Source organism: Setaria viridis, chromosome 1 (assembly GCF_005286985.2).
Source record: "Setaria viridis chromosome 1, Setaria_viridis_v4.0, whole genome shotgun sequence".
In the NCBI taxonomy this organism is placed as follows: Eukaryota; Viridiplantae; Streptophyta; class Magnoliopsida; order Poales; family Poaceae; genus Setaria; species Setaria viridis.
Window position 1 is genome coordinate 15291614 of NC_048263.2, and position 72089 is coordinate 15363702.

Genomic DNA, 72089 nt, shown 5'->3' on the forward strand with positions numbered 1-72089 from the left:
GGTGATATTCTTTTTGGTGTGCATTACATCAATGTTATGTGGAAGAAGAAGGTCATCAAAATAGGGGAGGTTCCACAAGCACGACTTCTGAGTCCAAGCATGTTGCTCGCCATATCCCACAAAACCACCTTCTTCATTATTGACCTCAAGAGCATCTAGTTGAGCACGAACTGCAGCCCCTGTCATCATCGGCGGTGCGGGGTCTATAACTACGACATCTGTCATGAAGTTGTTGATGTCTCATTTGAATGGATGGTCAAGAGGGAGGAATTGTCAATGTTTATCAAACAAAGAATACTTGCCACCCTTCGACAACCAAATGAACTTCAAAGATGCTTTGCATACTGGGTATGGGAACTTCCCGTGAACACACCATCCGCAGAAAATCCCATATGCCGGCAAGTCATGCAGGGAGTACTGGTACCAAACATGCATCTTGAAGTTTTTCTTTGTAGCTCGGTCATATGTCCATACCCCTTCCTCCCAAGCACGGACCAAATCATCAATCAAAGGCTCCATGTACACACTCATATTATTCCCCGGGTGCTCTGGAATTATCAACAACAAGAATATATTATGTCGTTAAAAGAGGACGCCAGGGGGGAGATTCAGGGGGATAACGAAAATGGGCCAACAGGTGTACGGGACGGCCGCCATTCCATAAGGATTGAACCCATCTGTTGCCAACGCAACACGTACATTACGGGCCTCTAGAGCTTTCGCAGGATAAATCACATCAAAGCTTTTCCAGGCTTCAGCATCGGATGGGTGTACCAGCTTCTCAGGATTATATTGATGTCTGTTTTTGTGCCATGTCATCTGTTTCACGGATTCTTCAATCATGTAAAGCTGTTGGATCCACGGTATGAAAGGAAGATACCGTAGAACCTTCACGGGGATTGCGAGCTGCTTCTTCTGACCATCACCAGAGTCTACCTCCAGAAACCTAGATGATTCGCACTTCACACAGTACTTTGCTTCCGCATACTCTTTCCTAAATAAGATGCATCCCTTCAGGCAAGCATGTATATGCTCGTATGGCATCTTAAGTGCACGAAAGAGTTTTTGTGCCTCATACATGCTCTTTGGCAAGATGTGACCAACCGGGAGCAGACTTCCAAAAACTGTCAACATAATATCAAACGCGTCTCGACTCAAGCTAAATTGAGACTTCACAGCCATTAGGCGTGCAATGGCATCTAGTTGAGAAACCTTGGTATGGCCGTGAAGGGGTTGCTGTGCCGCAGACAACATTTCGTAATAAGCCTTTGCGGTAGCCTCTGGCTCCTCCTCCTTACGTGCTTCATCGAAGTGTGCTTCATGATAGTCATTTAATATCTCCCACCCCAGCATCATCATCATATTCCTCGATGTGTTGTCTCAATACCTCGTCTCTCCCACGATCAGATTCACCATGGTAGATCCACCTGGTGTAATCTGATGTAAATCCATTCTTCACAAGATGTTTGCCCATGTCTAGCTTGGTTTGCCGACGCATGTTTCCACATTTGCTATACGGACACCAAGTCGATCTAGCTCCTTTGACACTTGCAAACACCCGTTCCAACAAAGCATCCGTCTTGTCAATCCATTCATTGGTCAACGTATTCTGACTAGTGCGGCCCGTGTATATCCACTGACAATCCTCCATCCTCTAGCATATAAGCGAGTAATACAAAAATCACATTGCATCTACACATTCCTATATTGTCTATTAGGTGAAGATAGGTCATAATCCCACCTGAGGATGTGTAGGTGGATTTAGTATCCATGGTCTACTCTGATCCGAGATAGAATTTTGGCAGCACCTCCCTGCTGTTCTCCAAATACACATCCTTGATGGGAGATTGTGTATCCGAAGAACAACAGGGAGGTGTTGCCGAAGCTCTGTCTCGGATCGGAATAGACCATGGATACTAAACCCACCTACACATCCTCGGGCTGTCAAAAAACGTGGACAATTCGAAATAGATACGGTTATAGATATGCAAAGATCTGCATATTTCCAACCATATCTCTTTCGAATGGGAGACGCCTAACTAGGTTACGTGATATACGAACATCATACGGAAAGAGAGGTGTAGGATGCCTCACCTTGCTATCCTGCACGGGGAGGTTTCCATAACCTGCATCAAATAAAATGGCACAATGGCCGACAACCACATCTACAACAACGGAACAGCATGATGGCCGACATCCAAATATAGTTCTTATACCTTAGATTGCCAAGTCAAACATTCTTTTCTAATTTCTGAAACAAAAGTCCTACCACCTCTCAATCTTCTGTAAAAAAATCCTTTCCTATCCTTTTCTAATTTCTAATTCATCCTACCACCTCTCTACCTTTTCTAATTTCTAATTTCAATTTTCTAACTTGAAGAACAAAGATTGAAGAATTACCGGAAGAGAGGTAAGGGGCACTGGCGGGGTGAGGGGACGGGCAGGGCACACCGCGGCCGAGGGCGCGACACCGGGGGCCGGGGGCGGCGCGGGGGCCAGCCGCCGGGGACAGCACGGGGTCGGCGCGGGACGGGGTCCGGCGGCCGGGCGGGGGTCGGGGGCCAGCGGGTGGCGTGGGGCTGGGGGCCGGCGGGCGGCGCGGGGCTAGGGGTCGGGTGGCACGGGCGGCGTAGGCGGCGCGGGGTCGGCGAGGCCGGGGCACCGTCGATGGGGTGGGCGGAGCGCGCCGGGGGCCGGCCGCCGGCCGCCGGGGACGACGCGGGGTCGGCGCGGGGCTGGGGGCCGGCGGGCGGCGCAAGCGGCGCGGGGCCGGCGGGGGCCGGGGCACCGTCGGTGGGGCGAGCGGAGCGCGCCCGGGGACGGCGCGGGACGGGGTCCGGCGGCCGGGCGGGGGCCGGGTGCCGGCGGGCGGCGCGGGGGTCGGTGCGGGACGGGGTCCGGCGGCCGGGCGGGGGCCGGGGGCCAGCGGGCGGCGCGGGGTCGACGGGGGTCGGGGACAGTTAGTGGGGCGGGCGGAGCGCGCCGGGGGCCGGCTGCCGGGGACGGTGCGGGGTCGGCGCGGGACGGGGTCTGGCGGCCGGGCGGGGCCGGGGGCCGGCGGGCGGCGCGGGGCTGGGGGCTGGCGGGCGGCGCAGGCGGCGCGGGGCCAACGGGGGCCGGGGCACCGCCGGTGGGGCAAGCGGAGCGCGCCGGGGGCCGACCGCCGGGGACGGCGCAGGGTCGGCGCGGGACAGGGTCCGGCGGCCGGGCGGGGGCCGGGTGCCGGCGGGCGGCGCGGGGCTAGGGACCGGCGGGTGGCACGGGGCCGGGGGAAGGGTGGCGTGGGTGGCGCGGGGCCGGCGGGGGTCCGACGGCCGGGGACGGCGCGGGGCGGGGCGCCGGTGGCCGGGGGCGGAGCGAGCGCGTGTGGGGGTGCGCGTGTGCGTGAGTTAGGACGAGGGTGGGCCGGATTAATTTCCAGGCTTTGCCGATTGCTAGATCGCGGGCACTCAGCAAAGGCCTTTTTTATTTTTTTCGTATTTTCGAACGGTACCGTCGCCTGGGAAGTGGGCCCGCGGAAATGTTTGCCGAGTGTTGAAAGTGCTTTGTCGAGTGCCTCGATGCGACACTCAGCAAAGGCCTTTTTTATTTTTTGGATTTTGGAACGGTACCTTCGCCTGGGAAGTGGGCCCGCGGAAATGTTTGCCGAGCGTTGAACACTTGACACTCGGCAAAAAGTATGCTTATATTTTATGTGTAAACCTTCACTAATATGTTTTAGTAATTTAAAGTCTGCAAACTTTGCAAAAACCTAGTCAAATTCACTAAACAATGCCTATTTCATTTTTCTACTAATATTATTCCATTATTTCATGGATTTATAGCTCATATTCAATTTATATCTATTAAATTTATATAATTGCAACTAATAAATAAAAATTATCAAACGGATCCGAAAAATTCCCAAAATTTGACATGAACCAATCTATGTTGTCTATGGCCTATAAAAAAAATTTAAACTCAATGCCAAATTCAAGTATCAATTCGACTCAAAATCTTACCAGATCCTTCCAACTTCTACGAATCCTCTCCGGAGATGCTTCGATTTCTAAGCATCATATGTTAAAATTTGTGTGAAACCTTCTCAATTTTTTACCACAGCCTCTACATATGAAATCATGGCATCTTGGCAAATCTCGTGATTTTCAAACTTCGTTTGTATTTTTGAGAATTAAAAACTCATTCGGCCACACATTCGTGGTCGTGTTTTCTTAACAAAATGTTCAAAATTTCTTTTCATTTTCTGGATGAGACCTCAGTTCGGACTCATTAACATGAATATGATTTTTCCACTCATATTATTCTATTATTCCAATTACTTGTAGTTCAAATTTGACTTAAATCAACAAATTACTCTAAATGAAATTAATTGATTAAATATAGCAAACAGGTCAAGAAATAGACCACCTTCTAACATGCAGTGCCAAATGTCATACGTGGGGAGTACAAAAAGTTTGGAGGGTGGAGAAGGGAAAAATTGTTTTGTTTTTGCCGAGTGTCGCAAAAAACACTCGGCAAATATTCATGTTTGTCGAGTGTCCCAGAAAACACTCGGCAACTATTCAGTCTTTGCCGAGTGTCGACAGCGGCACTCGGCAAATGTGTAACTTTGCCGAGTGGCTGCAACGGACACTCGGCAAAGGACTAACATCCGGCACACCCCGCTAACGGACGCCGCACGTGCCGGTCACGTGGTTAAGAGTTGCCGAGTGTCGTTGTTTGCCGAGTGTCGGTTGCGAGTTTGCCGAGTATTTTCTGTTTGACACTCGGTAAATAGGATTTATGCCGAGTGTATAATGTTTGCCGAGTGTTTTCAGTTTGACACTCGGCAAACACGTCCTTTGCCGAGTGCCCGAGATAATACACTCGGCGAATAGAAAACACTCGGCAACTGTTTCCCGTAGTGAATATCTATGAATCTAGAAAAGCTAAAATGACCTACAATTTGGAATGGAGTGAGTACTTTAGGTTTCAGGTGAAGGTGGCACTTGTAGCTTTCAATAACAACTAGTTGCAAAAGGGTGAGCTGATGCACGAAAGTATGAAACTGCAATATATATTTTTTACGTGCGGGTGTAGTCGCTGGCAAAGGCAATAAGAAGGTTGTGCCTGTTAACAAGGACGGGTTCTGAAGCAAGATATGCTTCTCAGGAGTTGACTCCATCATCATGGTTCTGAGAAACCCGAAAGTGAGCAGGCAGCGAGTCACCTTGCAGCTGTTCCCCTCGATCTGGGATTTGCAAAAGCCATGTCTCTGTTGAAGGGTGTCGCTTATCCGATTATGTATGTTTGTGAGGATGAACTAGTAGTCTGGAACCGCTGGTCATGTGGCATTGTGATGGCGCATTAGCCTGCAGTATTTGATATCTGAATGACTGAGGTTGTGCTTGCACATTGCGCCTGATGTATGCACACTAGTGAATTTCCGTTTATTTATTGTGGTTTGAAAGAGGTGCCCCATATTGTTGTGTTCTTGTTCTTAAGCAGTAACTTTTCGGACATAATCCCAGGGACTTGGCATCGCCGAGCAGCAATACAGAGGTTGATTACATTTGCCCTTCATTCAAGCCACCAACGGTGTCATACTAACTGACAAATCTCCTAACAGCAAACTAATTTCCAAAATTCTCCAAGCCTTAGAAAAGAACCAAATCACCAATCTTTAAACCAAAATAGTTGGCAGTTGAAGAGAGCAGTATAGCTAAGATAATTGAAGACAGTGGTGTGGCAGGAATAGCTATTCTGCATCATCGTCGTCCTCCTGGTTCATGAGTGCTTCACCTGCTGCTTTCACATCGTGAGCCTTGTTTGCCTCTGCAAAAATAAGTTCAGCGGCCAGGTCTTTCCTGAACTTGTCTATATCCGCATGTAATTGACAGACCCAGTTAGATCGTAGCATAAATAAGGTATCCATGATGAGCAGCGGCTGTAACCAGACCCCTGTTAACCATAGAAATTAAAAGCCTATCAGTACTCAGCCACCAACAGCAACCTTTCCTATGATAGTATCCATAAAGCAATAATTTTGTTACATCTTACGATAGTTTTAGATCATAAAGCAATCGATTTTTTTACAAAGGTAATAAGAACTACAGCAAACACTGCAAAAAATAATTGATGCACGCATCTGAATTACTGCAACATCTGTTCACTTGAAGCAACGTTGATGCATTGAGGGATAATCCTTTCATGTGCCTACTTGCGCCGGAGAAAAATTGAATGAGGACGAGGGAGGGTACGGGATACATATTCGGATGCCGACAATACCGTGGAATGCCGTCTCCCTCAAGTGCTGCCGCCTTCCTCCGCTCAGCCTCATGGAAATGCGCCTCCGCTCCCAATGAAAACAGGTCGGGGTGACGAGGGTGCGGCGGCAGGTCGCAATTGATAGAGCAGGCAAAGAGGCGGCTCGGGAAGATGCAGAACGGCGAGGGATGACGTGCGACGAACCTGCGCCGTCCGTCCGTCCGCATGCGCTCGGCACGCTGAGGAGAAATTGCTAGAGAGAGAGAGAGCCGCCGTTGTTGCCGACGAGATTGGATCAAGGATGACGATATAGGGAGCTACCGCCGTACTGCGCTCGGCAAGCTGAGAAGAACTGGGGAGGGAAGGGAGCCGGCAGTGAATCCACGCGTGCAAAATGGAGCGTCGGACGGCAGCTGGATCAGGTAGGGCATGGACCGGGCTCCATTAGGGCACGGGTAGGGCCGGGCACAAACATGACCCAGACGGGGAACAAGAAAATTAATTAACTAGGCCTTTGTTTACTTTCCTCCAAACTTCCAACTTTGACACTATGCAAAAAGAAGATTCCCCATCACATCAAACTTGCGGTACATGCATGAAGTACTAAATGTAGACGAAATTAAAAACTAATTGCACAGTTTTGTTGTACTTTGCGAGACGAATCTTTTGAGCCTAATTAGTCAATATTTGGACAATAATTCACAAATACAAACGAAACGCTACAGTGTCGCATTTATGGCAAAATGTCAATTTTGCAACTCCCAACTTGGGAAGTAAACAAGATCTAGCTACTTTAAAATGCGTGCAATTTTCATAGGAAGGACCACTAGAGCAAAACTCATGTATGGAACTACAAAGCCCATTAAAAGTATAAATCTTTAAGTGGATGGGCCTCCACGATAAGATCCAATCAGCTGGGCAATTGAAGAAGTGAAAATGGTTAGGAGCAGTCGAGCAGATATGTGCAATGTACGTGGGTTGTTGGAATCAACTGACTGCGTATTCTAATCCAATCCTCCATTGCAATATTTCTTTGCGTTTTTAGCTTGTAGGGTTAAGAGAAGTTGAATGGGTCATGTCATTACTCATTAGGAGAGTTGGGCTCGGTTGAGATAGATTCAGTGCTGCTCTTTATTTTGTTGTCTTGTGCTCGCGAACTGAAGCTGGCAATCCCAGCGGAGACGATTTGTGATTTGTGCCTGTTAATAAGCTTTTAGTAAAATCGGGCAGTTGCCTTTGGTTTAAAAAAAATGTTTCCTAGGAACTCCATCGAGCAACACGGATATTTCGGAAGAGGGTTACCAGACAAAACTGTACTAAATCACATTCTACAGCGCAAAAGTACCCATCAACACGAGGTTCTCTGGATTGAACATCTGACTAGAAACCTTGGCGCGGCGCGGCTTTGTCGTGCCTTGTTAGAGTTTTCCAGTATACTTGCCGGTTTTGGCCAGATAATATGTCGCAAAATTAAATTCATGCATAGGTTTAGAGCATTCACCGAGGGGTAACTCACTTATGTTACATAAAGTAGATAAATATTGAAAAACACTCTTGGATTGTACATGTTTTGTATCATAATTTATGCAGCTAAAGCATAAGCTTGATTTCCCAGCATTGGACTACTAGCCCCAGATGATACAGTTCTAACTTGGGGTAAAGTTATAGCGTTCCTGGGTTTTAGATCTGCAAGTATGTCAGTACCTGCAAAAGGCATGATAACAAAAGGAAGTAATGAAGATAGCACTTTGTATTTTATAGAAAATGTAAAAAATATAAACCCAACATTGAAGATTTATATCATGTTCTGTGAAGCCCATCCCTAGTTATAGATGAGCTGCATACATGTTTGTGTACCTGTTGTAAAAATTTGAGAGTAAACATTGGTATTGTACTAAATAGATTAGCCCTGAAACAATTGGCAATTGATCTGTAAATTGCATAATAAGCAATCGGGGATGAGCTATGTTTTGTATTATCGATTTTCTCAATTGATAATTAGTATGAAGTATAATTTAAGCATAATTTAAGCATAGGCTGATATGGTAGGAATACAGATCTTTCCATAACATGGACATAATTGAAGTTGTTTATCAAACTGGAAATGAACTTGCATACCTTACTTCCCGCTCTTACCCTACGAGCATGCTCGTTCACTTTGAAGTGGTGTTATCATTTATCAGTGATGTCATCAGTAGAATCCTGTGAGTAATTATGCAGACTGGATTAAGTTCACATATGTTGCATTAAGTTGCCATTACATGGAAGGTTAAATGACTGACAGAGTAAAGGTTAACTACTGTAATGGTTCCAAATTAAATATGAACAGTACTTCTATGCACTATGGAGTCACATTTTATTTACACTTGAATTATTACATGCCCTTCTGGATAATGGTGGATAATTTGATAAATAAACATATGATCAATATCTAGCGCTAGATTAAGGATGAAAAATAAAATGAACCATGGTCAATGAGTCTCTACTCTCAACCGATACAGAGCAGCTTAGGATCTGTTTGTTTGAACTGCAGCTTTTCTTGCCTTCATCAGTGATTCAGATAAGCGTCAGAGTTAGGTCGTATCAGCTTTTAGGGGAAAGCGGAAATGAATCCAAGATAAACAATGCAGTGGAGCCATGGCGTGAAGAGTGGAGTTACCGTCAGTAGAAACACCTGTGGCAATTGCAAGCAACAAAAGCAAAAGATAAAAATATTAGATCAAATCAAAACTTCTTAGAGTAGGAGAGAAGAACAGAAATCAAAGAGACAGTGAAATCCCTAAAAAAATGCACAATTTGATCATGGGTTTGTAATCACCATTCACCGGCAACCAAGCACAGCACAAACAAATCAGCCATATCCAATGGTAGAATTGCAGCATGACTTGCTGTCTAATTGAGCTGAATAACGCGTACCCTTGTTCCAAGTGCACATATCCATCAGAGGCACGTAACTGCGGCATGTCGCCATATCCAAACAGCACAAATCCAATACTATCTTCCCTGTCCAAGACTTTCAACCCAATACCATGCACTTAGGTCATCCTCTGTTAATCAGCCATCGCGATCGATCCAAAGCTTATGATTTCATATATCAGAAGTTTAAATCCCGCCTTACTCTCACCAAAGCGAACACTTTAAACCATGCCGGTCTTCTTATGCTCATCCAATCTGTCTTTGCCTCCATACCTATTTACTATATGGCAAACATTCTCTTCACGAAGAAGTTTCTTGCTAAAATCACAGCAATCATTCGCACTTTCTGGTGGCAAGGAGTTCAGCAAGATTCAGCTAGAAAACCGCTACATCTTCGCTCATGGAAGGATATCTGTGCTCCAAAGAAGGAAGAGGGTTTGGGAATTAGGAATAGAGTGGGTCAACAGAAGCATGCTCATTTCTACTACTTGGTTCATTGCTTCCAACCCCAATTCACATCTAGCTCGTATCATCAGAGCTAAATACCACCCGTCAGCTACTATTTGGACAGCACCACTATACCTACCTAAATCTGTGTTCTGGTCATCCATTCTCAAAGTTCGCAACACACTCCAACACAATTGCTCAATCCAGCTCTTCAATGGTAACACAAACATATGGAATCAACCATGGTGCCCTTTGTGGCAAGACATGCATGACCTTCTCAATCTGGAGCAACAAACTTACCAAATTCCAAACTTTGTCCATGATTTGTGGCTACCAGGCACTAAACAATAGGATGTAATGAAAATATCAACTCTTTTTGGGCAACAAGCTGCCACTGTTATTTTGCAGGTACCTATCATTACTGCGCAAGGGGAGGATATGCTCTGCTGGACACCAACTTCATCAGGGATCTGCACCTCGAAGAGTGCTTACAAGCAACTGGCTGTACAGCAAAGGGGTGCAACAACCCCCACTCACATTCCTCATCAGGTAGTTGAGCAACTTCGCTAGGTATGGGATGACAAATTAGTACAGCCTCGGCTCAAAACCTTTGCCTGGCGCTTGCTACGTCTTGCATTAGGTACTGCCTCTAGAGTGAATCGCATTATACTAGCTGTTAGTGGTTCAACAGAAACGGAAGCACACATATTTTTTGAATGCAGTTTTGCCAAGGCAGTTTGGTTTCAATCATCACTACGCATGCCCTCGGATGCATTACCACAAACAAACAGAGGTGTACATCATCAACTTCATTATATTTTGCAGCAGCAACCTACTGTGGCAACTACGAGCTTGGTGCTATCTATTCTCTGGTGCCTTTGGAAAGCACGTAATGACCATCGTTTCAATGACAACGAGCGGACGCCGACACGGGTAATCTGTGAGGCCAAGGCAATAGATAGCAGTGGTGCTCTTCTTTTGCATGATAATTGTCACACCCAATTTTAAGGATAAAATTGAGTGCATTAAATACATGTGCGTCAGGATCAAGTTACACACATGTACGACAATAGTAAATAACAAAGACAGTGCTAAAGCGAATAGAGAGAGTATTAAACATTATTACATGACCGAAAGTCTCAATAAAACATAAGCCTAATTTATTACGCAGCGGAACTCCAAAGACGACGACGACTCCACAGGCAGCTGACTGAAGAAACGTACACCTAGAACTCCTCAAAGTCGTGTAGATACTCCTCCCAATCAGCTTGGTCTGAACAGCGGTTTTGCAAGGGTGAGTACTCAACAAGTCGTGGGGAATAGTGTAGTGTAAGGCAAGTCAAGGTATGGCTAAGGCATAATTAGCATTCGCTTTTAATTAAGTTGGTCAAGTTTTATTAGCAATTAACTAAGTATAAGTTCATACCATCCGAAATTAAACATGATCATAAATAAAGTAAACAACATATGCATGAAATGATAACAAGTTAAATCCATCTTCCGATAATATTATCATGTGAGGGTCTAGGTCGCTCTTAACCGTGAGCACGGCTGATCGATCAGTTTTACACTCTGCAGAGGTGGCACATCTTTACCCACAAGTCGCGTAAAAGTTCAAAAGAACTTTGGACCCAACCATGCGGTGTTTGCAAGGCACCATACCACACTTCCGAGGTGTGATTGCATAGGGACGCTACGAGGCCTTTACAAAGATTCATTAGTCAGTGGTAACCCGCTAAGGTTTCGGTGTCTGGCATGCACAACCCATCCCAGGCAAAAATGCAACGACTCAGTCCCCCCTCTTGCCTCATCACGAGTAAGGTCACCCCAGACTAAGGTTTCTAATTAATCAGCCAAGACCAGAGCCATTTAGTCTTGTGGTAGCACTATTTTCCTGGGTGGTCACTCCATGTTCCGATTAATAATACATGTTCTTGTATTAATGAAAGGTATAACAGAAGTAAAGCAAGATTAAACATTGTGTTTAGTTAAACCACCGTACCAAGTAAGCACTAAGCATGAACTACCCAACATAAAGTAAACCGGTTGGTCAAGGCAAAGGTAATTCAATCCAGGCGAACCTTAATTGGGACCCATCAATTTAATCTTAACATGTGCATAGCATAAATGTTGAGTACGAGAAAGTAAAGGTGTATAGGACAAAAAGGTAGTGATCAAGGACACGACTTGCCTTCTTGGCCTTGCTCCTGCTGTTCGTACTCCTCGAAGGCTTGGTCTCGAACTGCGGGACGTCTACACGCGTCACACGGGCACATACAAGCAAACATGGGCAAAAAGTAAGAAAACAGTACACCATTCATAGTTAAACAGAGAAAACAAGCTTGAAAAGTTGATCTACGCTTTAAAACGAACACGTGGATATAAAGAACGCGAAAAACGGAGTTAAGATGCAAAAGATATGATTAAAACAAGATCCAGGGGCTTTTCTGTGAGAAAAACAAAACTTTTAGGGCCAAACTATGAAAACCGAGGGCTTATACGTAATTACGCGTATAAACCGAAGGTCTAACGCGCAAAAACTCAAATCCGGACGGCGGGTTGATTTTTAGAAAGATTAAGGGTTAAACTGAAAAGTGCGAGGGCAGATCTGTGAATATTTTTCAACGCGATCTGGACCGCGGGTTGATTTGCGAAAAAGGTGGGGTCTTAAGAGCAAAAGCGGCGCGGTTGACCGTTACGCGGTCGGATTGACTCGCTATCGGCCGTCGGATCGAGATCTGACGGCCACGGTCGACGACGACTTGCGACGGCGGCGGGAAAAGAGCAGCCGACGGCGGCGAGCGACGGCGAGCGGCGGCGAGGTCGCCGGAGTTGGCCGAAACAATGCCACGGGGCTCGGTTTTGGCGCGGAAGGCACCAGAAGAAAGAGGGGAACACGGCGAACTTGTTTTAGCGGTCTAGGGTGACCGAAGCTCACCGGAGGCGGCGCTAGACGGCGGGGAAGAGGCGGCGGCGCTGGAGCTCGCGGCGCTAGGGTTCGGGTGCTGCGGGTACGGACGGAGGAGACCGGGAGGGGCGGTGGTTTATATAGGGGCGGATGGCGGCGGCTTGCGCGTCAAGAGATAGAGCGGCCCCGGATTCAAATCGGTCGGGGACGGCAGCGCCCACCCGGAGATCTCGCGCGGTGGTTGCGGGGGAGGAGAGTCCGGCCGGAGGAAGGGGATAACGGTGGGACCCACCTGTCGGCGGCCGCGGGCAGTAGGCGGGCTGGCGCAGCTTCGTGGGCCGGCGCGCGCGTTCGCGGGCCGCGGGGTGATGGGCGAGCAGCTGACCGCGCGGAAGAAGGGAGCTGGGCCGCGAAGGTCTTCGCGGGCCTGCAAAAGAGAAAACGGAGGGGCCGGCGGGAGGGAAACAAGGAGTGGGCCGACAAGCGCTGCTGGCGTTGGGCCGCAAGAAAAAAAAGGAGGAGAAAAGGAAATGCGGCCTAGGAAAAGAAGAAGAAAAGAAAAGAAGAGGGAAAAAGGATAAAGGTTTTGGAATTTGAATTTAAACTTGAAATTCAAATTTTTGGTTCAAACCCAAGCAATCAAAAATTATGCTCCAGCATGAATGTACAAATAACTCCTATGTTGAATTAATTAAATTAAAGAAAATGGAATTAAATGCCTAGAATTTAAATGACACCCTATTTTGAGCAAATTTTAATGAATTTGAATTCTCTAAAATTTTGGGTGTTACAATAATACAGCAATGGCCACTTCAAGAACAACCCACAACAATGCCTCATCACCATCACCTCCTGATTCCTTGTCGCCTACGCAGCCATTATACTCAGGTGAGCAATCTGTCAATGCAGGGATTCGGTGTTACACTGATGCATCAATTCCACCAGAGAACCAAATTGTTGGACCCACACCGGCTGGACTAGGGATTTACATCCATGATCCCCATCACCCGGACCGTCCGGCAATTATGATCAAGGCACAGATCAACAACATGAGCACTCCATTGCAGGCAGAAGCCCAGGCGATGCTACTTGCAGCCAAAGTGGTACATCAGCTCCAGCTACAGAATGTCGCCTACCACACAGATTGTCAGACACTCGCTGCCACTCTTAGTTCTCCTGATCCTTTGGCCCAGCCAGGCCATTGGTCTTTGAGGCCATGTATTGCTGCAATCACTTCCATGATGGAAGTAGAAAGGAATTTATCAAGATCCCTAGAAGCATCAACCAGATAGCACATAAATTAGCAAAGCAGGCTAGACAATCTATCCAACATCAGTGCACTTTTAGTTGTAACTCAACAAGTCATTATGACTCTTGCTCAGTGCGTCAGGCACTTTGTAACACACAATGGGAGAACTTCTCTCTCATCTCTGTACTATGTTGCTAAAGCTTATAAAGTTCGTCATTCCTCAAAAAAACAGCATAAAGAATGCTCAGCCATGCTACATGTCAGGTTTCATCTTGCAGCAAGGATATAGGCAAACATGTTGATTGGGAATCTTATTTGAACTTCTATAACAATATTAGACCATGCCTGAACCAAGGCATTCGGAGATATCTCATTTCTCTGAGGCACTCAGGGGCGGATCTAGGGCTCGGGCTGCCCGGGCTGCAGCCCGGGGCGAGACCATGGAGTCCCTTTAACCTATGTGCTGTTTAGCCTAACAAAATGAGGCTTAGGAGACAAAATTAGACTATTTTAGGTGTGATTCAACAGCTCAGCCCGGAGCGCAGCTCCATTCTGGATCCGCCCCTGGAGGCACTGCATCGAACACCTTAAATGTGGCACTGAGACCATAGCAATTTCCATACATGTGAAGCATTTCTGTTGTCTACCGGCAAGAGGTTGACATCTTATCGCCGGAGCGCACCAACCCCTGGCTATGGACTCCCTGAACAGTGGAACACCTCCCACGTGTCATCGCCGTGGCCGTGTTCCAGTGGCGCACGGCGTCAAAGGCCACTCGCGTAGTCGCGTGAAGGCAGTGTCGCTCCGGGAGGTGCACCGGCCTAGGGCCCACAGGAGTGGGGGGCCCAGCCCAAGACCCCAGGTAATAGACTAATAGGTATAGCTGCCCGTATAGACCTTTTAGGTATACGCCTAATGACGCGAACGCCTGTCGCCTGAATCTCAGCTCTACGCCATGCCGTCGTCCGTAATTCGTCATCTCCGTATGCCCCTGTGCCTGCCGACGCGGTGACTGTGCAAGTGCCCCTTGCCCCCTGTCGTGCGCTGCGACAGGCGACAGCGACCCAACACGGCAACACCTCAACCGCAGATTGCATACGGCGACGTCGCGAGGGGCAGACCTAAGACCACAGACAGCGCATCGTGCGGGACTGCGGCTCGTGCAGGTGCAATGTGCTTCCTCCCTTCCTCGTCAGGATTTTTTTTCTTATCATTTTTAATCTAAATTAATTACTTCGATTTCTAGTACTCGGTACTCATATAGTCATATTTTTCTTCTAATTTAGGTGTTAGAAACTTAAAATGTTACCTAAAAAACATTTGTCGGGATCTCAAAAAAGAAAACGAAAAAGAGTAGAAGATCAATTTATTGAATCTCAAAAAGGTGCTATACATAAGTTTTTTTCAGCTTCAAGCAGTGTTGTGCCTGATGATAATCCTGTAGATGCACTTGATATTGAAGAACAAGGGAAGCAACAGCAACAAGTTAATGATAATTTAAGTGAACAAGTTGATGACATTGATGAAGCTACAAAGAATGAAAATTTACAGCCTTCCTCTCAACCTGAAATTTCAATTGATGATGTGCAAGAAGCTTCTATTCATGATGTCTTTGATCCTAGAACTTGGGAAAATCTTGATAATAAGGGTAGAGATATATTGATTGAAAAGGGGCCGGTGAGAGAATTGAATCTTGAGTTCCCTGTAGATGCTCTTAATAGACATTTTTCATATGCTTACTACTCTAGAAAGTTAAGCAATGGTGAGGTGGTTGATAGAAAATGGTTGGTTTACTCTAAACATGTGGACAAAGTTTTTTGTTTTTGCTGCAAATTGTTCAAATCAAGTTAGAGCAAAAGTTTGCTAGCACATGATGGATTGAGGGATTGGAAACATCTTAGTCTTAGACTCAAGCAACATGAGAACAGTGCTGAGCATATAACAAACATGAATACTTGGAATGAAGTTAGGCTAAGATTGAGCAAAAATAAAACAATTGACGATGATTTGCAACGAGAAATTGCAAAGGAGAGAGAGCGTTGGAGACAAGTTTTAGTAAGAATTGTTTCTGCTGTCAAGTTTCTTGCTAAACATAATTTAGCTTTTCGAGGAAAAAATGAGAAACTATATCAAGATAGCAATGGTAATTTTCTGGGCACAGTTGAAATGATGGGTGAATTTGATCCCGTGATGCAAGACCATATTAGGCGGATTCAAAATAATGAGATTCATCATCATTATCTTGGGCAAAAAATTCAGAATGAGATGATTTCTCTTCTTGCAGATTGTGTGAAAAAAACTATACTAAAGATCATCAAAGATGCAAAGTATTTTTCTGTGATTTTAGATTGTACTCCAGATGTGAGCCATGAAGAACAAATGACTCTAATTATTCGGTGTGTAAATATGTCGAGGAATGTTCCAAGGGTAGAGGAGTTCTTCCTAGAGTTTTTGAAGGTAGATGACACATCAGGATTGGGTCTTTTTAATGAATTAAAGAATGTATTGGCCACCCTTGATTTGAATATTGATGATGTGAGAGGACAAGGCTATGATAATGGTTCAAATATGAAGGGTTCTCACCAAGGTGTTCAGAAGCGCTTGCTTGAAATTAATCGAAAAGCACTATACATGCCGTGTGCATGTCATAGTCTGAATCTTACTCTTTGTGATATGAGAAAATCTTGCAGGTAAACTATTATTTCTATTATACATTGTTTTCATATAATATGTCATGTTTTGGGAAAAGTTTCAAACTTACTATTTGTTAAATCTTGCAGGCAAGCTATTTCTTTTTTTGTCTCATCCAACGTATATACACATTGTTTGCAAAATCTACTAAAAGGTGGAAGATTTTAGTGGACAATGTTCCAGGATTGACAGTTAAGTCATGGTCTAATACACGCTGGGAAAGTCGAATAAAAAGTGTTCAAGCTATCAGATTCCAAACTCCTCAAATAAGATCAACTTTAATAGCGCTAGAGAAGGCTTCAACTGATGATCCAATGGCAGTTAGTGAATGTCAATCTTTGGTGAGTGCACTAGAGAATTTTGAATTTTTAGTTGGTTTGGTTATTTGGCACGATATTTTATTCTCTATAAATAAGGTGAGCAAGAAGTTGCAATCTAAAATTGTGAGTATAGATGATACTCTCAAACATATTGAAGGTGTCATATCATATTTTAAGAAGTATAGAGATGAAGGTTTCACTTCTAGTATGGATACAACAAAAAACATTGCATCTGAAATGGATATAGAGCCAAAATTTCGTCCAAAACGTCAAGGAAAGAGAAAGAAACAATTTGATGAACAAGATGACCAAGATGAGGAAATACAACGATCTGCCATGGACTCATTTAGAGTAGAGTACTTCAATGTTATGATTGATGCTGCAATTGCTTCATTGACTAGTAGATTTGAGCAGATGAAAAAATTTGATAACATTTTTGGGTTCTTGTTCAACTCAAAAAATTTGAAATCTTTGGATGAAGCTGATCTTTGGCTGCACTGCAAGAATTTTATGGAAACATTTTCTCAGGATAACTCATCCGATGTTGAGATCAATGATTTTTTTTTCAGAATTAAAGGTGCTACAAGTGACTTTGCCAGATTCTTTGATATCAGCGCTTGAGATTCTGGAGTTTGTTATAGCTGCAGATTGCTATCCAAATGTTTCAGTTGCCTATCGAATCCTCTTAACTGTACCTGTGACTGTAGCTTCGGCAGAAAGAAGTTTCTCAAAATTGAAGTTGTTGAAGAACTATTTGAGATCAACTATGTCACAAGAAAGGTTAAATGGATTGGCTATGTGCACCATCGAGAGGGATATCTTGGACACTATTGATCTTAATACCGTCCTTGATGATTTTGCATCAAGAAATGCTCGAAGAACTATATTTTTATGAGAAGCAATGTATATTATGGAGTTCTATTCTTCCTTAAGGTAATCTTATTAGTTTTAGTCTTTATTGTTCTTCGATAATTATCAAACATGCTGAATTAAAAATATATTACTAGATTTGTTTTTGCAAGAATAATTAGTGCTTATATATATTATAAAATTTATATATAGTTTAGAGAACCATCGTGATGAGTTCGCCAGAGGGCCCTTAAAAACTTAGGACCGGCACTGGATGGAGGCGTGGATGAGGGCTGAGGCAGCATGGTCAGACTTTGGTGAGCTGCTCGTGGAAGCCCCCCGGCACGAGCTCGTGCTTGACACCAGCGGCAGGAACTTTAATGCGGCGATGCAGGCGAAAGGGAGCCAATATTTTCCGCATTCACACTGCGGGTGCAGCCGGCGACTTACGTGTGCGAGTGCTGCCGCGCAATGAGCTGGCCGCCTTGAAACACGCTGCAGCCTTGGCCCTTGCTTGCGCCCATGAGCCACCGCCGCCTTGGTGTGCTCGACCACCTCCCTCCTGAATGTCGCGAAGTGGCTGCACAGCATGCGAAGCGGTCGCAATGCAATCGATCGCCGGCGTTAGAACAGGGGAGTGGGCGATCGTCGGCGTTAGAACAGGGGAGTGGAAGCCCGCCCCCGTGGCGGTGGTGTAAGTGTGAGGAGGCTGGAGGCACGCCACCGGCGGTGGAGGCCGATGCGGGACAGCTCAGGCAAAGGTTCACAAAACGCACCCACAAACACTCGTGCTGAACGACTCGGATTGAATTTGCCCGAGATCGGACGGAGCTGGTTTTTGGACGACGTGGCCCGATAAGGGTCGAGAAAGTTCACCGGATTTAGGTCTTTAGAGACGGCACAAGGAATTTGTGACCGCAAATGCAGATACATAGACACTGAGAATCATTCTTTTAGACCCAAAAACTCACAGGTGTTCACATAGACACAAGGAAATGGCTACAACAATTTGCGCAGAACGGGGAACTTTTCATCCTCTCTGTTTCCAACTACAGTAAGCTCCTTCCTTTTTTGTTGTTCAACCTAAATCTTTTGCTTTGTTATAAAGCCAAGATTTTCACTGCACTAGCACTATATACAGCACAAAAGAGAAAATACTTTGCTACCCATGTCATCAGGAAACTTTATCCTGCCCCTATTGCATCAGACGATGCGAAATGACAAAATGCAGCATCAAGTCTTCCGGTCCGATTTGTACACTTTGACATTGTATGGAAAGAGTATTAGATTCCTTCAGGGCTACTTCCAAGTTGGCCAATTATTTCACTGCTCAGTCTGAAACTATCTTTTGTTGGGTCCCCAGAAAGATCACATCCATCCTGCATGCCATCTTTCAGGGAGATGTTTGTGCCATCCGCCAGGATCTGCGGAAAGAATGGATACATGAATGACAAAAGGATGACGAAGAAGCAAAGAAGAGAATGTGTACAGTTGTACCATGTCCAACCAACATTTGACCATATGTTAGAAGAATTACAGTGAGATGATATGATATACTCCATAACCAAATTAAGCTTTTTTTTTCTCAAATACACTGGAGAACTGCGTGTCATTGTATTAATAGTAGAGGAAGGAGTCATATAGAGACCCACACTGACTGAAACTAGACACCTATGACTGAGATGAAAGACCTGACCAAAGACCCTCTAACCAAATTAAGCTCGTGCTGTAATGACAGTCATGAGCTCATGGCCGTGAAGAAAACAACCTTACACGGTCATGTGAACTGTATAACATTTATACTTACATTTAGAAACATTTGTAGCCACATGTCATTTTGGACAGCATCAAGTTCACCAAGACACTACTTTGACCATTAAACAATAGCATAAAACACATTCAAAATATAGCAAATTTATGATATTTTGAAGCTACTGTAAAGAAAAGTCTAGGCATACCATTTCCACAAGTCCATTTGAAATATTTCAAGGCATATTAATTGTCAAAATTTAAATGTGTTGATTGCAGGCATTCCAAACAGCAGTTATTTGTGACTGGAGGTAGTACTAGCAAAATGCTGCAACTAGATGAATTCCCTTCTTTGTTTCCTCAAGGGGCTAAATTAACTATTTCCTTATATTTGAAATTACTAAAATCCAAAAATTTCAGGGTGTGAAAATTTCAGGATGTGATTAGAAAGAACAATTAAACCATGATTTTCTCATAATATTAAAAAAAATTCCAACATTTATTTGCTTGACAGGAAATTTAGTATAGGAAAAACAATTGGTTGTTTGTCTGAATTAAATAAAGTTGTTCTTTGTGTGTCGCATTCATGCCGATGCATTCTAGTGTTTCATGAGTGCAAAAGTTTCAAAAATACGTTCAGACAATGATTAGGCTCTCCTCTGATAATCTTCCAGATTTTTCTAGGATTTATTCTCATTTTTTTGAGCTAAATCCAATTTTTGAAATGTTCTAGAATCCTTTTGACGAGCTCCAAGTATTTTATTTGGACTCCTAGTGTCCCAAACTATCTAGGAATTTTCCTAAAATTTTTGGGATTTTCAGAGTATTTTTCATGGCTTTATTGATTTATCTAGATTTTTCTAGATTTATCTTTACACTGGAAATATTTCTGAAAATAAAAGGGAATAACTATCCTATTCCTATCGGGTCGGGCCCATGGGCCAGACCCACTCCGGCCAGCCTAGCCGTAAGCCCGCCTGGCCCATCCGAGCCCAGCACCGAGTCCCGCACGGACACAGGCGCGTCGCCACCACCTTCTTCGCGTGCGTGCCAGGCACGGCCGCTCACGCCTATTGAAGGCGAGGCCCGAGCGCTCGCACGCCCCTGCTACCTCCCTCACCCCACGTCTCGCCTTGCCCTGGCTCTGTATCCCACGTGCCGCCACCCGCAAACACCGGAGCTAAGCGCCGCCGGCCTTCGTCTCTCAGCCGATTCGCGCGTCCGTTGGCTACCGGAGCAAGCCAGCGATGCTAAGCCGCACAACCGGCGCCACTAACCATCCCTGTTCCAGCTCTAGAGGAGGTCCACCGAGCAGAGCCCGAGCGCCGTCGTGCCTTTGCCTGTCGCCGAGTCGCAGCACCTAGACGACCCCAGAGCAAGCTGAAGCCGCCTGGAGCTCTGCGACGCTGAGCCTAAGACTCCCGCCTATTCTCGCCGTCGAATCCATGCTGGAACATTGCCGCCAACGCAGACCAAGCCGCGACCGTCCGACCTCCGCCCTCGGGCCAATTCCGACCATCTCCATCCACCTCCACCACCAGTGAGAATCTCCCCGAGCTCCCTCTCGATCTCCTATTCCTGTCGCACCACCCGCATAAGACCCTCGGTCACCGGAGTGCCGGCGATTGGAGCCGCCGGCCGCCATGACCAAGAAGCTTTGGAGCTTTTGCGCTTAGGCCCCTGAAAGAACCTGTAACCTTTGGTAGTGTTCCTGTGTCTTGCGTCTTTCACAGAAAACTCCTTTAAACCTTTTAGACCCAACTGAGCCCAAGCCATGTACCTTTGCAGATATAACCTTGATCTTTGATCTTTTTGCAAGCACTATTTATAGTGTCTTGTAAAACTTCCTTGCTGGCCTGTTATCTTTCGTTAAACACGATTAGATCCCTAATCCTTATTTACCTCATAGCTTCCACGTTTTAGCTCCATTTCAATCAGTTCTTGTTGCGTTAGGTCCATATCAACTCATAGCAATTTTAATCATGTTGTGTTTTTGAAATTTATTGCGTTAGGTCCATATCAACTCATAGCAATTTTAACCATGTTGTGTTTTTGAAATTTATTTAAAATCTTAAGGTGATTAATTGCTTATACACTTGTTTCCTAATTAAAAGCTAATTAGGTCTTCACCTCGCTTTTATGATTCAATGTTAATTTAATTAATACCTATTGAACTAGTTTTTCTAATAATATCTAATTAAGAGCTACACCACGGTTGTTCATAATTAAACTTAAATTGATTAATGTTTATTCAATTTGTTTTCTAAATAACAGGTAAATAAGGTATAACTCGAATTTCATAAGCTAATGTTAATTTGATTAATGTGAATACAATTGTATTATGAAATATAATTTGCTTAGTTGAACTCGAAATAAAAAGTTATACGCTTACATGCTTTTACATGCTTCTTTTAAAATCAAATGTTTAATTTGCATAAATTGTACTTAAATATTTATAAATAAATCTGGACTAAGTTTTACATCGTATTTTCATATGTAAATATGGATTGATTAATTTCAACTAAGGGTATTTCTTTGAAATATCTTTGCATTATTTTTTTAGCTACATATAACTTGATTAATTTCAACTGAGGGTATTTCTCTGAAATATCTTTGCATTGTTTTTTTAGCTAAAATAAATGAAGCATGTAGCTCTAATCTTTTCATTATGATCCAAATCTCTCGATAGTGCATCTTTTCAACCTTAGCTTCGTTTCTAGTGTTTCTTGCACCTTCATGATCCTATAATCGAGCCCTATTCTTTAGCACGCTCTTTCAAAGCTTTTCTTAATTGGTGTATTGTTCTTAATTTTAATTGTACTTGTTTGTTTGCTTGCATGCTTGTGCCTGGTGATTGATGCGAGTAGAAGGAACAGAAACGTTGTTCGAGAGCTTTGAAGAGCAAGAGCTGAAGATAATCTGAGCAGCTATTCTTTGGAGAAAGGCAAGTGTCCTTGTGCTTTTGTCCCAAGAACTATATTTAATCACTTTTACATATGCCTGCATTTAATTTGATGGGTCCTATTAAGGTTTGCCGTTTTTATGATCATTCCTTGTCAACCTAGGTTTATCCTTCTATTGGGTAGCCATGCTTAGCTACTATACTTGGGTTATGGTGGTTTTAAGGGTTATGGTGGTTTTAATGAACTCAATGATTAAACTTATTTTATTTATGCTATACCTTCCATTCATACAAGATCACCATGCTTAATTGGAACATGGAGAACCACCCAAGAAAATAGTGGAACCACAAGGCTATATGACTCTGGCTTGGCTAATTAATTAGAAACTCTAGTTTGGAGTGACCTTACCGAAAGGGCAAAAGAGGTTGCATCGTTGGGGTATAGCCCGGTCCTCTTGAGTGGTATTCTTGGCTAAGGTACTGCACTCACTAGGGAGGGTTATGCTCTGCTTTGACTTGAAATCTTAACGGGCTACTTCTTACTAGAGAATCTTTGTAAAGGCCTCGTAGTGAATCCCTAGCCACTTGCCTTGGAAGTGTTTAAGACGTTAGCTACCTCAGATGACATGAGAAACACAACTTGTGGATAAAGATGTACAACCTCAGCAGAGTGTCTAAAACTGATATATCAGCCATGCTCACGGTCAAGAGCGGCCTGAACCCTTACATGATTAATCTATCGGAAGTTGAATTAAATTGCTGTTATTTATTGTTGTTATCTTTATTTAAGTTCATGCTTAATGTGGGTTGGTATATACTTATACCTTAGTAATAAGTAATCGGTGCTAATAAAATTTGACCGACTAAAAGTGCTTAATGCAGTCAACCGGTCAGCTTTTTCTTGTTTAAGCCTTGCATTCATATTTTCCCCACACTTATTTTCATATTTTCCCCACACTTGTTGAGTACAACATGTGCTCACCCTTGTTATAACCAACGTTGCTCAGAAGAAGCTGCTATGAAGTTCTTGTGAAGATGATGCTGAGTTCTAGACGTACGCAACCTCTAGTCGATTGTCTGTAATCGATTGTGAAGTTGGAGCCTTCGTTTCCAGGATTAAGCTGTAAATCTCTGAGAGACTCTCTTTTTCTTTTTCTTTACGTGATACTGTTACTGTTATTCCCTTGTGATGTCACTATATGTATGAAACTACGATCCTGGCATACATATAAGTAGCACTTGGTTTTGTTTTAAAACCGGATCTGACATAAAACATTACTTGTTAGATTCAAGATCAGTTAGATTCAAGATCAATTAGTTCCAGTTAAGATAAAAACAAATGAGATGCTATCATATGGATAGACACAGAGAGGCGAAGACACCTAACTAAATTATGTCTTAACTAAATGCAAGTTGGCCAGCCATTGCATATGTGCTCCAAGGGAGACAAGACAATATCTTATGTGCTAACACTAATAAGGTCATGAAGTAAGAAGGTATTACAAAGAAAAGAGAATAAGTATTTTGTGAAAGTATAGAATAAATCTGAAACTACCATAATAAATGAATGATATAAACAGAGACATTACTTACCTTATTGCCATTTTCTATATGCTTGGGATCAAATAGCATTGGGCGACATCGCTTGTCTTCATTCATCAAGCTTGAATTCTGAAAATGATTTATAAGAGCAGATTTCCCCTGGATTCGAGCATATGCCAATGAAACTACTTTCTCACTGTTAAATTTTTCCCACTTTCGACCAGTAAAAGCCTGCAATAAAGTAAAATCAGAATGGTTAAACACTTCTGTGATTGGCAATTTTATCATTTGAAAGCTGTTACATGGTTGATGGGGACATAATAGATATGTCACGTGGGGTTTATTATACCTATGGACTCACGGGAGACCATGCATGGAGGTTTGACAGCCAAAACCAACCCAGCAGGTTTAAGGGGCAGATAGGAAACTATATGAGAGTTGATGGGTTGGGTTTCGTTGCTGGTGAGTTGTTTGATTAGTTGCTTTGGATTAGATTCTATTGTTAGGGCTGGCTCCATTAGTAAAGCTAGGGCATATCATTTGAGATTAAGAAAGAAGTTGTCTCAAAGCCTATCTCCCACTTGTGCGGCCTGCATCACATCAGCTACCAGGGTGACCATCATAGCACCAAGGTGCCTCTTGGAGTATAAGTGAATTGCACACCTTTTCCTATCAGCTTAAGCTTTTGGGTTGAACTGGTTGGTGCATGCAAGCCAATATAGGGGCTGTTGGGTGTCCTGCACCGGCGTGAGCCAGGCTCACCGCATGCAGCCTCCTTTAGTTTGGTTGCCTGGTCCTCCCGTCGAGCCAAGTCCTGCGCGTGCAAAACCCACCCCGCGGCCAGGCTCCAGGGATACAAGGCGAGCGGCCGTTTCTGCCAGGAGGCTCGCGTGGTGCGGGTAATTAGCCATCTAATGATGTTATTAATGCATTATTAGCACATATTAATGATATTAACATATTTTGATTAATATTAAGGAGTAATAAGATAAACTAAGAACTATAAGATAATAGTTTCCCGTAATAAATGTCATTATGATGATTATTTATATATTTTCATCTCATGCAACCCGTCCTCATACTAGCAACCAAACAGGTTCTCAGAAGAGCCTGGCTCGTGCGAACAGGCAACCAAACACAATACTCCTGCATGTATTAGGCCTGGCTCCGGGGAGCCTGGCTGGCTGGTGCGAGCCAGGCTAGACTCCTCCATCCAGGCAACCAAACAGGCCCATAGTATCAGGGCCAGAGGTCTCAAGTTCGAATCTTGGCGGGCGCAATTAAATAAAATAATTGCAGCCCACGTAGGCGGCATGAGGGAGCCTGCACGTGTAGGGGAGTGTTGTAGTATAAGTGAATTGCCCAACTTTCCTATCAGCTTAAGCTTTTGGGTTGAAACTCAATAGTGCCAAGGTTGCAAGTCTCGAACTCCAGTGGGTAACCACTAACAACTTTGACACCTAGCACTGGGCAGTGGATTTTCTGCTTTAGACCCTGGGCCTCTATAGCCAGGATAGCAGTGGTGTTTGTCAAGGAAGCAGGAGATGTGCAAAGGGGAAGAGCCAGAAGGAGATGGAGAGTGAGTGATGAAGTTGAGTAAGGACTTGCGATTAACTTCTTTCTTAACTTCAAATGAAAATGCAAATATATAAGTCAAACCACTAAATTTTATCACTAACCTATCTCATTTGAATTAACTTACCTATTAAGCTAACTTGGAAACAAAGCAAATGAAAGCTGACTTATTTCTAAGCTGGGAATGAGTGCCATTGTGGCTGTGTTTGTTGTCCATCCATGCCTGGTATGGGCTAGAGATTTTGTAGCTTGTCACTTTCTACCATCAAACATTGTCAACCTTAGAAACAAAATTTTCACATTGTACCAGAAATTAATCCTGCAGTTAGAGTCAAGGCACTCTTGACATCTAGCAGTTCGTAGGAACAAAAAGGTAACAAAAAACTACAAACCACATCCATCATGTGAATTACGCACAGTATCAGAGATCATCTCCAAGAGAACAAAAAGGTACTGTCATAATATGTTAGTTTGTCACTTTCTACCATCAAACACTGCCAACCTTAGAAACAAAATTTTCACTTTCTACCAGAAATTAATCCTGCAGTTGAGTCAAGGCACTCCATTGACATCTAGCAGATCATAAGAACAAAAAGGTAACAAAAGACTACAGACCGCATCATCATGTGAATTTGTGAATTATGCATGATATAAGAGATCATCTCCAAGAGAACAAAAAAAGTATTGCCATAACATGGTAGGTGCAAACATAATTAGATAAGTATCAGAATCTGAAGTACAACAAAACTAAAATATCTAAAGGGGACTAATGAAGTTACTCAGAACATATCCCATCTTTCCAGTAACAACATAAATAAAGACAAAAATAAAACATGAAGGAGGTTTAGTCAATTAGGAGAAAACCTTGTAGAATGATACAATGTAAGCAGGAGCTGTCATATTGATGAAGGCATAGCCAACATTGCACTTATTCTGCAGAATTTAAGTTAAAATTAGCTGTAGATAAAACATCACCAATAAGATTTGTGAATTATGTCAAACGCAAAAGGTTTTACCTTGAAATCGATAGGCAAGTAGAAGAAATCATAAGCCCCTTCATGGGTTTCATCTATCACATCCAAAAGCATCTTCGACGTATACCTAGAAATGTAGTAAATCATGACCATAACAGCAGATCAGCATGTGTAATGAACAATAACAGATACAACTTTTAGGTAACTCAAGTAATAAGGTAATACTTGTTTGGTATGTTTTTTATCATCAATGTTGTCCGAGTGTCTTTTCCGGTAACGATTTTCTCTAAATCTAGCTGATACTGCATCCTGCTATCTTCTTGATCCCCCATATGTCCAATTGCATGGTTTCGGCCAGGCTCAAGTGGACCCTCAAAACCAACCAAATCTGGATCATCAAAGAGAGTATTTACAAATACATGAGCTACCATGTATAACCTTTTGCCAATCAAAAACTAAGGACTCTTGTATGTATATTACCACTTTGCACAGATGGAGCATTGAAACGGGAATGCACACCAAAGTTTGTCACAAGGTTTCCACCAGCACGGCTGGGACCTATACTCCCAAACTTACCCTGTCTCATGTACGATGTGTCTGGTGATTCAGGATTATAGCCAAAGTTACTTTCAAGGGGCAAGACAGATGGAGCAGACCCAACATGGTACTGGGAAAAGTACTCTGATGGTCCAAAGGAACCACGAAGGTTCCTATAGAGACTACCCTGGCGTTGCGTGATGCTATTGGGAAAATGTGAATTGCCAATAGGTGGAGAATGAAAGGCTGAAGGCTGAGAATGCTCCCGCAAGGTATGCTTATTAGCCCAAAGAAATGGTGTCCCCGCCAGAGTTGTGAAACCAGATGCAGTAGAAGCAGATGAAGCTGCAGAAGACACAAGCGGGCTCGCACTCACAATTCCACCATGTTGTTCTGGAAATGAATGTGAATTGTGAAAATTGGAAACACCATGAAATATATGATCGGCAAGGATGTTCCTGTTGGAGCTTTTCCCAATGGGTTTCATTGGAGGATATCCTGGAGATAACCCAGTAATATGGTTACCACCCAAGGGGCTCATCCCACTATTAAATGCATTTTCACTGAGTGTATTGAACTGATTATGTTCTGTTGGGCTTCCAAGTTGGGACCACAAACCTGCCAAAAAAATGGAATACTTGATAGTTTGCATGGATTCCACATAAATATCAGCATAGGAGAAGAAGAACAAGGAGAAAAATGATGTTAACTAGGGCAAATAAATACTAGTAATACTTGGTGGGGAGTTGGCAGAAGGTGATCCAAGATGGAGCATAGTGTGCCTTGCATCATCTTGCTCGAAGTCATGGTTAATTTGTTGCACAAAACTGCATAAAAAAAAGCTAACCTTGAGAATGTAAAACAACATATTCCGTAGACAGGCAAGGAAGAGTAAATGCAGAACAAAAGCAAAAGATGTATAAAATAGAAGATTCTGCAGGTGGATTCTTTTTCCTTACGTGACTACTAGTGTGCATAAGAATACCGAACTATTAACTATAGCACCTAATACGGTCACATGTGAAAGGAGCAGATTCATCTCCTTCACACAGAAGCTATCACCCTTACTCTAGTCTAGCAATGCCAATTCTAGAATATACGGGTACAATGTATGTTTGTGTGCATGAAAAATCAAGCTATGTCGGTGCTGTAGTTTTGCTTATACAGCAATCCAAAGGTCTCTAGAATAAACCATTAGCAGTGGTACATCAGTAGTAGCAGCAGCTCAATAGTGTGTAGTTTTGTGTTGTCTATAAAATGGATTTAACCACTGCTGTGTAACTGAACTTTTGTGCAATAGAAAACAGAGTTCAGAGGAAAATTAGCCCTCTATTCCTCCCCTGTTCCATCACTTGCTCAAGCTCCCATCCTCCAACAACAAGCACTGGTGTAACCATGTAAGGTTACAGTAACAACCAAAAAAAATAGACAAAGTTCCAATCTCTATATCAACTTTGCCAGAAGATTTGCATGCCAAATGCAATTTCCCAGATATAATCATACAAACCAGTACCACCCAACATGCAAGAATCACAAAACAGGTTCATGCAAATATTTCCATACTGAGGTAAAAAGGTAAAGCTCCAAAAGTTTAATGATTAGATGGAATTTAATGGTATTAAAACGGCCACTGTATCAAAACAAGGACACAAAAGCTACATCTAACAGTAATTAAGGGCTGGGTACCAAATAAACAATCAACAAAACTACAATATAATCAAGCTAAGGAAGGAATGTATACAAGAACTTTAATAAAATTGAATGAAGAAATGGACCTTCGACGAGCTCCACCAGGACGGCTAGGCTCCAACTTTACCCGTTTACCAGCAATATCACTTTTGTTTAATGACCTCAGGGCAGCTTCTGCTGCACGGACATCATAGTACTCAATAAATCTATGGTGCCTCTTTTGTGGTGTCTCTCTTATCTGCATGAATGTAAAGCATGAAATTAAGTATTGTATCCAACTTGACCCTATTGAATAAATTAATTATACAAATGAATATGTTAAATTATCAGTTAATACTTAATAAGGTCGCTCCCCTAATATTTCTCCAAGTAAAAGGGTATTGATTCACATATAAGTAGTAATAATTGGATGCTCACAAAGTAGCAGTTCTTTTACCTCCCTCACTTCACCAAATGCACCAAATATTCGAAGGAGCTCCTCATTTGAAACTGCTGGCTCCAAATTAAAGATCACAAGAGTTCCTTGGTTCATATCTTTATCTGACGGATTCTCCTGTAAAGATAAATCAAAGGAATCAGCAAAAGATGAGGCAAGAGAAGTGTAAATAACTGACAGAATTATTGACCTTGGGAATGGAGAAGTGGATGTCAAGCTTCCTCCTCCTTAGAGGTTTATTTTGTAGTGTCCGCATAGCTGTACGAGCATCTCGAATATCATAGTAAGATATCATAACAAATCCTCTGTGTTTCGTTGCAGTATACATGGACCGAATATCTCCAAATGGCTGATAAGAAACATGGTTAATAATGCTATAGCAATGTGTACAAAATATACATGATACATAGCCTAAGGAAGTGAAACATACAGAACATGCAACCGCGAATTTGATCCAGGTAGGTCACATGACAAGAAGGGATGAAAAAGTGGTTTACTAAATATTGAATGTGAACTAAGAAGACAGCAAGAAATAAATTATGCTTCTAACTGTGCAGTTTTGGTTTTATTTCAGCACAGTAATATAGTTATACGTGAAATGCCATAACTCATTGTATGAACAATTTTTTTAACAAAGAATAGATATGTTTTCAACAAGAAAACTTAAGAAAGAAAACATGCTTAGTTTTCTTTAAATCGTGTCCGTGCCGCCTATCATTAGACTCTAATCCAGTTCAAGCTACATGTGCCATTTGAAACCTTCACAGTCCTAAAGCCAATGTCTCCTTTTTCTTTCCTTTTTGTAGTATGTTCTGATTAGAATAGACATGTAAAAGTATGATAAGCCACATGAGTGAAACTATGGGGTCAAACAAACTGATTGTAAAAAACTGAATTAGGTTACAGGATACACATGGTTTGAACTTTAGGGCCAAACTTAGGTTGCTAGTCCTGTAGGCTGTAGCACAGGTACACAGCCTTGTTATCGAAAACATGATATATTCTCAGTTATGCAATATGGCATTTAATCCTTAGATTATAGAGTTACAAGGCATACATGGGTCAAAGGTTCAAACACAACTGTCAAAGAGATTATCAAATCAATGGTTGTGCTGCGAGCTTTCATCCACCAAGTTTACATGCTCAAAAACATATCACATGTTTGGTGTATAGTGGTTTACTCTATATACCTTCATGCATAGTAGGCCAGTAGGCAATAAGCTAAGGCAACATTGTTTTGTCTTTCAGGTGGATCTTGTTTATTGTGCATTTTAGTGATTCTGATACCAACAGAAGATCCACATCAATAAAGTTTCAAAGAATGAAAGAAATGCAACCAAAGAATTCTTAAGTAATTTTGCATTACGTGTTTCTTCATTTGAATTTCAGCAACCATCATCAAAATAAAAAAACAATAGGTAGTTCCACTTCTATGTCAATCCTATCTTAATGCAACAATGAAATACCAGAAGTTCCTGACACTAACCTGACACTAATAAGTAAAATGCTTTTTGGAAGAATAAAACATAGTCATACAGCTTAAAATATGACAAGATAGAATGGAATATATCAGTTATCCAGGATTCAAGAATATCCTACAAAAAGAAACCCAGTCAACCTAAGAGCGACTAGGTAAGAAATAAGCACCCAAAATTCGAGTTGAAGAGAACTCGAACTTTAATGGTAGGTGTGTTCCTAGAATGTCCTACTAGAGAGACCATGTGTAGTTATCATGCAGAAGAGAAAGAAATAACAGATTAAAATCTGCATGTGATTGTGCACATACCTCAAACAATGAGCGTAACTCTGAATCTTCAACATTACTGTTGATGTTCCTCACAAACAGAGTCCTGGAGGGATGTTCACCAAATGGATGCTCCCCAGTCACTGTCCCAACACAACTTTGGAGGCTGTATTGACTGCTGCCGCTTCCGGTACCATTGATGATACTAGTTTTTGCTGTACCAACTGTGATGGTTTCCAGAGGGTCAACATCCAACTCCATACCCCCGCTATTACGGAAAACATCATACTCTTCCAGTTCCTCAGCTTGATTTTGCAATTTAACATGGTCAAAATCATTAATTACACCAGCAAGGAGCTCTTCTTCATCATCAGGTAAAAGGTTTCCAATCAAATGCTGCGCTACATCATCCATAGTATCTGTCACTCTGTTGTTAGGGCCCGGCTGCTTTCTTGCGGGAAACATATCATTTATTGGTTGAGCAAGGTGCTCCCTTTCTACACCTGGTACTGTACAAAACACAAAAGTGAGTTTCTTTATGGGGAGTAATAAAAGGTTAAGAGAAACATATTTTCTCACATTTTACAAATGGAAGACCTGATGGCAATGAGCAGGAGAACAAGACAGCATCATTAGATCCATTAGTTGTAGTTGTAGACGGAACTCCCCAAGCCCATATGTTTCTCATCTGGTGAGTCCTTCTAGATGGAATATTTGCAGGTTCTGTGCACCATCACAAATAAGGTTAGATTAGAATGTAGCAATGTTCGGACACAACTAGTGGTATTAGAGTACCTGATTGCTTTGGATGAACCCCAGGTTGGTCCATTTCATCAGAACTGAAAAGTCGAAACTCCAAAGTCAAATCAATGTTGATGTACAATAACTAAAATTAACAGTGCAGAAATACAAAATCAACTTAATCACGTGTAATGAAACTTCATTAAACAAAACAAATCCTAGAAATCAATAAGGGCAAGAAGCATTACCCCAGAGCAGCTATAGTTTCTGTGAAGGAAGTAGAGACACATAATGAAGCAAAAGCAGAATCCAGCAAACACAAATATCCAAAAAATATAATAGCTGAAAAAGACCATCTTGTCTAGCCTTTTCTGGTAATGCAAACATTGTAGTGCACTATTTTAGAATAACAGTACCAAACAACCCCTGTCCCGCTGCTACTACAGAAAACTCTGGTGCAAAAAGGGAAACTCAAGATCACATTTGCTATCTGCGGAGTTGAGATGACAATCGAAATTTTATCTATCACTTGTGCAAATCAATTTTTTATTTTGGAAACAAACCCTGCCACATTTACATAGCAAAAAGATAAAGTTCCCCTCTAAAGATTATTCATTGCAAGAGCGGTAAGCTTTTGAGGGCATCTACAACAGTTACAACACTGATGTCTATATAATCAAATCAAATCCATGTAAAACATGTCCAAAGACAACGCATAAAAACCATTATGCACATAACAAATGTAGTATAAAGGACATTTCTGCCGACAGCAAATGAAGCACAAGAGACATTGTTCTCTCTTCATAGCATAAAAAGACATTTCTAGGCATGAAGAATGCAACAGAAGAGCATTCTTCTTTCTCTTCACATCATAAAAAGACATCTCTGCCCATAATAAATGCAGCACAAGATATTCTTCCTCTCTTCGTTAATACCCGTCCGATCATAAAAAATTTCTAGGTGGTGATGCTATGGACAGCTTTCATCACCCATTTGTATACGTTCCCTCCGAATGTATGTTTTGCTGCCGTATCAATCACAAGGACGGACATACATGGGAGATGATTGTCGGGTGAACCCAAAAAAAGTAATTGGAAATAGTAAACCCATATTAGTACTCCAGCACCCGGTACACAAGTAGCAATAAGTGGACGGATTGGAAAGAAACAATGAAATTAAAAGGAAGAAAAATGAATCGATTGCTCACAAGAAAGACACGGACGACCGCCAGAAAGAATCTGACTTGGACAATCCGTCCAAGGAAGCTGTGCTTCCTCAGCCGCGAAAGGAGAAGCCAATCCAAGTCCTGGTGATCCCCCGGCTATCGCTGACGCGTAGGAGGCCGGCGTGGTGAGTTTGGGGCGAGAGGCCGGACCACGAGGACGGCCAAGAAGACCAAGCGTTCGACCAAAGCCGGAAGAGGATTCCAGGAGCAATGGCTCGGACGGCCGCCGGGCCGCGCCCTCTTCGACGCGCCCGAGGCTGGAGCTCCGCCTCCGCGGGTCGGGCTCGGCGAGCGAATGGGAACGGGAAGGGACCAGGAGAGAGAGAGAGAGAGAGAGAGAGAGAGAGAGAAGGGGGAGACAGACGAATGCTGATGAGAGAGGAGATGGAAGTGAGGCCAAGGATATTCCACCAACCCCATGGATCTTCTGTCGCAGGCTTTATCCTGCCCCTGCAAAGGGAAGGGGTTATGCAGCGTGTGGGTTATAAATTGCATACACTTTTTGCTGGCTACATATACAAAGGACTACGTAGATTTACTAGGCAAAAAAGAGAAAGTACAGTTCATCTCTTTCTGAGATTGGAAATATGATGTTTATCTGTCTAGAATGGCTATATCACGAGGGAAATCTAGTTTTCAATTAGAAACAGTCAGTCATAATACCTGCTACCTGTAATGAGTTTGGAACACATGGTTTTGTGTGGATAAATTTGAAACTAAGGATCAATATCGTGGTTAAATTAGAATTGAAATTAGCTAGGTTTATACATGGGAATTTTATGGCCAATGTTTTAAAGTTGTACATAATATAATTTTTTAGCTAATACACAACGAAAACTTCTATATCAATATTGGAAAAATGAAAGATGCAACATCCATTTACTCGTGCTGAAATCATGCAAAAAAATGCAACCTAGGAGTAAGCCAACAATAGTGTATATACGCATTCCGTCACTATCATCATTCTTTTCCTTAAAAAGTGTGCGATAATTCACAATCCAAACAATCCGAAAAGGCTACAAGGCTATAATAAATAGTACTGCCTTGGTAATCTCGCTTGGAAGACTACAATAAATAGTACTTTGTGCCTTTACAGGAACGTTACTCAGAAGAAGAGGAGCATGTGGCGTTCTGTACTAGAAGAGAAAAAATATCACCACTCCACTATGTAGATCATTTGTTTGCACCCCTAGCATTCTATACAATCTATGTAAAGTTCCAGTTTTGAATGTCAATACAAGTTCATGTAGGTAATGTGTGATCTATTTATAATAAAATTGCTCCTCTAATTATAATATTTTTTATTTGCAACATATGTTTAGTGTATTATATTTTTTGTTGGAAATGATAAAGACGTATAGGCAGCTCGAGGTCCTAGAGGCCCAAGGGACCGATAGGTCCTACCGGATCGGCTCCAGTAAGAGTTATAAGCCATTAGGCTGCTCGGCAAGCTAGCTGCAGCTACAGCCGTCACTACAGCTCATGCAGCCAGCCAGCATCCGCTACAACAGCTGTGCTCGACAGGTGCTTTAGCTGGGCTGTTGCAACAGCTGCTGGGCCACCAGCCGAGCTGCTGGGCCACCAGCCGCAGCTACAGCTGTAGGTGCAGCTGCTGAAAAGCTCAAGCGAGCATGCTACAAGTATTATCTAGGTTTCTCACGGACCCAATCAACTTTACTTAGGGCCTGTTTGGTGTCATGCACCGGCGTGAGTCAGGCTCACCGCATGCACCCTCCTTTAGTTTGGTTGCCTGATCGACCCCTCGAGCCAGGCCCTACGTGTGCAAAACGCCCCCCGCGGCCAGGCTCCGCGGATACGAGGCGAGCGCGCGGGAGGCAAGCGGCCATTTCGCTAGGGTTACCTCCCCATTTTGCGTCACTCACTGCAAATATATCCCCTGCCCCGCCGCCTCCACTCCCCATCGGTCACCATTCGTCTTCTTCGCTAGATCTGAGGTGCTCCCCTCTCCTCTCTTCCTCTCATTTTCATTGAGTCGATTCACCAATTCGCGTTGTATTGATCCCCTCCCTCCTTCGTTGCTTCCTAGGTGCTCTGGATCTGAGTTCTTGCACAGGTAATCTGGTATGCCTCTCCCTCCCGCCCCCGTGTTCTTGATCTCGTAACCCTAGATGCATCTCTCACTGTTTCTTGTTCAAATCGATGCAGGGACCTCAGGTCTATGTTTCCCGCTTGGTTCTAAGGTATGAATCCATGTTCTTGGTTAGGGTTATTTTTCCCTGTTTATTTCTGTCATTTTCCAAAGGTATGAATCCATGTTGCTTAGGGTTCTAAGGTATGAATCCATGTTGTTGGTGCCAGGTTGCAAATCTGTTGCCGCTTGTTGGTTCGTCTACATCATTATTAGGGTGCTTGCTGTCCTTGTTCAGTATAAGCAATCCTCCCCTCCCTTTCCACCCTTTCTGATGAATATGGGTGCTGTCAATGCTAATTGTGTGCGCTACAGATCTGATAATGCTATTTTTTCTGAGCTTATGTCCAAGTCAATGATGTTTTCTCTTTTAATCTAAGCATATGTCCATGCCAATGCTGATGCTTGTTTTAATCTGAGGACTTGTTCGATGCCAATGATGTTGTCTCATTGTACCTTTAAATCTGAGCATTTGTTGAATGGTAATGATGTTCTTTCATTAAACCTGAGCAGTTTTATTATTTGTCACTATTTTGTTGCTTTGTTAGTCATGGTAATTGTCTTGCTTGCTTAGATAGCTTTGGAGGACCAGCAACGCTTGCTGATTGCCCAAGCTACTGCTCTTATCACGGCTATGTATGCATTCTTGTTCAGCAGGATAAGAATGCAACATAGTTCAAGGTCACAAATCAGTTATGGCCCTTTGAGCACCATGGATGAGGAACACCAAAAGAACTTGTACAAAATTTACAACTGTAACGATATAGAGTGTGTTGCTATGCTTCGCATGAGAAAAGCACCTTTTTTGCACTATGCAACTTGCTTAGGGAAAGGAATTTACTGACAGATAGCCTTCATAGTAGTGTTGAAGAGCAAGTAGCAATGTTTCTCCATATTGTTGGCCACAACCAACACTTTAGAGTTAAACACCAAAACTAGAGGAGGTCAATAGAAACAGTGCATAGATATTTCAAGGAGGTCTTGTATGCTATTGGGGAACTTAGGCAAGACATGATTAGAGCTCCATATAATGAGACACCACTTAAGATAAGCAATAGCCCAAGATGGTACCCATATTTCAAGGTAATAAATTTGTCATGTAGTTTGTAGATTATTGCTTCATACTTGGGTACATATCATGTAACAAGCATCTATTGGGTTTTCATGTATGACTATGTTGGGGCAATAGATGGGACTCATGTGTATGCTAGAGTGCCAGCCAAGATGCAAGCAGCATTTAGGGGAAGGAAGCACTACCCCACACAAAATGTACTTGCTGCTGTTGACTTTGATCTGAAATTTACTTATGTCTTAGCTGGTTGGGAGGGGTCTGCTCATGATGCTACTGTTCTTACTGGTGCACTAGAGAGGGAGGATGGGTTAAGGGTTCCACCAGGTAATTAGCTAAATTGGGTACCTAAATAAAAACTGTAACTTCATAACAATGGACTTAATGCATTTCTGTACTAGAAAAATTCTACTTAGTAGATGCTGGATATGCTTGTCGTCCTGGATTCCTTCCTCCTTACCGTGGCACTAGGTACCATCTGAAAGAGTATGGTGGTAGGAACTACCCAACCAACCTAAGGGAGTTGTTTAATTTGAGGCATTCAAGTCTCAGAGTTTCTATTGAAAGGGCTTTTGGTGCTTTGAAGAATCGTTTTCGCATCATTGATAATAAACCATTTCATCCCTACAAGACATAAGTGAAGTTAGTACTTGCTTGCTGCATATTGCATAATTGGATACTTGGGCATGGGGTTGATGAGGTAGTTCCTGCTGAGTTCTCATGGGTGCCCAACAACAATGCAAGTCCTAGACATGGTTCCAGATGGATGACAATGCTGTTTGGGCTCAAACTAGGGATGAATGGGCTAATCACATGTGGTCCAATAGGGGCAACTCTCACATCTAAGATGTATCTATTTTGTATTCTATCTATGTTGAATAATATTGTTTATTTGTAAACTAAGGCATTGAACAATTGCAATGATGATTTTACTTATTTCATTACACAATATAGCTAAGGCATTGGATATGTGCAATGATGTTACACCAATTTTGATACTACACTAGAACTGAGGCTTGAGACATATGCAGTGATGAATTTTTATTCCTATTTCTTCTTGAGTGCAATGCATTTTGATTACATAGGCTAGATGACACATGCAATGATGTTTCACCAATTATTCATTCCTGTTTTTGAGTGGGGGTGTGGCAACTGGAAATAGAAATGGCTGAGGAGATGAATGTTGAGATCCTTGCTACTGATGAGCTTGTGTTCCCTAGTGGGGCTGTTGGGACTGATGGGGCTGTTGGGGTTGTTCCTGGTGGTTCTCAGCAGAGACCTGCTATGAGGTGGACAGATATGATGTTTGGATTTATTCTTCGCCGCATGTGCCAGCTGATTTCAACCAGTGTCAGGACTGATAAAGGATTTAAAGAAGTCCACCTCAACTAGGTTGCCAAGGCTCTTCATGAGTTTAGTGGCAATGAAGTCACTGGCACACAGGTGTACAACCACTTGAGGAAGTGGAGGCTGAGGTGGGTTAAAATCTCAAAGCTGAGAGAGCTGAGTGGAGCTTTATGGGATGGGGACAATTCCATGATTGTACTTGAGGAGGATCACTACAATGGCCACATCAAGGTATGTACTTTGAAGCTATTTTCTTTCTTCAATGTTTAGCATTTAAAGTTTCTAACTTAAGTTGGTGTAATGACAGGCACACCCCAAAGATGTTGAGTACCTGAACAAGCCAATTCATCACTACCAGGAGATGATGATCATCTTTGGTAATGGTCAGGCAACAGGTAACTATGCTATGGGGTCAAATGAGGCTCTTCGTAGTCCTTCTGACTTTGCTGAGAGCCCAATGAAGCATGAGCTGCCTAAGGAGCTTAAGAGTGGCAAGACTGAGACAGCTTATGTATCCAAGTCAGAACCAGTTGTTGGAAGCAAGATAAAGAGGTCCATCCTATTAGAGGATGTCCTTGTGTTCACTGGCAAGACTGATGCAGTGAACAATGTTGCAGATGCTATACGTTCTACCAAAGTTGAGGATTCCCACCCTGACTTGTATGGTGCACTCATGTACATGCCAGGGTTCAGTGAGGAAGCTCTAATGGTTGCATATGGTCACCTGCTTGACAATAAGGCCCAAGGATCTGCTTTTGTGAAGATGTCTGACTCACACCGTGTTCTTTGGCTGAGGACCTACTTGGCCAAAAACTACTACATGTGAGGGCCTATGCATGGTGGTTCAGCTGGTCTTTTATGCAGTGATACTTTTTTGGATGATCTGGTGCAATTGTGGCTTCTTTTGTGCATACTTGTTGGCTGATCTGGTGGTCTTTTGTGCAGCTGACATGACCCTGCATTCTTTTGGACATTTGACTTGATCCTGTCTCCTAACTATATGACTAACTCTAGCATAAAGTTAATGATTTAGATTAGCTTACTATGAACTCATGTTATTATGTTGTTGTGAGATCTTAAACTGAGCATGTGTCTATTCTGCCTATTCTGTCTGTCTGAGCACATGTCCATGCTAATGATTATATACTTCTTCTTCATGATTCCTTGCTATTTATATACTTTTTGTTCCTGATTCCTTGCTCATGATATGTTTCCTGGTTCTTATTGTTCAACTAATATGAATTGTTATGCCTTTTGATATGTTGTCTATTCCTGATTCTGTCTGTTCATGGTTCCTGGTTCCTGATTCCTGTCTATTCCTGATCCTGTCTGTTTGTCTGAGCACATATCCATCCCAATTGATATGTTTTTTCAACCCGAATTCATATGATGTGGTCCTTTCTAACCTTATAATGTGGTCCTTTCTAATCTTGATATCATATGCATCTTTATATTTATATACGTTACTAATGTTTTATGAATTGTAGACATCTATGGCCTGGTATGTTATTCATGTTGGGCGACAACCTGGAGTTTAGTCCAATTGGGTTGATGCCCATGCTCAGGTCAGTGGCTACAAGGGTGCTTGCCACAAGAAGTACAAGTCAAGTGAAGAAGCATTTGCAGCCTTCTACAGTCGTCAAAATAGAGAGGTGAAACCAACTCCATCACATGAACCTATTGCACCTGATCCAAAGAAGATGGAATTATGGAATGTTAAAGATGTAATAATAGTTGTTCAGTTTGTAATCATTGCCTTTTTAATTTGCAAGTTGATGTAACATCGATCACATTTGCAAGTTCCTATCATTTTAGTTATGTTTACCTCCTTGTGCTGAACAAGGTGGTGGTATTCTTACCACTGCATGCAGAAGGTAACCTCAACTTGTTACATGCGGCTAACCAAACACCGTTCCCTGCATCTAGTTTTTCAAATTTGGAGTACATCCGGGCAACTAAACACCGTCTCTGACGAGCCTGGTTCATTGCATGCAGTCAACCAAACACAACCTCTTGCATGAGCTCGACCTGACTCTAGGGAGCCTGGCTGGCTGGTACGAGCCAAGCTACCCTCGTCCAGGCAACCAAAAAGGCCCTTATAGAGCCGATATACCCATTTATCACCGCCACGTACACCAATTAACTATTCAAAAGGACATTACCACCCTTCTTAGTCCTTGAGTGGCTGATAGAGAGAGTTTTGGTAAATATTATTTAAAAGTTCTCTATTTAATTCATTTATGATATTGTTAATTAACAATACTAATAGCTTATTTATCATGTAACTTTTAAGAACCTAAAGTATAAGCAAAGTTTAGATAACCCCTAAACTACCAAACTGTTTATTTAACCCCTCAGATTTTCAAAACCCATGCATAATACACCTTTTATCTCTAATCAAAATCAGTTTTGCTTATCTGGCAGTAGTTTAATGCCACTTGAGCGAATTAATGAATTCACGTCAGTCATTCATCTTCTACACTGCTCCTCCTTCCTCCTCTCAGCACCGTCGCCCTCGACCTGCTGCCCCCGGTGTTGGTGATTTATACCGGCCGTCTACCAAGGGGTACCCTGAGGTAGCAAAATGTGTAGCGAGGGATCGCCAGACCTGGAACTTGAAGGTAAAAGCGAGGACACGAGACACAGATTTAGACAGGTTCGGGTTGCGGGAGTAGCGTAATACTCTACATCTTGTTTAGGGGTGTTTGTATATTACGCCCTGCGCTTGGGTGTTGAGGTGTGACCTACCGAGCTAGGTACCCCTACCCTCCTTTATATACTCTAGGGGGTAGAGTACTAGTCGGATTATAAGGAGGACTCCTAGTAAGGTTACACGGGATGAGTCCTAGTACGATTACACGGGATGAGTCCTAGTAGGATTACAGGGGAATCCTAGTAGGAGTCTGACTTCTTCCTTCCTTGCGGGTACTAGGGATGTATCCCCGACAAGCCCCCGAGCGCTTCATAGTCGAATGCAGCAGTCTTCGAGTACTTTTAAGATATTCGCCGAGTAGTCTTGGTGTTCCTTGAGTACTTTATCTGGCAGAATCTTCAAAGCTTCTCAAAGCTGCCATGAGGCTATAGTGTACTCAAAGCCTCGATCATCTTGATATTGTAGTCTTCATGTATGGAGGGCGGCGAAAGTCGCACTCCATATGGAGTAGCCCCCAAGCCTTAGGTTGAATCGCAGAAATAGGCTGAGGGTCAAAATCTTAAATCTTCTTCTTCCAGCTTGAAAAATTATTGATTGTAGCTTATCAGCCCCCAGCCTTGAATTGATTGAATAATCAACTCAAGGATTTTAAATCTTCACTCCAGTCATCATCCAAGTAGTCTTGTGGCATCCAGCCCGCGAGCTTATGCGCCAGGTGAACTGTAGGAGCCATGTCGAGTAGCTTTGCAGCGTTCAGCCCCCGAGCTTGGGAGCTAATTGAGCCACTAGAGATATTCTGAGTAGTGATTGGTGCTTAGCCCCCAAGTTCGGGAACTAGTCTGTGCCTTTGGAGGCACGCTTGGTGTCGCGACGAGTGTCGTCGCCAAAGCTTGACCTGAAAGAAAAGATGCGTACATTATGTAGCATATTTGTAGGATATTGAAACTGCTGAAATTTATTTAGTGATCAATGTAAACATGGTGTGTCATGCTCTTGTTCCAGTCATACTCTTCCCGAGTAGTTAGCCTGTTACGTTTTAGGCTCTCAGTCCCCGTTTAGCCGTAGCCGCTGCGTGTATTAGAGCTGTGTCTCGTGTACGCGTATGGGCATTGCTGTTTGCACGTGTATGTGTACTAGCATTTGGCGTCACAGGTGCACCCGAGGCTTTCACGAGTTAAGGCGTGTTCTCCTCGAGAAGAGTAGTGACCTTAAGAGAAGATGAAAAGGAATAGTCGCTGTTGCGATAAAAGGAGAGCGCGGTAGCGCGAGAGAGTTTGCTACCCTCTGGTGAATAGAGCGCGTGTTGTGCGCGAGAGTTTTCGGCGAGTAGAGCATGTGTCGCGTGCAAGCGGAAAGTAAGCCAAAAAATAATTAGAAAAGTGACTTAGCTTGATTCCTGGATGATTGTTGACGAAGTCGTGACGGTAGTTGATGAAGCCGTAACGATTGTTGACGAAGTCGACTAGTCGAGGGTGATTCTGACTAGTTGTCAATGATGCGAAGTTTGTCCCGACTAATTTTTTAGTCGAGACGAGGAGTTGGAGTAGTCCGCCCTCGACTAGCCTTGTAGTCGAGATGAGTAGTAGAAGTAGTCGTCAACGAGCGTCGCAATGTGGTCGGAGTAGTCATCGGCGAGCCGCCCGTAGTAGTCGGCGAGCGCCGCGACGTACTCGGAGAAGTCATCGGCGAGCGTCATGATGAAGTAATCGTCAGTGTGTTGCCGAGCGAAGTAGTCAAGGAGAGTAGTCGAAGTCGTTGCCGAGCCACCCATAGTCGTCGGCGAGCTCGCAACGTAGTTGAAGTCATCGACGAGCTACCCATAGTCGACGGAGTCGTCGGCAAGCTGACCGTGGTCGTCAGCGTGCCCGCGACATAGTCAAAGAAATCATCGGCGAGCCGCCCGTAGTCATCGGCGAGCTCGCGATGTAGTCGGACTTTCGAGTTGTAGTCGAACTCAGAGTCGCTGTCAGACTTCGAGTCGGAGTTGAAGCTGGAGTCACCGTCGGACTCCGCGTTGCGGTCGAACCCGGAGTCGTCGTCGGACTCGGAGTTGTAGCCAGACTCGGAGTCGCTGTCGGACTCCGAGTTGTAGTCGGACCCGGAGTCGCCGTCGAACTCTGAGTTGTAGTCGAACCCGGAGTCACCGTCGGACTCTAAGTTCAAGTCGTGGTCGGACCCGTAGCCACCGTCGGAGTTCGAGCTAGAATTGCGGTCGAACCCGAAGTTGCCGTCGGAGTACGAGTTTGCAGTCGAACCTTGATCCGAGGTTTAATTTGTCGATTTTCTCGACGAGATTTTCTGCTTCTTGTGGAAGAGAGTTCCCGTCGAGACACTTCTTCTCCTTGTTGTCGATGATGTGCCGTCGGTGATGCAAAGTCAGGAGTCAAAGACGAAGGTAGCGCGCGCTTTGAAAGCGAACGTCGGCTTGAAGATAAGGTCCTTCAAGCTCGCCCGATGATCTCGACGATCTGCCCCACGGTGGGCGCCGATGTCGGTGATTTATACCGGTCGTCTACCAAGGGGTACCCGAGGTAGCAGAATGTGTAGCGAGGGATCGCCGAACCTGGCACTTGAAGGTAAAAGCGAGAACACGAGACACGAATTTAGACAGGTTCGGGCCGCGGGAGTAACGTAATACCCTACGTCCTGTTTAGGGGTGTTTGTATATTGCGCCCTACGTTTGGGTGTTGAGGTGTGACCTGCCGAGTTAGGTACCCTTGCCCTTCTTTATATACTCCAAGGGGCAGAGTACTAGTCGGATTGCAAGAAGGATTCCTAGTAGGATTACACAGGATGAGTCCTAGTAGGATTACACAGGATGAGTCCTAGTAGGATTACAGGGGAATCCTAGTAGGACTCCGACTTCTTCCTTCCTTGCGGGTATTGGGGATGTATCCCCGATACCCGGCGCCTGCTTCCATCGCTGCCATGTTCTCCAATCTGAGGCGGCGCCCTTGGCCTGCAACTGAACGGAGCCGCAGTAGCAATCCCAACCATTGCCTACTGGCTGCCGCAGCCGCTAGTCCTGCCATCCTGGCCGGAGCTCGAGCTCTGCTCATTGCTTCTTCTTACATCATCTACTTTTTGTTTTTCATAAGTCGTGTCCATGCTGTAGCAATTCATTTTCATTGCTTCTTCTTGCATCGCACGATGAGGGTATCAAAGCTTGAAATGATTTATACTATTGATTTTCTCACGTTACATGTCGCATGTCGCGAAGTGGATGCTAATCTTCTCAAACTGGTTGTCTTATCTAGGTACCTCATTCTCGATCTAATTTTTTGACTCCCAACCCAATTTTATTTGCACAATCCCGGCCAGAGCTCAAGCTTTGCCTGCCGCAGCCACCAGTTCTATCCGAAGCTCCGCTCCCTGCACAGCTCGTCCGTGTGGAGTTTGAGATCCAAACTCGACGACATCGGACGCCGCTCCAACGGTCCAACCCTAACGCTGCCATCCATGCAGGATCCGACCTGCTCGCTGCCTGCACCGATTCATGGTCCCCTTCACCAGAATCAAACCTCGCCGCTCAATTTGCTCACCTAGCACCCTGATTTGGGTTGCCGCTGCAATATGCTCCTCCGGCATCTGATGGAAAACACTCTGAACTTGCATTCATCTGAAAGGGGACCTCTCTCAATGATAGCAAGAATTCTTTCAATTCACATAATTATATTGATCAAAGTCTCAAATTGACAACATTTCCACTTTACAATCTTAATTCCCATCAAATTACATTTTCAAATGGAGATTCAGCATGATATGATTTTCCACAACCTCAGTTTCTCAGGGGGTGGCCAGCCTTCCTCCTGCGCCAGTACTAGCACCACCGTGTCAACCTTCTTGTGGTGATGCACACCTGGAGCACGAAGCTTGTTGCCAACTGCATCCATGGCTGGGCTCCTCGGCGGCAGCGACCCGTCGGATGCCACAGCCAAGTCAAAGGGGCCAAGCCAAGCATGACATCCGGCGGCGGCAGTGGACGCCCAACAGCCCAACACGACGGTGGTGGGGTAGCGACAAGCGAGCCACGACACTCAATGGTGGTGGATGGCGAGGAAGAAGCTGCAAGAATCGGCGGCACATAGCAGCGACTCGGAGGGGATTTTGTAGAGTAGATTTGGACATGCAGTCTTGTTGCCACGTAGGATATCCGCGTGGTGGGATTACTCAGCAAAACAACCATCTAGTCAGCAAAACAGCCATCTAGTCAGCAAAACTAGGTTAGGGTGAGAGTCAAAGGTGAATAGTGGAAAACGAAGGGGTTAACAAAAGTAAAGTTTAGGAGGTTATCCAAACTTTCCTCGTAGATTAGATTAGGGTAGTAATTTGGACTTTTTCCTTTCAGAAAATACATATTGGTACCAGATTGCGGTATTCATGATGTAGATGCGGGAGGAGCTCATTATAGACTATTTTTCTCTAAATATCCATCCTTCTTGTGTGGCAATATGACGGAGGTGAAAGTACAAATCATATCATTGGCAAAGTTTATCGTCTAGACATTTTTCAAGTAAATTATATAACTGAAATCATCCAAAAGTTTTCATGTACATGTATTAGGTGACTCTATGCGATGAAGTATACAACATGAAAATGTTAACGAGATGATTTATATTTTGAGTGAAAAAAGGATTCGGAAGGACTGAAGGAATAAAATTCAATTCCAGGGTAGTTAAGTGGGTGCAAGGTTACACCAAAGTGAGCAGCGCAGAAAATCCTGGGAGGCAGCCCCACTTCACCGAATTTGCCGCAATTGAGTGGAACAATTTGCGTCCGTTGACATTGCTTGCCATGTCGTCCACATCAAGCTCTAAGCCTCTAGCAATTATCTCATACCTGATATTTTAGGTGCTAACTCGACAATTAAAGTGATGATCTGATAGGTTAAGCTTTGGATGATCCCGAATACTCAATGATTCCATGACAACGACGCCCAGTATTTTTTACACCTGCACCTTCAGTTTAGCTCTTAATTGACGCAATCTTCCTCCTGTCGCAGTTTCGTGCCAAGTCCCACCACTGACGAGCGCATTGTCCCTCGTGCTTGTTTCCCAGGTTTGGCAGATACTACAGGTACTATCTGTACTGCAAGCACGGCATGGCATTGCATCACCAGATATTTGTACTCCAGGACGTGTGACATCCGGATCCAATCTGGGATATTTCAGCTGTGTAGATTCTCTTTGCAGGGCGGAAATGGCAATGTTTGGTTCCTATAAATTGGCCAATATGCTCCTATGCAAATTATTGACAATTTTTTGTATCATGGTCTTAATTATTTGCTGCTAAATACTGGCGTCAAAAGGACTAGTCGAATTGGCACATAAGGTGGAAACAAATTTGGTTGCCAATGTTCTGGCGTGAACATGAACCAATTAGGGGATAAATGTGGTTGCCGATGATCTTTTGAACGCAGAATTCACACAAATAGAAACAAAATCTTTGCATGAAACATACAGATCTCCAGAATTCTAAATAGGTTGGCTTTGGATGATATGCCAAAAGTAGCTAAAATCTAACACGAGGATTTTTTATCGAGGTATTAAAAGGCTTGTCTGTCATGGGAGCACCTCGTCTGGAAGCCCTCGCAAGTGCCAAGCTCCCAATTGAGTAAATCCATAAATAACCATGAGACTTTACATGGAACTTGGATTGCAGAAAATGACATCATCGGATGCTCGGGTGCTCCAAATTGCCTACACTGGAGTGTCTGGTGTGTGTAAACCAACTAGTCGTTGTCTACACCTACAAAATGAAATAGAGGGAGTAGTTAGTTAGCTCCTGGTCAAGTCGTTGGATGCTCCGTTACATTCCGATGAGGATCGCTGGAGCGTATGGTGATCAAGTCTTCATCTTCGTGAGGCCTTTGCAGCATAAGTCTGATGAAGCATCTTCACATGTTACCACCTGTTGCCACCGGAGCCGCTGCAACAGGCCCCCCTCGAACCTAAGGCAGAGGAAATTCCTTATTTAACACCAGAAGATAACTTAATTATTTTCTTGGTTTTGAAAATTTTTCCCTCCCTAATATGACACTAAGTTCTAACTTCATTTCTTATTTGATATTTTTCGTCACTTCTGTTAATTAAGTTAGACGAAATGATCTCCAAATCACCTCCAAAAATCATGAAAATTTTTGTAGTGATAAAATAAATGAAGATGAACATACTTTTATTAAAAATACACATGTAGCTTTACGGTTTTAAAATTAAAAATCACCCTATTAGACTACTTTTAAAAATTATCTCATTTTTATGGCACCAAACACTTTCAAAAAAATTATAGGATAATAAAAAATATTCCTCACATCACATTCAGTAATTTATCAAATTATTTTCTAGCATAAGTTAGATAGAGAATTATGAAGAATGGGAATTTTGGGAAAGTTTAGAAGAACCTCATGATTCTCTACGTATCTTATGATAGAAAAATATTTTTTTAACCGAAGTCAGTAGGGGAAGCCCAACCTATTTTTTGTGTATAATTTTTTTATCAGGTCCATTTAATTCACTCTAACGGAGAGTCGAATCAACACCTGGTGGATGCTACTCATGTGCTGTAACCACTAGGCTAGAAGCTCTTTCACATAGGAAATAATTTTACAGGTTATGACATCTCATTTAACAAATATTAGTTGTTTCCCAATGATTTTTGAAAGTTTTTTGTGTCATAAAAAATCAAATATGCTTCAAAAGTAGCCAAATTTGATGAATTTTAATTTGAAAATTGCAAATGTACATGCGTGTTTTTAAGCAAAATTAATTCATCTACATTTGTACTATGGCCAAAAAATTTTTTATGAATTTTGAAGATGATTTGGTGGTCGTTTCATCTGACTTAAGTGATGGAAGAAATGAAAATGTCAAATAAGGAACGGAAGTTAGAACTCGGTGTTAAATAAGGGATAGAAAATTTTTCAAAGTTAAGAAAGGAATTGGATCATCTTTTTTAGTGTTAAATAAGGAATTTTCTCTTTGGTACTTGGTTGGAGCAGCTTTACGCCGGGCATTTGAGTGTCTGTGCTTAATTAAACCTTTGTAGACCTTGTGTATCCTTATCTGCAGAAGTCGGAATGCTTTCAATGTTCTTACAACTCGGTATAATTATATTGAGATCCCTAAAATTTCCCTTTCCCTTTTAAAAGTATAACTTTTTGGATACACCAAAGCACCGCATAGCAAAATACTTTGGTGTTGTTGGGCACCGCCGAAATGTAAATTCTTCGCATGGCTAATACTACAAAACCGAGTGTGGTCAACGGATCAGCTAGCGCGTAGAGTGTGGTCAACGGATCAGCTAGCGCGTAGGGGATGGCCACACTCCCCTTCATGCCCTTTATGCAGATGCGGAATAGAGACAGCACATCACCTTCTGGCCGAATGCAGATTCACTAAGTGCCCGTTTGTTTCGTAGGAATTGAAACCCATTCTAAGAAATACATTCTAGACATTGGATTCCACCGGAAATGAAGTACTCAGAATTTGATTCAATTCAATTTTTTTGTTTGGGTGTTGATGGAATTCTTCTTCATGAATCTAATTCCATATTCTGTTTGGATAGCTAAATATGGATTTTTTATAGTATGAACAAAGAGAAGATCAGATCATCCTTATGGTATGGCTGCTGAAGGTTCACACATGTCCAGTATGCCGGTTTATTCACAGAAAGATAACACGAGGTCCAGTAGTAGCAAACTGCAAAATGCCGGTAAAATACCAGAAATCAACTCACAAAGTAATGCCGGTAAAATACCAGAACTTGACTACTGAGAACACAGAAAAGTCAGGAACACAACGAACTTGATCTAAAGTCTAAACAAAGTCATACATTATGATGATACACACTCAAAATGACATGACTAATGAGCATAGTGATAGTAATCAGCATCTAAGCATGTATCACTTTTTGAGTTGCTTTAAGAGCCACCTTTTCCTCATCTCCACTGGAAGCGCCAACAAAGGCTCATACTTGCATGCATCACCGGTCAGGATATCAAATAGGTCAACAAAGTGTCTTCATCCAATCCTTGTACCTGATTCAGTGTGTTGAGAATTTCTTTTGATGTTGGGCCTTTAGGTGCTTCCTCCTTGAGTGCTTCAGCAAACTTGTCCATTTTTTCAGCCATCATAGAGGTAAAAGAGTTACCTGACCGTTGCCTCTTTAAACTTCCTGAAGTTGCCGATGATGTGGGCTCTTTGTTACTAAGATCTTCCTTACTCATTTCTTTTAAGCTCTCAGTTGCAGTCCTTGCCGCTTCACCGGTAGCATGGTCTTTGCCAAACACCAAGCTAATTGAGTCCCAGTACAAGATATTCTTGTGCCTATACCCAGAAGCTTCTTTGTTTTTCTAAAAAAACAAATGGTTAACACATGTATATCCAACCTAAACTCTGTTTTATACACAAGTTTAGGTAGCAGAAAATAAGGTTCATCCTAAAGTGAGGAGAGCAGGACATCAGAAGTAATTGCAGCATAGAAACAAAAGAATACTGTTGAACATCTAGCGCTCATGTCATACACCCCTTTGACAAAAGAAAACCTAAACAATGAAGGCTTGTCTGTGGATAACTCAAATGCTTCATTACTACAAATCATCCAAATTACTGGCACTAGCATAAAAATGATCATCCTTGCATAGATGCCCTTAGCCACGCCCCTCCTGAACATGGATAATATGATCCAGATTTGTGACCTATGTGCCAAACAGGCTGGACCAGTGAATGACAATGAAAGCAAGTTATAAAATATACAAGTCCTATGAAACATGACTAGACATCAGTATGAACACGACAGCTTAAGATTGGAATAGCAAGATTGCAGAGATCCAAACATCATGGTGGTACGGCAATACAACACAAGGGCTAGTAGAAGATACAAGGCTGAACCTGGTAAAAAAAGATTGAAGCAATTTAAACAGTTCTCCCAACCTAAAATTAGCAAAAGGTTTTAGAGTAAAGGTTTGCCTTTTGCTAGTACATAGTCAGTTACATAGAGCAAATCAGGATCCAGTAACAGATGGGGTCAACAAGAAACAGTTACATTTACAGCTTACATGTAGAAAATGGCAGGAGCTTTGAATTGCCGAATTCTCATTCCACATAGTCAGCATGTCTATTTTGTTATCTACTTCAAATCAATCTCAAACTAGTTGCAACTAGAGAGACCATTCAGATAAGGTTACTTAACAACATTCAGAAAATAGTTGCAATTAATAACTCAGTCTCTTCCTAGTTGGCGAGTTAAAGAAAACCTAAAGTTACAGCACAGGTTTATGAAAACCAACAATGCAACATTTCAGCAATTCAACAGAACTTTCAATAGACCAAGTCACCAGTCAGCCAGTCACCCTTAACATTCATTTTACATCACCCTTAACTTGGTAAGATGGCACAGAAGATGGCACATAGGTCATAAAATGATCTCTTAGTTAGGCGCAAACTATCATAGCAATAGACATTTGATCCTTGGTACAGATTTCTTAGCATTTGTTTGCGTGTAGCTACATCTCTCTCAGCCACTTCATCTGGATCAACGATATGTCTAGGTCTCTTACGCTGATACCAGTGCACAATCATGCTCATGACAGCAGAAACAAATAAAGCAGCCACTCTTTTTCTCTTTTTCCTACGCATCTCTTTCATTTGCTCCATGCTTGTATTAACCAAGTCTATGTTGTTGTCAAGCATCTAAAGCACATATGCAAAAAGGAATATTTTAATTTATCATCAAAAAAGTTCATAATTAACTAAATTAGCACCCAACATCGGAAAAGAAATGATAAAGCAAACAGCAGGTCAGCTACAGATGACCTTCCTCAAGGGATGGCAACCATTGAGCTACAGAATGAAACAATGAAACATCTATATACAATTTCTCATCTAGTCTGGACCAAAAGCTATGAAAATTGTAGTTAGCAGTTACTTATAAGTAGCATGCATACACAATGAAACAAGAGGTAGCCAAAGTGAAAAAGAAAACTCAAGATAGTGCGGAAGTAAATGTCCTAAGCTTATGGCGATTATTATAGAGCTCATGAGTACATTTGGCATGTCTGCAGCTACTTGGAGTGCTGGAAAACTTGAAGGGAATAACATCAAACCAAGTTGCTTCTGAATGTGTGCTCCAATCGTATACAAGCGGAAATACCCAACTTGTTAATAGGACTGATGAACAGGCACTCTCACAATTTAGTGCACAATTCATAAGCAACATATAAGTACCATTGCAGGTACATCAATAACTGGAACCTCAGCCGGACTGGAACTTGTCTAGTTATTTCTATACCTAAAACTTATATACTGTCGCTTCAATGGTTCTCTTCAGAGCAAATGTTGTCTAAAGTATGCAACTCTGTTTGAACCATAATGAATATGTACTAAAGTATATTTTTATGGCATACGACAGTGCCATAGAACCACACTTCTGCAAACCACAAACCACAAATACGGAGCCATGTACACTGCAATGTTTTGAAAATGCCTTGCTACACCTTCTGCATTGCACTCCTATACATGGCTTAACCACAATTTTTTAAGAGCCTACGGCTTAATGACCAAATTAATATGGCTTAAGTGGAGCCTGGGGTTTACTGACCAGATTATCATGGCTTAAACACATATCACATCATAATGGCAACTTGTTCACATGTAGTGTGAAGAAATTGACAAGGGAAAAAAAACATATGTATGGTGCTAGGGCGCTAGGGTTTACTTACCTTGGGCAAAGAGAACCGAGATCCGGCAGTCGAGGAGGAGAGAGGAAGCGGCGACGAGAAGCGGACTACGAGAGGGGAAGGCGACGAGAAGCGGCACAAGAACGAAGATGACCTGCTTGGCGAGGTAGATGGGGGCGCCGGCCCTAGAGATCCTCGACGTCGCCTTCTTCGCGGAGGAGGGGGCGGCGGCGGAGGAGGGGACGCCAGAGGAGGGGGCAGCGGTGGAGGAGGAGGGGGTGCCGGAGGAGGGGGCCGTGGCGCGGGAGACGGCGGCGTAGGGGCGGCGGCGCAGGGGGAAGGAGTCGGGGTGGCGGCAAGGAGGGAAGGAGTCGGGGTTGGGCCGAGGAAACGATTTCCTGTTTTTAGGGTCGGAATGTGCGATAGGTAGCGCTGGAATCGTGAGGAATCACCCTTTCCAATTCCGAGGGAGCCAAACATGCTGGGTTTGGAAACTAATTCCAATTCCACCTGATTCCAACAAAACAAACAGGCTCTAAAAGGATTTGGAGCCTGGTGGCGGATTGGACGGCGCAACCAAGCATACACCCCTCAGCATGGCGGCAAAGTAACAACGTGCTAGACTGGTGGATAAACATGACCACCAAAACAGAAGCGTCCAGGAAAAAATGTGCTCCATTGCTTTACTCATCGTATGGGAAATTTGGAAGGAAAGGAACATGCGTGAATTCAATCGAGAGGAAATGGCAACCATTGCATTATTCGCAGAAATCAAGGAAGAAGTCGTAGCGTGAATAATAGCAAGGCAACGGACTTAGTGTTCTTTTTTCATGTGGCGAGTAATTGCATTTTTGTGTGTACCCTCACCGCCTAACGCCTAGCCAGCTGTACTATCCTTCTTTATTAATGAAATAGGCACAACCTCCGTGCCCGTTCATTCAAAAAAAAATTCCCCTTTATCGAGAAAAGTTGGAAAAAAACTTTCGTCGCACGCACCATTGATTTATTAACATGAGGCTACCAGCATTACAAGTTCCGACTCGCTCAAACAAGAAATCGAAGCATTCCAAAGGGAAAAAAATAAAAGGAGATTATTAGCGATACTTGCAGCCTCTGACACAGCCAAGCACAAGATCCTCAAGCACAACACAGCACAGGATGATAGGACGCTCAAAGAAATAAGCACCGAACAAGATCCCTCACGAGCTAAACCTCTCCCTGTCATGTGGGGCATTGTAGTCGATTTTGGGGCCCGCTGGGATAATCCCGTAGGGGTTTATAGACGGGTGGCTTCCGTAGTAGTGCTTCCTGATGTGCTCCATGTTCACCGTGTTTCTGATGCCAGGGATCTGGTAGATGTCCTTGGTGTAGTTGAAAAGGTTTGGGTATTCCCTCAGGAGCTTCTTGTTGCATTTGAAGTGAACAGCGTAAACCTGTCAAAGAAAAACAGTTTTGCAAGGTTAGTCAGTATGCATAGAACATCAAACTTGAAGAAAATCATTCCAGTTCAGTTCTGTATATTAATTCTTTGTTCACCGAGCCCAAATAAAACAACTCCACACAGACAGAGAGATCGGCCGGTGGTACTCGGTCGGCATGCAGAAACAGAGAGAACAGAGGCAGGAAAGGAGCTGACCAAAGTGTTAGAACTTCTAGGTCATTTACCTTCTTTCTCCAATCTAATTAAATTAGTAAATGATCTCTAAATTTGATTAAAATTGACAGGAGTGCAGTACAGAGTATAGGATATCACTGTTCCATTTTGAGTGCATTCACATTGACAGGTTATTGAGGTGTTCAGTTATGCAATTCCAAAACAGGCTACACATCATTTCGACATTTTCAGCAGTCTCCACCTAAGATGTTTGACTGGCCATAAAGAATTCGAAGACGCAGTGCAAACTTCACCTTTTTTGAAAGATCTGCTGCTCAAGAACTGTAGAAGTCAAACCGAGTATATGAGCTCTAGGAATATGACTGAGATTTAAAGTGGACAATTGGAAAATTAGTTACTTGTTATTGCAGTCGGTTAGATCCAGAACAGATTGGTTACTTTAGCATATTGGAAGACTTAAATAAATATGAAATGAGTTCCAAGTTGGTTTGGTAGGTAGATTAAATGATGCTTGTAGTTCTTAATTCCAGAACATGCTCAAAACTAACTAGAAGTTAAATCTACCAACTGCAGAGCTAAAACAAAACTCAGATTAATTTGACAACGTCTGCCACATGAATTCAGATTCAAAAGGTTCTACCAAGTGCACCATATGAGGCGATAATACGCTGTGCTTAGTTTTCTAAAGTGTAGCGATTCTAGGTTGTACCATGAAAGCTTATATTTAACTTGATGAGATGAAAAACAGAGCTACTGTAAAAACGTGGTCAGCTAGTAGCTGTGCATTTGCCAAATTTATGCCTTGAAGACCACAAAAAAATCAGTAATGTCAAATAAAGAAGAATGGATGGAGTATATATATATTAGGTGGTATAGCCAGTATATGTAGTTGATACAGAACCAAGGTCGCAGTATGCTAACAAACATTACTTGTAAGCTTTCACTTAAAACATATTTTTGTCCAACTAACATACTTTTGGTCATTTAAACTTTGTTCTATCCAATATATTTTCTGTGTATGAATTCAATTTCCTAATAAGAATTTACGATTTTTAGGTCCATCATGGTGAACCAGGTACTAAAGATGCAGGGCTGATAGCTGGGGAAAGCTGCTAATCTCTTTGCTGAATGAAATCCTATGCACTACAGAGGTTAAGTGAACACAATAAGCGCGTTAGGATTTCAATGCTTAACTTTTTTTAGTGAGGCATAGGCCACTTAAAATGAAAGAAAAAATAGAGCACTTGAGGACCCCCTTACCTAATGGTTCAGTCAAATACATAATCTAAATTATTTGTAAAAGAAATCGGATTACAGAGGATGCAATGCGGATGAACCAACTGCATCTGCATATTTTTACATGTTGGATCTTGTATTGGACAAAGAGTGCATCTGTAGAAAAGTATAATATAACGGAGACTTTACTCTGTGCCTCCGCGACCAAATGATAGCGATGTCTTCCGGCTACAGGAAGAAACCTTATCCATCTAGCACTACCTTGCTCACAAGCCCTGACCCCGTATACAACAAATAAAGCGGCCCAATCTCAAAAAAAAAAAAAATACCGGCATGCTTGGTGTTATGCTTGGGAAGGGCTGCTCTGGGAGTTCTAGTCATACCAAAATACCTAAAGGTAAAATTTTAGTTTTTTCTATCTTCTCAAATCTGAGGTGCCCATGAAACATAACAAGATGTATATCTAGTTTTATGCATTCTGCAAATTGATATAAAGACCCTTAATGCTGATAGTACAGACCTGCTCTCAATCAATGGTCACAACTAATGTGCTAAAACGAGTATTCTAGGACATTTCAGCCAAACTATGTGCTTGTACTTCTCTGATCTATAATCAAGATATCATCTCCTAATGAATAAAGGGAGTAGATTCCAATCCGCAGTTTTGAAATATCAATGTCGTACACAAAAAACAGAGGAATGAACCTGCTGAGTTTTGACAGTAGTAGCCTTTTTTATTTTGTCCCTTCGTTTATTTGCTAGGCTGTGTAATCATGCAGAATTTTGAACAGGGAACATACGTAGGACACATCTATGCACCAAACTGATACAGGCTAAGACTATTGTTTTTACTAGTGGGGACTGTTAATTTTGCAATCTCCAGCATAATGTCTAATAATTCACTGCATAATATTTCTATACAACAGTACAAGTGACGGCCTGAATAGGAAAAGAAATGCAAACACAACAGTAACCAAATCATGGGTGGAAGTGCTCCCATGACTTTTAATTTAAAAATATTCATTAGTTTAACACAGTAGCTCAGCTCAGTAATCAAGTACGAATAACTAGGGCATGGCAAAAATGTAGCATCACTGCAGAATAATTTGTAGTACTTCTTTTCCTGCTAGAATCCGTACCTCATCAAATCGTATAAGGGTCACAAACAGACGAATATCAGCCTCCGTCAGCTGGTTGCCACATATATACGGTTGCTTGCCTAGAATCTCCTCGCATTTGTCCAGAGCCTCATATAATCTTGTCACAGCCTGCAGATATTGACAAACACAAGGTCCGGTCAGAATTGGGAATCTTTCTGATTTTGTTTGACCAAACCCTGTCTCCGATAAACCATGTACCTCGTCATATGGCCCCTGCTGCTTGGCAAAGCCACACTTATACACACCATTGTTTATCGCGTCGTATACCAGCTCATTGATCTCTTCGATGGATGCCCGGAGGTGAACTGGGTAGAGGTCCAGCCCTGGGTTCCCGGCGATGTTGTTGAACTCGGTGTTGAGCATCCGGATAATCTCAGAGCTTTCGTTGTTCACCACCGTCTTGAGCTGCTTGTCCCACAGGACCTGCAATGGAACAGTAAGTTCAGTTCACTTGTAGTGCCTGCTGGAAAACTGATGGGGACGTTCTCCATTATCGAGACTCACGGGGACGGTTGGCTTCCCGGCGTAGTTCGGGCTGGCGATCTCGTAGAGCTCCCTGACACTCTTCGCGCCGTTGAAGGGGTCCGGCTCGGCGCCGGGTTCCTCGTCGGCGGTGGTGGGGAACACCCACCCGAGATGGTCGTCAGTCTCCTTGGTCCTCTCAAAAATTGGCTTCACGGCCTACGATTCCGTACAGGAAACTGGAATTAATCGATGGTCGAGCAGACGAAACGTGAGATCCAGCCACATCCGCTTGCCGGCTTGTTGGGATTACCGTGACGCCGATGGCGTGGTCCAGGCCCTTGAGCTTGAGGAAGGCGAGGCACCTGGACGCCCAGGGGCACGCGTAGGAGACATAGAGGTGGTACCGCCCCGGCACGGGGGTGAACCTGGCGGAGGCGTCGCTGGACACGGAGCTCCGGAAGGTGGACGGCGACCGGTCGAAGGCGCCGGTGTCGGTGACCTCGTCCAGCGCCGACCGCGCCATCTGAGGTGAGGCGCAGCAAGAAAACAGAGCACATGGATCCAGAAGTTAAAGAGTCAACAACGCCGGCAGCTAGTCAGACGAGCAAACAATCAAGCCTCACAATCGATCAGGTGAGGTTACCTCGACGGTGGTGGTGGTGGAGTAGCCGGCGGAGGAGGTGGAGAACGTCCGGACGGCGAGGAGGCGGCGGGTGAGGAGGAGCGAGGAAGGGGTGGCGAGAGTGGGCATGCGAGTTGGTAATCAATGGAGTGAAGTAAAGCGATGGTGTGATGATAAACTAGCCGGGCGAACCTGGTGCAGGATCTCGGGGAAGTGGTGGTGGCTTTCTCTGGTTGGGTTTTTTTTTTTTTTGGTACTTAGGGTGGTTGGGTTGGATGGTTCATCTCCGGTCAAGCTAAGCAGCCGTGTGTATTACTAAGGCGCGTTTGGATGCACGTCACATCGGATATGTAGATACTAATTAGAAGTATTAAATATAATCTAATTATAAAACTAATTGCACGGATAGAGTCTAATTCGTAAGACAAATCTATTAAGCTAATTAGTTCATAATTTGACAATGTGGTGCTACAGGAACCATTTGCTAATGATGGATTAATTAGGCTTAATAGACTCATCTAGTGAATTAGACTCCATTTGTGCAATTAGTTTTGTAATTAGCTCATGTTTAGTCTTTCTAATTAGCATCCGAATATCCGATGTGATACTGCTAAAGTTTAGCACCTGGTATCCATACACCCCCTTACTTTGGCCGATGACCACATATAGGCACGCATCGCTACGCTAATCAAACTTACCAACAACATATTACAAACAGGGGGCTTGCTAGTCCGGCTGGTCTGTTAAAATTCTGATGGCTACAATAGCACTATAATAAATACCCACTAATAATCGGACGCTCCGTTGCAACATCAAAACAAAACAGTGCAACATCGAAAATCTATGGTTGCAACATTAAAAAAATTAGAAAAAATAGCTCAATGTAGAGGAAAAATTCCCACCTCAACGTTGAACAATGTTTCATGTAATATTTCCATACAAATCATCATATGTTAGGTTGAGATTGAGCTCGTACGGGAACAAATATTGCAACATGAAAAAATCAACAGATGAAACATCAAAAGCCAACTGTTGGAAAAGCAGCTTGTGGCATTGAGAGTAGTGCCCACCACACGCTGCTTGACCTCCACGCGCTGCAGCTATGGTGTTGAGGGAAGTGCCCCCTGCTCGCCTGGTCGACCTCCATGAGCTGGTTGCCGCGGCCACTAGTGCGGCGCTGCGCAGTGCCATCTGGATCGTCCGGTGGCGCGGAGAAGAAGGCCGTGGTGCCGGTGGCAAAGCGGCCCACCAAGGACCGGCACACCAAGGTGGAGGGTGCGGGCGGCGAATACGGATGCCGGTGTTGTGCGCCGCCCAGGTGCTCTAGCTGATGTAGGAGCTGGGCCACAAGATCGACGACGAGACCATTGAGTGGCTGCTCTAGCAGGCAGAGCCCGCCATCTTCATCGCCATCGGCACTGGTACCATCCTGGCCAACTTCTCCTCCCTCGCCATCTCCCTCCGCTTTGGTGCCTCGCACCCCTCATCCGCCTCCCGCGCTGCCGCCTTCCACCACCTCACGTCGCCACAGCACAAGGTCGTGCCATGCTCGGTTGGAGCCACGCGGCCCATCACCAGCACCAGCACCAGCAGTTCCTCCCGCCGCTGCCGCTGCAGCAAGATCCCAGCGCCGGGGAGGAAGCACTACAGGGACAACGTGGTGCCGTATTTGGTGCTCACCAGGCTTTCGGCGTGCCACCCATCGAAGAAGAATAGAGAAAGAGAAAGAATAGTTGGAAAAGAAACCACCGGAAGAGAAAGTCAATCAACGTCCGATATTTTTTATCACGTCGGATGTAAGAGCTTGAGCATTACCGTACAAACAGTGTAACAAAACTCAAACTTCTCCGTTTCAAATTATAGGTCATTTTAGCTTTTTTAAATTCATAGATATTATTATGCATCCAAATATAGTGTAGGTCTAGATGCATAATAATATGAACCTAAAAAAGTCAAAACGACCTATAATTTTTAACAGAGGAAATATAAATGAACGATTTTATTTTTTACCGCTGGATGCCCAAGCTAAACTTAAAGTATATATATTATATTAAAGCAGCAATACAAGATTCACCTTCTAGGAACGTGAAGAATACAAATTTGAACTAGTGGACACACACCACCATCCACGTATCCCAACTGATAGAGATGTAATTCCTTGTCTCTTGGGCTAACCCTAGAAGGGTAGCTATATAGTAGTCATACATGGACCTTATTGGGCCATAATACACACATACTCCAACACTCCCCCGCAGTCTGAACTACCGACGCAGCGGAGTTGCAGACTGGACATGAAAAGAAGAAGGACACACACGAGCCCCCCCACAGACGCAACTAGCCACTGGTGATGTTGAGGCTGGAGCGAAACTCGGTGAAGGTAGACGACGGGAGGCCCTTGGTGAAGATGTCGGCAAACTGAGAGGTGGTCGGGACGTGGAGGACCCGAACATCGCCGATGGCGACCCGATCCCGGACGAAGTGAAGGTCGATCTCCACATGTTTGGCCCGCTCTTTCGGCACCATGACCCTGACTCCTCCAGTCGGCCAGGACTGGATCGCCGACTCGGGTGCCACTTTCCATACTACACCCAACCCTGGTATACTCTCTTCTGTTCACCCTCCTTCTTCCTCCCACCCTTCGTCCATCATGGTCGCAAATGGCTCTTGTCTTCCTGTCACTTCCGTGGGTACCGCTCACACTCACGGTTCTTTTCGGATTCCTGATGTTCTTGTTGCTCCCTCCATGGTTCACAACCTTCTTTCTATTCGCCGTTTTACAGCTGACAATTCTTGTTCTGTTGAATTTGACTCCTCTGGTCTTACTGTGAAGGATTTGGCTACCCGGCGACCTCTTCTCCGATGTGACAGCACCGGGCCCCTTTACTCCCTTCGGTTTCCTGCGTCCACTCCTTCCGCTTCGCCCTCCGCTTCTTCAGCTGCTTTTGCCACCACCACTTCTTCCAATACATGGCACCGGCGTCTTGGGCATCCTGGCCGTGATGCCCTGACACAGCTTAGTCGTAGTTCCGACATACCATGTACTCGGGCTCACGATGAGCACCTGTGTCAGGCGTGCCAACTGGGCCGTCATGTTCGCCTTCCGTTTCCTACCTCCTCTTCACATGCGACCCATATTTTTGATCTTGTACATTGCGACCTATGGACATCGCCTGTTTTGAGCATTTCTGGCTATAAGTATTATCTTGTTGTACATTGCGGGGGAGTGTTGGAGTACTGTCGTGGTACACCGGGTGGACGAGGAGCTGCTCCGCCTCAGCGATCTGACGGGCCAAGACGTCGGCCGCATCACGCTCGCGCTCCCAGGTCAGGGCCGCTGCGCGCAGGCGTGCCTGGCCCTCTGCGGCAGCAGCCCGGGCGGCGACGAGGGCCGCATCAAGGGCTGAATCGGGAGGGCCTGCTGCGTGTTGGTGAGGAGGTGGCAGAGGAGGCGGGGCGGGGAAGGGAAGGCATGGTACGAAGCCAGCACTGGGCCAGACGTGGCCGCCCGCGCCCGCAGGGCCGAAGCCGGCGTGCCCCCCGCCTGCGCCCGCTGGGACGAAGCCAGCAGCAGCAGCAGCGGCGGGATCCGCACCCGCAGGGCCGCCCGCGCCCTGGCGGAGAGCAGCAGCCGCGGCCGCGGCTGGATCCACGCCGGCTGGATCGACGCCCGCGCGCCCGCCTGCGAGCGCAGCGGCGGCTGCAGCGGCGCCGTCAGGGTCGCGTCCCGCGCCCGCGCCCGCGCGTAGGACCGCAGCGGCGGCAGCAGCGGCGGCCGCGGCCTGGTCCGCGCCGTCCAGAGCCCCATCGTGGCCCGCGTCATCGTCGGGGGCTGGATCCGCGCCCGCGCCAGGGATCCTGGCGGCGGCGGCCAGCGCCGTGGAAGCGGCGGCTGCGCCCGCGGGAGGCCTTCCCGAGGCGACCTGGGCCCATGTGGAAGGAAGGGATGGGAAGGCATGGAAGTAGGAGGGAGGAGGGGGAAGAGGGCCGCCGGCCACGGCGCCCACGGCTGCCGGCGGCGGCGCCCTGGCACGGGCGGCTGGGAGAGGGAGGTAAGGAGAAAACCTAGTCTGATACCATGATAGAGATGTAATTCCTTGTCTCTTGGGCTAACCCTAGAAGGGTAGCTATATAGTAGTCATACATGGGCCTTATTGGGCCATAATACACACATACTCCAACACCAACACATGCTGGCAGACAACGGGAAGAAAGGACCTCAAGACAAGGATGTCATGGCGAAAAGGGCCTCCTGCTTGAAAGAGCAGAGGTTAAGATGGGGTCATCAAGACCGCAGACGACAAATGTCTCCGGCGAAGTGGTTGTGGACGAGCAGCGGCACTGGAGTGTAGATAGTTGTCTTGATGAAGCTCCACGGTAGCCGGCGTTGTGAAACCATCAGGCTCCCGGGCTTTGTCGGATGGCAGTATGTTGATTGTCCTCCAAACTTTATCCTCAGAGAAGGGAGCATCCAAATCTGACAAGTCAAAACTCGAAATGGCCAACTCATCATGATTAATGGTGACATCCCTCTAAACACTCCCCCAGCAGGTTACCGTAGAAATCGAAAACAATTTTCTTCTTCTCATCATGGCTTGTGAGCGTCAATATGTCTTTAGAGAGGAGCTTACTGATGAAATTCTTAGCTTACTGATGAAATTCTTTCTCTTGCGGTCTTCTGGGGTGAAGCTCCGGACACCAACATTCCTGGCGGGCGCGACGTCCTTCCACTTCAAACAAGCCACTATCATTTAGCTTGGAGCTGCTCCCTGCTCTCTTTGTTCGCCCTATGCAAAACGATACGGGGGAAGCACGAGGAGCACTCTGTGAGGCTACGGTCGAGGCAGTCTGGTGAGCAGCACTAGAAAGCCTGCGAGGCCTTCACCGAGGATACCCCTGCAAGGAGGGCTTCTTTGAAGGAGGGACGTGTGCCGCTGGAAGGAGGGATGCGTGCGTCCCTCGTTAGTGACACCTTTTTAGTGTCATTTATGTAGCATTATTGGACTAATTCTTATACTAACCCGACACTTGGCACCTGAAATAACCCCATATTCTCATATGTGTTGTATTTTGGATGGGAAATGACATAAACAGGCAATTTTTATACTGGCTTGATTTGAGCCTAGACTTGGGACAATGCAAGGAGTCTACACAAGAAAGATGAGGACCAGCAGAGCCCAAAAGAGGGTAGGCCGATCGGCCCAAGACCCATAGGCCGATCTGCCTGGCCCAATTCATCGTCCAAATGCGTCCACATTCAATGAACCATGATTCCAGATGACTTAGAGGCGAAGTATGTGGTAATTTGGTAAGTCAGTCTCATGGTCAAGCTAAGGAAACTCAAGATTCGAAGGTCAGAAGGCCCGCAGAAGCAGTATATCTTGTACAAGGCATATCTCCCTTGTTCAAACTCTGGTTGGAGCGAATTTGGTAACTAAATTGCATGACTCAAAAATATCTACAACTTTCATATAGAAAGTTTTGACATTTGAGGATGGCAAGGTGGTGAAATCTCCTAGGCCGATTGGCCTATCGGACTAGGGATCGGCTTGGCTCGTTTCTAGCATCAATCGACGTGCCTGTCGGTGTTTTAGACTACCAACCCGCCTAGGGGGTACCATAGGTGGTCTTTTGTGCGGCGGGTGTCGTCGAGAATCAAGGAGCCGATGGTGACGCAAGGAACACGATTTAGATAGGTTCGGACCTCTAGATCGCGTAATACCCTACGTCCTGTGTGTTGGTTGTATTGAGCTTCTTCGTTGTTCTGTCTGGAGGGGGTCCCTGCCTGCCCTTATATAGTCGGGGGAGCAGGGTTACAGGGTAGAGTCCTAGTCGAACACGATTACAGAGTTCTACTCCAAATCGGTAGAGTAGTTTCCTTGTGCATTCCGACTAGTCTTCAGGAGTCTGTGCAGGCTACGTTACCCTGCAGCGTAGACTCCATGTCCTGGTCACGTCCGAGCACATCCTGAGTGGGCCGTACAAGGCCTACTCATGGGCCCGGGGATGTATGCCCGACAAGCCCCTGAGTACTTTGTAGTCAAGAGGAACAGCTCCGAGTACTTGAGGACGCCGCCCAAGTTCCCCTTGGTGCTTTCTGAGTTGTAGACGCGGCCAATCCCTCGGGTACTGGTGCTGTCACGTGACTGGAAGGTGCTCTTAGCAGCCCCCGATGTTTGCTTCAAATAACTTTTACCTTGAAACTTTTTTATATGGTAGTGCGATGACAATCGCACTCCATATGTAGTAGCTCCCGAGCCTTGCGTTGAATTGAAGAATCAGGCTGAGGGTCAAATTTATGATTTCACTCCGACTTGGGTAGTCTTCAGAAAAAAGAAAACTTTATCCAACGGGTACGGTATACGCAGCCTCCGAGCACTTGGGCGATTACTTGTAGTCAATGAAGGGATCAAACTTTTGGCCAGAGTATCCATTGGGAATTATGGTGGTAAATCTAATTTATATCTGAGCGTTGCTTGATTGACGCTTGGAATCCGGAGATGCTGCTGATATAATAGGGGGGCCAAGTGGTAATTAGCGGTACGTGGTTTTTAGCAGATCTGTAATTTGCACCCCTTTCCTGTGCCCCCAGCGCTGCCGCTCTTCCCTGCGCTGCCGCTGCCATTGTTGCTTTTGCCTGACCTTTGAGAGAGAGATCTACTGCAGCTCCTTCCTTCTTCCATCTTTCTCAAGATCGGCTGATGCACGTCAAGAAGATGGGGAAGAAACCCGAGAAGACCCAAGGGGATACTGCAGCCACCAGTAAGTTGAGATCTAGATCCAAGAAGGGCAAGGACTCCGTGATGAAGACCTGGCAGCACTCCGTGATGAAGGAGCCGGCGGTCCAGGCTTTGGTTGACGCGAAACTTCTTCAACCAAAGGTTGAACTTGAATGGAGGCCTGCATTTGGGAATGCATGGCAGTTTGAAGAGCATCCTAAGGAGACAGTCATGCTTGCTCATTTCATCGAGAGAGGACTAGCGGTGCCCACTTCCGACTTCTTCAGAGGTGTTCTTGGGTACTACAACCTTTAGTTAGTTCACTTGAATCCGAATGGTGTGCTCCATATGGCTATCTTTGTACACTTGTGTGAAGTGTACCTAGGTGTTCTGCCCAGTCTTGATCTGTTTAGGAAGTTATTTCATTGTAAACCGCAACCCAGTGCGACTAGAACAGAAGTGTTTGGAGGGGCTGGGTTTCAGCTGAGGAACTCGAGTGCTTATCTTGAGTATGACCTGCCCGACTCCCATGGCGACTGGAAGAAGAGATGGGTTTATATTGGTAATCATGATCCTGTCTTGCCAGTAGTCACCGGCCATGCTCCAAAGCATGGGGACAATTGGGTGAGCAAGCCCAAGGACACCCTTGAGATCACTGACCTGCTGTTGGCGCAAAAATTCGGACAGTGGACCCGACTCTTGCGTCGAGCACACGACCCGGGAGAATCTGCTTAGCTCCTGTTTGGGTTATCACCCTGGTGCGGTTCACGCGGTGTGCCAGTCAATTTGACCTGTTTATTGACAAGGAAGAACAGATGTTAGATTTGAGAGATTCGATCGGTTGAATTTCTGATCTACTCCAAAAAATGTATCGGCAGGTTGGCCGATGTAATGTAAGGATGACCGGCTATGCAACAACCGATAATCATGTAGGAAATGAAAAACAAACTGCTAGAGTAACCTAAACAATGCTACAAAGATAATACCTAAAACAGATTTAATCGGCTGTATGATGATAAGTGATGTATTGATATAGCCGATAGTTCATGCCTCAAGCTGGATAATTGGTGATAAAAACTAAAATAACAGGCAAAACCTATAATTCTAGCAAATATCGATAACTGGTGAATAAATCTAAATGAAACAATAGTGATGTGCCCGAAGTTAAAGCTTAGATGTTACTCAAAACGTGGAACTTACAAATTGGCCGGAGGTCACGTTGATGCAGCCTTGCCAACTCACACGAACTCGTGAAAAGAAAAGGGTTTCGTGAAGTCACCGACTTGAAAGTAAAGTTGCGTGAAAAAGTAGATTTGTATTAATGTTTGTTGATGATTTTGCCAGGCTCACGGGGCACCTATTTATACCCTGTTACAACTCGTTTCCTAGCCGACTACGACTCAATATTCTATTTCTCATTCAAAGCAACAAATATTTACATGCGGATGCAACTCGCATCGGAGTCGGACACCACCCAATCCTCTATGGGCCAATCTTGTCTTCATCTTGTTACCACCTTGGCCCATTCAGTCCCATATCGGCCGAGCTGTTCTGGCTTCCCATCGGCCAGTCCCCATCGATCTCATCGGCTAATCGGCCAAACCACTGTAGCTTTACCGGCCGATTTCTCTAGCCATAGCTTCTTGTTTAATCGCATCACTCACTTTCTTCTCCTCTTGACGCCGACCCTGACACGTGTCAAAAACCGATGTCAACACATGCTCCCCAGTTTCGGAGTGAAATATATCTTTTGCTCCGAAATTTTCTCAACTCCGATTCCTTCCTCTGGAAGAGACGCAACAATAAATGTAGCAAAATCCTCTTTGCTCCTGAAATCTTCTCCTTAATGATTGCATTCTTCGAACAGGGCGCCCGTAGGCAACCCTTCTTTTCGAAATTAGCGCAGATGGCGTGGTAAAAATTCCATATTTACCCCTCTCCTGGGCCATCCCATAGATATTCATCTCTTCCTCCGCTTCTTCTTCCTCTGAGCAAAAAGGGTTTCCTTTCCAGTGAATCATTCCCCGGTGCACCCCGGCGACCTCGCTCGTGCCACTTCTAGCAGCATCCTGATGCGCTCCGGTGACTTGCTCGCATCCTCCACCGACTGCACCGGCTCCCAGGTACCAATCGTGGCACCCACGGCTACCATGGCCTTCATCCCTGAGGTAAGTTTTCTTGGCCCTCCTCATCCTTTCGCGATTTTGGATCTGCTCTTAGTCTTTCTTCGCATTTGCTCAGGAACTCAGGCAGAGAATCACCATCCCTATGGCCGACACCCTTGGATTCATCAGCCTTGGCCCTATGGGAGATCCTAACCCGACCGATTTGATTAGCCTAGAAACTCACAGGATCCCTTTTATTAGATAATTGGGAGAATACTTTCAAGTCTTGGCCGAATCAAACCCCAAAATGGAGAGATTGGTTTTTCAGGATGTTAGATTCCAACAGAGTCTTCTAGGATACGCGAAAAATCAGCCATTGCATAAACCTATCTCTATCTCATATGGAAAAGAATGAATCTCTGCTCATTGTGGCATCTTACTTTTGGTCCGATGCTCTCAATGCCTTTCTTTTCGGCCATGGGCCAATGACTCCAACCCTGGCCGATGTCCTGATGCTGACTGGCCTCGATGTTTCCTTCGCCGGCTCGCCTTTCGATTTCTCGATCAAACCTACCCATCGGCTGGAGACAAAAGCCATTGACGGATGGAAAGGCTATATTGAGAAGAACATGAGGACCGAACCGATTACGGAAAAGGAGCACACGGCCTTCTTGATGATGTGGCTGGAAAAATATGTCTTCTGTGGCATATCGGCCGGTCCTACTTCCAACACACAGGCTTTGGCTGAAGCATTAGTCAGAGGCGCCGCAGTCCCTTTAGGAAAGCACCTGCTAGGGTCAGTGTATTACATGTTGCATCACGTCACCGTGAAGCTATCATCTGGAGAACCTATCGGGAATCATGGTGGCCCTTGGTGGTTTGTCAATCTCTGGCTCAACTTTTATATGAGTGAAATCTTCAAGGAGCAGATTCAAACCAAGACTTTCCCCATTGTTGAATTAGAGACCGACCCATTGGCAAGACACTGATGCACTTCCTTTGGTGAAGCTGTATCCTCTTTCCTAGGTGGCAAACTCACCCCCTCAAGAATAGCCAAGCACTTCAGATGCTTTTATAATAGCTTTAGAGAAGAAGTGATGAACTGGTATCCATATCAGAGAGAGAACCCAACTTTTGAGAATCCTGACTGCTTCAACTTGACTTCCAACACCTTCAACAAGGGAATCATGGACACCCTGATCAAGCCTAGGATTCTACCGGCAAACTTCTTCTCTAGGAAGGTCTCTACAACATACGAATTCTATAACCCGTCGGTAGCAGCTTGGCAATTTAGCTTGGGACAGATGCCAATCGGAGTATACTTCGTCGACTGAGTGAAATTTCGAGAACTGGTTTCAAAAGGATTGGAATGCAACAGATTATCTGATACCGGATTCTAACATTATTGATCTGAGTGCTTGGCTAGTGGTCCCTTTCTCCACTCAGCAGTTCAAACTGTGGTGGGCCGAGTGGAAACAATACCTTTTCCGTGTGGCCCCTGTAGTGTATTGCAATCAACTGGACCCCGCTCATGCTGATCCAAATGCAGAGGTAACAATACTATCCTGCCGATTCCTTATTTATCATTCTCACATGCCGCAGAGCTTTCTCATCGTTGTCCTTCTTCTCTGCGTAGGTTGATATCCAAGTACCTCCAACGCACAGTCGGAGCGACAGACTGATAGAGGTCCATCATCCATATACGTCGTACCCTCTCATCGGCTATCACGCCCCATCATTGGAAGACATAGCCACCGACCGATTGAAGCATAAGCTCAAAATATCTACTACAAAGAAGACGAGTCGCAGGGTACGAGCTCGTACTGAATCGGCGTCAACTCAGGCAGCTTATCAATCGGCAGCAACATCGGCCAAGCCCTCAGCAGCACTAATCCAAGTAGATGTCCCATCGGCAGCTCAGGACATTGATCCCCTGGTAGCATTAGAAGCCAGATCAGCGATTGCATCACTCTTGGTAGAATCCATACAAGTAATTTTTCTGCTCTGACTTTCTCATATGTATCACCAATACTAAATTTGTTTCTTCTCAACAGGCCGCACAACCTATCCCAGAGCAGACTACTCCTCAATCCGCCGATCCTGGAGCCAAAATTGTGACACCTACAAATCTTCAGATTGAGGTAAAGAACATGCTCTTCCCTTATTCTCCACAATTCTTATAACTAAAATCAGCCGATTCTTGGCACAGGATGCTCCAGATACATCAACCGTTCTCCTTGTGCCACCATCGGCTGCGCGCATCCCATATGTAGGAAAACCGAGACTTACACTTAGATCCAGTATTCTTTTATACTCACAAATGCTTCCCTTTTCTTTTTCTAGGAGGCTGGTCCAAGCACATTACCGGCTGTTCCTAGAGAGTCAATCATCATCGAGTCTTCCCCCTCTGATGAGCCACTTCCGCAGGATTCTGAGATGGGAGTAATGACTTTACCAACCCAGGCATAAGAGATTCGTTTGAAGGAGGTAAGCACCTTCTGTATCTGCCAACCGATTTTTTACTTCTATTGGCTAAAACTTCCTACATCCCTGCAAGAACTAGACACGCCAAACAACAGCCTCTTTTCCTTTGCAATTGCGGTCTTTGATAACGAAGAAGTCGCATCGCGCCAAGTAACTCTGAGCTCGATACCGGAAGATGTTCATGCCAAGCTTCAAACAATGCATACCCTTCTTCAGGAAAACATCAGCCGATTGGTGGAAGATACTGAACTGATATGGTGGATATTCAACGAGATTAAAGGCCAAGTTCCAAAAGACGCAGAAGAGGTTCTCACACCCGCAACATATATTGAAACCATGCGGGTTCTGGTGTTTAGAGCCTTGCGACACATGGCCGATCGTGCTAAGCTAGAGAAGGTACGTCAAGAAGAAGAGTCCTACAAACACCGTGCACAGGAGGTACACCGACGGATCGGCCTCCTCGAGACCTCTCGTCCAAGCATCATAAGTGAAATAGACCGGCTCAAACGACGTAGAGCAGAGCTCGCCAAGGAGATGGAATTGGTCATAAAAGCTATCGCCGCCGAAGAAAAGAAACTTGAAGATCTCCCAATTATCATCGCCGATCTAAAACAACAAAGATAGTCCCTTGCTCATGAGGCCATCCGTCTTCATCGCAACGCGCCAGAAGTCCTAGGATCGGTCGACGACGATTAGCGAGTATTAGATGCGGCCGACCAAGATCGCCTGCGAGCGATTAAGGTCATAAACAATCTCCTTGGATAATTGTTGTTAACTCCATTAGCCTTTGAATATCTTGCATGACATTGATACCTTTGGCGTTTCTACCTTAAATGCGAGTCTGAACGGCTCTCGCCGCTTTCCTGACTCCACGGTCACTTTCTTCAAATGCCTCCTTTCATCGAATGTTGCCCATTGTCATTTTGTTCTATAAATACGAACCCCTCACATCCCTTCCGAAGGCATTCGCAAAACACCCATTTACTCGTTCCTTGCACATACTTCCAAGTCTTCAATCGAGCAACCGAGATGGCCTCCTCCTCCTCTGTTAATTAGGTACGAGGTTAATCTCCTACCTCTCGACCAATCTCCCTATCAATTGATCATCCATTCTTCTCGCAGCCAAACCGACTCAGCCACGACCTTGAACGAGCCATTGAGGTCCTCCACTCCGAAGAACCGCTCACTCGAGCTGACAAAGACCTTATCTAAACCCATCACGAGGAACTCATAGACCACCTTCCTGCGAACATCAAGAGGATTATGGACGATATCAAGGCCAAAGCTTCTAGAAGGCAAACCCGGCAACCAGTTGATAGGAGCCATCATCTGCCCCATCAAGTTGCTCTCGAAGACGATATGGCAGAAATGGAGGAGAAGAATGCCCAACTCCAAATCGAATTGTATCAACTCCAGAAGGAGATTGATATGAATAAAGCTCAATTGAAATGCCGTTAAATTGTTGTAACCTATAATTTTGTTGGTACTTTTTATCTAAGGGCGACTTGTACCATGTTGGCCATATATTCAGTCGATGTACCGAATAATGATCGATTATTTATATATGTACCTTTTCGCCTCTTTTAATCTTAAGGCGATGCCCCTCGCATCTTCTATGTGAACACGAATCAGCACACATCGGCCGTGAAAACCCGATATGCTAAATCATCGGCTAAGCATCCACCCATATACTAGGGTAGTATCTTTTCAAATATCTTCCATTCAGAGCCCTTGTAAATTATTCTCCCTCAAAAGTCTCCAGTATGTATGCATTGCGTGGAGCACATTGGCTAATCTGATATGGCCCTTCCCAAGTGGGCGACCATTTTCCATACTTGGGATCTTTGGATCCTATCGGCAGGATCAATTTCCAGACTAAATCCCATTAGGAGAACTTTTTGACCTTGACCTTCTTGTCATACCATCTGGCGACCCTTTTCTTATTTTCTTCAATGCTGATCAGGGTCCTTAGTCGATGACTCGCCAAATCTTCCAATTCTCCCCTCATGAGGGTGGAATAGTCATCAGCCGACAACTGGTCTTGAAGCGACATACGCCTAGACCCAGTCTTCAATTCCCAAGGTAATATTGCTTCATGCCCATACACCAACCGATAAGGGGACACTTTGGTGACACCATGGCAAGCCATCCGATAATCCCACAAGGACTCATTCAACGTCGTATGCCACCATCTTGGTTGTTCTTCGATCTTCCTTTTAATCAGCTTAATAACCTCCTTGTTGGATGACTCGGCCTGGCCATTGGCCTAAGCGTAATACGGAGAAGAATTCAATAGCTTAACCCCTATACTGGCAGCGAATTCCTCGAACTCCCCTAGGTAAACATTGACCCTTGATCGGTCATGATAGTCTGATGAATACCAAACCGATAAATAATGTGCTCCTTCACGAACTCAATCATGTTAGCCGATGTCACAACTTTCAAAGGAACCACCTCAACCCACTTGGTGAAGTAGTCAGTTGCCACCAATATGAATATATGCCCTTTGCTCGACGGCGGATAAATCTGGCCGATGAGATCAATTCCCCAGCCTCTAAATGGCCATGGCTTTATTATCGGGTTCATAGCTGAGGCCGGGGCTCATTGCTCGTTGCTGAATTTTTGACAATCTTGACAGCCTTTATAATATTTAAAGCAATCTTTAAGTATCATCGGCTAGTAAGACCCATTGTTTCTAATCATTCACTTCATTTTGAAAGGCGATTGATGGGCCCCACATACTCCTTCATGAATTTCACCCATCAGAGTCTTTGCCTCTTCAACGCCAAGGCACTTGAGCAACACTCCATCAATCGTCCAATAAAACAATTCATCTTCAAGCAACACATATTTTGTGGCTTGGAAGCGTACCCGCCGATCAACCTTCATGGATGGATCTTTCAAATAGTCGGTGATCTACTTCCTCCAGTCATCGGCCGCCAGCTCCAGAGCCAAGGCACCATGAATCAGCCGGTAACCAGAAGCGTGTTGGGAAAGTCTATTGGCCTCCTCGTTGTAATCTCTAGGGATATGTTCAATAGTTACAGTTTTGAATTCTTTGAGCAACTGGAGGTATTCCTCATAATAAATCCTCAGAATATCATTCTTGCACTCACACCTTCCAGTCAACTGATCCACGATAAGCATGGAATTCCCAAATATTTCCACCGCGTCAGCCTTGATCTCCCTAAACAATTGGATGCCCTTTAAGACAACCTGATACTCTGCTTGGTTATTGGTAGCGGAAGCCTCAATCAGCAGAGAGAACTTATAACTTGCCCCCTGATGCGATATGAGGATTATGCCAATTCCTGATCCAACCCCACACGAAGACCCATCAAAGTACAGAGTCCACGGAGCCGGCTCAACGACAGTAATTTCTGGTCCACAATGTTGGGCAATGAAGTCGGCCATTACCTGACCCTTGACAGCCTTGGCCAATTTGTACCTCAAATCGAATTCTGAGAGGGTCAGAATCCATTTTCCAATCCTTCCTTTCAAGATCGGTAGTGACAACATGTACTTGACGACATCATCTTTACACACGACCACACATTCTGCCAATAATAAGTAGTGCCTGAGTTTAGTGAAAGAGAAATATAGGCAAAGGCACAACCTATCCACCGGAGAATACCTGGTTTCGGTGTCCAAGACTCTTCTGCTGACGTAATAAATCACACTTTCTTTTTCTTCAAACTCCTGGACCAGCGCCGAGCCGATAGCTCATTCATCGGCCGATAGATACAACGTGAAAGGTTTATCAGCCTGAGGAGCAACCAATACGGGAGGGGACACTAGATATTGTTTGCTGTCCTCTAATGCTTTCTGTTGTTCCTCACCCCAAACAAATTCTTGGTTGGGCTTCAACTTTGACAATGGGCTAAAAGCTTGAATTCATCCAGATAGGTTTGATATGAATCTCCGGATGAAGTTGATCTTGCCGATTAAGGATTGCAACTCAGTCTTGTCTTGCGGGGCTACAACTTTATTAATGGCGGTAATAATCTTTTGGTTGATCTCGATACCGCGCTCGTGGACCATGAAACCCAGAAACTGACCAGCCAAAATACCAAAAGCGCACTTGTTCGAATTCATCTTTAACCCATGTTTCCTTATGCGCTCCAGCACCTTGCATAAATCGGCCAAATGCTGTCGATATCCCTTTGACTTGACAACAATATTGTCGATGTAAATCTCTACTAGGACACCAATAAGCTTGTGAAATATATAATTCATGGCCCTCTGATACGTAGCTCCAATGTTTTTCAAACCGAAAGTCATGACTACCCATTCGAACAAACCGAGATGACCAGGACACCTAAAGGCCATTTTGGAGATATCTTCTTCGACCATTAATACCTGATTATATCCGGCATTACCATCCATGAAGCTTATAACCTTGTGTCCCATAGCAGCATCTATCAACACATCAGCCATCGGTGTCGGGTATCTATCCATCGGCGTAGCTTGGTTAAGATTCCTGAAATCAATGCAAACATGTAGTTTTCCATTTTTCTTATACACAGGAACAATATTAGAAATCCAATCAGCATATCGACATTGTCGAATGAACCTTGCTTCAATCAATCTTGTGATTTTGGACTTTATATCAGGTAAAATTTTCATATTACAACGTTGTGCAGGTTGCTGATACGGCTGATACCCTGGTTTTAATTGCAATCGATGTTCGACAATCGATCGATCTAGACCAGACATTTCATGATACTCCCAAGCAAAGCAATCTTTAAACTCCCTTAACAAATCCACTAACTCACGCTTATACTCAGGATTTAACTTAGCACTAATATACGTCGGCCTTGGCTTGCTACCATCTCCAAGGTCTACCATCTATAACAAATCGGCCGACGTAAACCCGTGCCCAAGCTACCCATCTTCTTGGATGAACTCGTCCATCAAGATGATTCTTCTGAGTCGACTGCTTGGATCGACTGTAGACCGGAATCAGACACCTTCAAGAAGTCAGTGTCCCAGGTCTTGCCAGATATGCATCTGACGTGTTTGTAGCTCCACTATTGCGTGTTGGCTGCAGCAA

At 44.3% G+C, this 72089-nt stretch overlaps 2 protein-coding genes across 6 annotated transcripts; both read right to left on the bottom strand.

Moving 5' to 3' along the window:
• Positions 1-18558: 18558 nt before the first annotated feature.
• On the bottom strand, positions 18559-33107 carry LOC117847844 (protein MEI2-like 5). Of its 5 annotated transcripts, XM_034729162.2 has the most exons (15): positions 32723-33107; positions 31570-31613; positions 31354-31497; positions 30817-31283; positions 29221-29379; positions 29031-29147; positions 28681-28832; positions 27641-27732; positions 27335-27523; positions 26849-27250; positions 26594-26756; positions 26411-26495; positions 26259-26327; positions 23871-24050; positions 18559-19050 (listed from the first exon to the last, which is right to left on the bottom strand). In XM_034729162.2, the coding sequence occupies exons 2-15, from the start codon at positions 31601-31603 to the stop codon at positions 18910-18912; spliced, it is 2394 nt and encodes a 797-aa protein (XP_034585053.1). In that variant the 5' UTR covers positions 31604-31613; positions 32723-33107; the 3' UTR covers positions 18559-18909. The 5 variants fall into 5 exon arrangements, with proteins under 5 accessions (XP_034585053.1, XP_034585045.1, XP_034585039.1 ...); XM_034729154.2 differs by having other exon boundaries at positions 26849-27523; positions 30817-31277; positions 31372-31497; XM_034729148.2 differs by having other exon boundaries at positions 26849-27523; positions 31372-31497.
• Positions 33108-51602: 18495 nt separating this feature from the next.
• Positions 51603-55935, bottom strand: LOC117837323 (uncharacterized). Its single transcript, XM_034716934.2, has 6 exons — positions 55753-55935; positions 55420-55632; positions 55149-55325; positions 54843-55067; positions 54624-54752; positions 51603-52066 (listed from the first exon to the last, which is right to left on the bottom strand). Exons 1-6 carry the CDS (start codon positions 55858-55860, stop codon positions 51833-51835), a joined length of 1086 nt encoding a protein of 361 aa, XP_034572825.1. The 5' UTR covers positions 55861-55935; the 3' UTR covers positions 51603-51832.
• Between the last annotated feature and the right edge of the window lie 16154 nt (positions 55936-72089).

Excerpts from the sequence above, each read along its gene's own strand:
- LOC117837323 (XM_034716934.2), bottom strand. The coding sequence starts at position 55,860 with ATGCCCACTCTCGCCACCCCTTCCTCGCTCCTCCTCACCCGCCGCCTC. Across the intron at positions 55,633-55,752 it reads CCACCACCACCACCGTCGAG|ATGGCGCGGTCGGCGCTGGA; the intron begins GTAACCTCACCT and ends GCCTCACCTCAG. Across the intron at positions 55,068-55,148 it reads CCGGGAAGCCAACCGTCCCC|GTCCTGTGGGACAAGCAGCT; the intron begins GTGAGTCTCGAT and ends GTTCCATTGCAG.
- LOC117847844 (XM_034729131.2), bottom strand. The coding sequence starts at position 31,603 with ATGGACCAACCTGGGGTTCATCCAAAGCAATCAG. Across the intron at positions 31,498-31,569 it reads GGTTCATCCAAAGCAATCAG|AACCTGCAAATATTCCATCT; the intron begins GTACTCTAATAC and ends GATGGTGCACAG. Across the intron at positions 27,524-27,640 it reads TTCTGCCAACTCCCCACCAA|GTTTGTGGTCCCAACTTGGA; the intron begins GTATTACTAGTA and ends TTTTTTTGGCAG.